General features: G+C 39.9%; 3 protein-coding genes across 4 annotated transcripts; 1 reads left to right on the forward strand and 2 right to left on the reverse strand.

Annotated features, from left to right (window-relative positions):
• The first annotated feature begins 3,003 nt into the window (after positions 1-3,003).
• Positions 3,004-36,622, forward strand: LOC138968820 (B-box type zinc finger protein ncl-1-like). Of its 2 annotated transcripts, none has more exons than XM_070341471.1 (15): positions 3,004-3,086; positions 17,203-17,461; positions 18,170-18,394; positions 18,680-18,793; positions 20,325-20,585; positions 20,809-20,918; positions 21,108-21,309; positions 23,252-23,657; positions 24,900-25,166; positions 26,060-26,177; positions 26,507-26,667; positions 27,821-28,009; positions 28,320-28,471; positions 28,652-28,956; positions 29,896-36,622. In XM_070341471.1, exons 2-15 carry the CDS (start codon positions 17,210-17,212, stop codon positions 29,999-30,001), a joined length of 2,868 nt encoding a protein of 955 aa, XP_070197572.1. In that variant the 5' UTR covers positions 3,004-3,086; positions 17,203-17,209; the 3' UTR covers positions 30,002-36,622. The 2 variants fall into 2 exon arrangements, with proteins under 2 accessions (XP_070197572.1, XP_070197573.1); XM_070341472.1 differs by lacking the exon at positions 3,004-3,086 and adding an exon at positions 3,444-3,519.
• A 362-nt stretch (positions 36,623-36,984) lies between these two features.
• Positions 36,985-40,965, reverse strand: LOC138968821 (uncharacterized). The gene is made up of 3 exons (XM_070341473.1): positions 40,657-40,965; positions 39,886-39,990; positions 36,985-38,998 (listed from the first exon to the last, which is right to left on the reverse strand). The coding sequence occupies exons 1-3, from the start codon at positions 40,963-40,965 to the stop codon at positions 38,852-38,854; spliced, it is 561 nt and encodes a 186-aa protein (XP_070197574.1). The 3' UTR covers positions 36,985-38,851.
• Positions 40,966-41,322: 357 nt separating this feature from the next.
• LOC138968822 (diphthamide biosynthesis protein 3-like) lies at positions 41,323-53,949 on the reverse strand. Its single transcript, XM_070341474.1, has 4 exons — positions 53,655-53,949; positions 47,889-47,963; positions 43,132-43,204; positions 41,323-41,466 (listed from the first exon to the last, which is right to left on the reverse strand). Exons 1-3 carry the CDS (start codon positions 53,760-53,762, stop codon positions 43,136-43,138), a joined length of 252 nt encoding a protein of 83 aa, XP_070197575.1. The 5' UTR covers positions 53,763-53,949; the 3' UTR covers positions 41,323-41,466; positions 43,132-43,135.
• Positions 53,950-72,089: the final 18,140 nt, after the last annotated feature.

Consider the following 72,089-nt stretch of genomic DNA (forward strand, 5'->3'; position numbering starts at 1 on the left):
GGGGGAATCGAAACGAGGGTCGTGGTGTATGTGCGTGTGTGCGTGTGTGTGTGTGTCTGTGTGTGTGTGTGTGTAGAGCGATTCAGACTAAACTACTGGACCGATCTTTATGAAATTTGACATGAGAGTTCCTGGGTATGAAATCCCCGAACGTTTTTTTCATTTTTTTGATAAATGTCTTTGATGACGTCATATCCGGCTTTTCGTGAAAGTTGAGGCGGCACTGTCACGCCCTCATTTTTCAACCAAATTGGTTGAAATTTTGGTCAAGTACTCTTCGACGAAGCCCGGGGTTCGGTATTGCATTTCAGCTTGGTGGCTTAAAAATTAATTAATGACTTTGGTCATTAAAAATCTGAAAATTGTAAAAAAAAATAAAAATGTATAAAATGATCCAAATTTACGTTTATCTTATTCTCCATCATTTGCTGATTCCAAAAACATATAAATATGTTATATTCGGATTAAAACCAAGCTCTGAAAATTAAATATATAAAAATTATTATCAAATTTTTTTTTTCGAAATCAATTTAAAAACACTTTCATCTTATTCCTTGTCGGTTCCTGATTCCAAAAATATATAGATATGATATGTTTGGATTAAAAACACGCTCAGAAAGTTAAAACAAAGAGAGGTACAGAAAAGCGTGCTATCCTTCTTAGCGCAACTACTACCCCGCTCTTCTTGTCAATTCCACGTGCACTGTCTTTGCCACGGGCGGTGGAGTGACGATGCTACGAGTATACGGTCTTGCTGCGTTGCGTTGCGTTCAGTTTCATTCTGTGAGTTCGACAGCTACTTGACTAAATATTGTATTTTCGCCTTACGCGACTTGTTTATATTTAGTCAAGTTTTGACTAAATATTTTAACATCGAGGGGGAATCGAAACGAGGGTATGGTGTATGTGCGTCTGTCTGTGTGTGTGTGTGTGTAGAGCGATTCAGACTAAACTACTGGACCGATCTTTATGAAATTTGACATGAGAGTTCCTGGGTATGAAATCCCCGAACGTTTTTTTCATTTTTTTGATAAATGTCTTTGATGACGTCATATCCGGCTTTTCGTGAAAGTTGAGGCGGCACTGTCACGCCCTCATTTTTCAACCAAATTGGTTGAAATTTTCGTCAAGTACTCTTCGACGAAGCCCGGGGTTCGGTATTGCATTTCAGCTTGGTGGCTTAAAAATTAATTAATGACTTTGGTCATTAAAAATCTGAAAATTGTAAAAAAAAATAAAAATTTATAAAACGCTCCAAATTTACGTTTATCTTATTCTCCATCACTTGCCGATTCCAAAAACATATAAATATGTTATATTCGGATTAAAAACAAGCTCTGAAAATTAAATATATAAAAATTATTCTCAAATTTTTTTCCCCGAAATCAATTTAAAAACACTTTCATCTTATTCCTTGTCGGTTCCTGATTCCAAAAATATATAGATATGATATGTTTGGATTAAAAACACGCTCAGAAAGTTAAAACGAAGAGAGGTACAGAAAAGCGTGCTATCCTTCTCAGCGCAACGAATACCCCGCTCTTCTTGTCCATTCCACGTGCACTGCCTTTGCCACGGGCGGTGGAGTGACGATGCTACGAGTATACGGTCTTGCTGCGTTGCGTTGCGTTCAGTTTCATTCTGTGAGTTCGACAGCTACTTGACTAAATATTGTATTTTCGCCTTACGCGACTTGTTAATTTAATTTTATTTATTTATATTTTACATTTAGTCAAGTTTTGACTAAATGTTTTAACGTAGAGGGGGGAATCGAGACGAGGGTCGTGGTGTATGTGTGTGTGTGTGTGTGTGTGTGTGTGTGTGTGTGTGTGTCTGTCTGTCTGTGTGTGTGTGGAGCGATTCAGACTAAACTACTGGACCGATCTTTATGAAATTTGACATGAGAGTTCCTGGGTATGAAATCCCCATACGTTTTTTTCATTTTTTTGATAAATGTCTTTGATGGCGTCATATCCGGCTTTTCGTGAAAGTTGAGGCGGCACTGTCACGCTCTCATTTTTCAACCAAATTGGTTGAAATTTTGGTCAAGTAATCGTCGACGAAGGCCGGGGTTTGGTATTGCATTTCAGCTTGGTGGCTTAAAAACTAATGAGTGAGTTTGGTCATTAAAAATCTGAAAATTGTAAAAAAAATATTTTTTTTATAAAACGATCCAAATTTACGTACATCTTATTCTCTATCATTTTCTGATTCCAAAAACATATAAATATGTTATATTTGGATTAAAAACAAGCTCTGAAAATTAGAAATATAAATTTTTTTATCAAAATCAAAATTGTCCAAATCAATTTAAAAACACCTTCATCTTATTCCTTGTCGGTTCCTGATTCCAAAAACATATAGATATGATATGTTTGGATTAAAAACACGCTCAGAAAGTTAAAACGAAGAGCTCGGAGGTACAGAAAAGCGTGCTATCCTTCTCAGCGCAAGTACTACCCCGCTCTTCTTGTCAATTTCACTGCCTTTGCCTTGCGCGGTGGACTGACGATGCTACGAGTATACGGTCTTGCTGCGTTGCATTGCGTTCAGTTTCATTCTGTGAGTTCGACAGCTACTTGACTAAATGTTGTATTTTCGCCTTACGCGACTTGTTTATTTTTGTTTTGTTTTGCGTTTTTTCAGTTTTTTTGGTTCGTTTGACGCGTTTTCCTGAAAGCTTTTCTGTGCTTTCCGGTGTGCTGAATCCAGTGGGTTGGTGTCACTCATTCACGTTTTCTTGAAGAAAACTTGAACCCTTTTAGGTCGACGGATCAAGTTGAAGTCAAGTTGTATTTTTGTCGAGTCATTTCCATGTGACATGTCGGCCCAGTTTAGTCGACTTCACTTTTTGATCTCTTTATTTCTTGCCTCAATATTATTTGACGTCATTTTTTGGTTAAATTGACGTAAATATCATACGCAAGTTTGCATCACATGACTTATGACGTTCCAATTTCGCGCCGATCGTTGAGCATGCGCACAAGAGTATTCTCTAATGAACAAACATGGCGGGAATGTAGGATGACCCAACGACTGTGTCTCATATAATTCTTCAGATATTTTACATCCAAGTAAAGAACAAGGTAACTTTGTCATTCTTGCATTCGTCTAGTAACCCATGCCTTTTTTGCAATGGTTTACAATGGATAATGTGGTCAAAGTGTTTGCAAAATTGCGGTTTCAATGTTGTGGAACGTGACCTTGTCCAGCATCAGGGATGTGATGGATCGTGGAAAACTCGCATTGCTGCGAAAACTTACGTGCCAGCATTTGTACATTGCATGGCGAATTTTGCCGTTGAAAGTAATTATTATAGTTGAAGCTTAAGAATAGTGATGATTGTAATAATTGGTTTCGCATAATTTATCAACAAGTGTGCGTTTATCGAGAAATTTGGTCTCGTGGGCGGTTGGCTGCGCGCGCATGCCCTGCAGAAAATTTTCCTTCTCGACCGTTGTCGGCAGATGAAAAACACATACAGTCTGTTTTCAGAGGTTTGGGGGCGAATGTAGACGTGTAAGTGCTAATCTGGCCGTGTTGATGTGAGCTTTCTTTTTCAGTGAATTGTTTTAAAGGATTTGAAGGTTTGAATTTCCGTTTAAAGTGCGTAAACTTGACGCAACATCAGGAGGAAGTCCTTTGCAGAACGTGACGTTTGGAACAGGTGTCCATGCACATGTTCGTGAAAGATTTGCCTTCTGTGCCTGTTTTTCGCCTTAGCAACTTAGGTCAGCTTTGCTAACGTCCTTTATAGGCTTTCAAGTGTATAGTTAATCAGCATTTAGTGATCAGTGTTTGGAGAAAACTGCCGTGTTCGTTTTTAGAATGTAGGTCGCCAGTGTGATTAGAACCCAAAGTTCAAGGTCTTCAGCTATTTTTAGTCGACGACATCCCGACTATCTTGTTGACGTGGTGACAGACAAAAAATGCTTCGATGCTTACTGCTAGTGCATTTCTTCAACTAAGGTACTCTGTAGCACATTTCTGCTCATGACGTAGGGACGTAATGTGCAGAATGATAATTGATACAGGTCTGCAAATACACCAGTTAAGTTTGGGCGTTTACATGGAAGGAAGAAGGGAAGAGGAAGACGTACAAACATACTCGCAAAAAACGATCTGCGCACGCGTTCAAATCAACAGGGAAAAAAAGGAAAATCGCGTGTTTGTGTGCCCGATGTAATCCTTAGAACCTTTACACTCTTTCTTCAAACACTCAAAAGCAACTTCAGGGCTGGAAGACTACAAAATTGCACTTTCTGCCGACTGAATCTACGCTTTCTCAAATCAACACGAACAGGAAGAAGAAGAAAAAACTCTCGAAAAAACGATCTACGGATGCGCATTTTCTCAAACACAGCAAAACGAAAGAGGAAGAAGAAGCAAAAGTGCTCGTAGAAAAAGGTGTGCGCATGTGCGAATCTAAAATGGCCGCGGAACTGTTAATCGGTGTATTCAACATTCACAATCACAAGCACTGGATAGAATTTGTTCCTGGTTTGTGACTGTGAATGCTTTTCTGCTTATGGCTGTAAGTGTAACTATTGCGCAGAACGATGAAATAGATGTCTTGTAGATATATGTTGAGTCTATTCATTAGTATTTAGTATTACTAAAACCGATTAACACTAAAGGTGTACCATCGGTTTGCATGTTCTTCTTCTTCCAGTAGACGCCCAGGGTCAACATTCTGACTATTAATGGCGCTTGAGTAGGCATGCTGGGTATTTGCGTGTTTCTAAAACCCACCGAACTCTGACATGGATAACAGGATCTTTTCCGTGCGCACTTGCTGACTTGGTCTTGTGCTTGCGTGTACACACGACTGTTGACTGGCTTCTGAGGAAGCATTCTGGTGTATACTAGTACTACAATAGAGAACTGAGATGCGCATCTATGTGATGTTCGTTAATCAGGGATTTTCCAAGACTACTTTATTGAACTAGAAGGAATATTTTCCATCAAGGAAGAATATTATGCTTGGGGTGAAATTAGGACCTTAAAGGCCAACATCCACAGGAATTTTTCTCCTGGAGCGACCTAAACTTGAACCCGAGGCAGTTCGCCAAAAAGAACCGCCGATCACGAGAAAAGCATGCAGCGGGTGGGGATTTGGTCTCGGCAAAGAAACTACAATGCAGTGTTTTGTCTCGGTGAGACTGAAAGAGAGACAGAGAGCACGAGAGAGAGCGACAGGGACACAGTGATTCAAACGCACAACTCTAGTAAAGTTGTCGTAGCACGACCGTCCGCCTATGGCCAAAGTGATCCGGGTTCGATTCCCGGCATGTGTGGTCTATGTTTTTTTGTGTTTTTTTTTAAATTCTTGTTTGCTATTGTTTATTATGAACGTTTTAATGTTTTATTTTACTCTAATAATTTTAATAATTGTGTAAAATAAATAAATATTTTTTTAAAATTTTTTTTTTTTAATCCACGTGCACAAGACAAAAACTTTTATACTGGGGGAGCGAGCCAGTCTGAAGAGTACTCGGGTCCAGCGCCAGCGTTTTTTTTTATAATTTCGCTTCACGCGACTTGTTATTTATGTATCCAAAACATCATAGAACGTGGTACAATGCATGAAAACAACGCCGACAGTAAACAAGATGTTATCTGGGCAGTACATTGGGTTGAACTAAAAGAATTCTGCTGAGAATGTACAAAAGAACAAGTCGCGTAAGGCAAAAATACAACATTTAGTCAAGTAGCTGTCGAACTCACAGAATGAAACTGAACGCAATGCAACGCAGCAAGACCGTATACTCGTAGCATCGCCAGTCCACCGCGCACGGCAAAGGCAGTGAAATTGACAAGAAGAGCGGGGTAGTACTTGCGCTGAGAAGGATAGCACGCTTTTCTGTACCTCTCTTTGTTTTAACTTTCTGAGCGTGTTTTTAATCGAAACATATCATATCTATATGTTTTTGGAATCCGGAACCGACAAGGAATAAGATGAAAGTGTTTTTAAATTGATTTCGACAATTTAATTTTGATAATAATTTTTATATATTTAATTTTCAGAGCTTGTTTTTAATCCAAATATAACATATAAATTATATGTTTTTGGAATCAGAAAATGATGGAGAATAAGATGAACGTAAATTTGAATCGTTTTATAAAAAAATTTTTTTTTTACTTGACCAAAATTTCAACCAATTTGATTGAAAAATGAGAGCGTGACAGTGCCGCCTCAACTTTCACGAAAAGCCGGATATATGGTGTGTAGAGCGATTGAGACCAAACTACTGGACCGATCTTTATGAAATTTTCCATGAGAGTTCCTGGGATTGATATCCCCGAACGGTTTTCTTCTTTTTTTGGAGAAATGTCTTTGATGACGTCATATCCGGCTTTTCGTGAAAGTTGAGGCGGCACTGTCACGCTCTCATTTTTCAACCAAATTGGTTGAAATTTTGGTCAAGTAATCTTCGACGAAGCCCGGACTTCGGTATTGCATTTCAGCTTGGTGGCTTAAAAATTAATTAATGACTTTGGTCATTAAAAATCGGAAAATTGTAAAAAACAAAAAAAGTATAAAACGATTCAAATTTACGTTCATCTTATTCTCCATCATTTTCTGATTCCAAAAACATATAAATATGTTATATTTGGATTAAAAACAAGCTCTGAAAATTAAAAATATAAAAATTATTATCAAAATTAAATTGTCGAAATCAATTTAAAAACACTTTCATCTTATTCCTTGTCGGTTCCTGATTCGTGAAAGCGAAATTACATTTAGTCAATCTGTCGAACCCACAGAATAAAACTGCACGCACTGCAGTGTTTTCAGTCACGAGTATAAAACAGCTTCGTCAATCCACGCGGCAAGGAAGTCGCTCAATTTTTGCGTGCAACACGAAGTAAACGGCCATGCAAGAATAGCGACGGGTTCAAGTTTAGGTCGCTCCAGGAGAAAAATTCCCGCGGATGTTGGCCTTTAACCATTGAATCATCCAACACTTGACATGAAAACTTATGTTAGATGAGGGCAGTGGTTTTTGAGTCACTTGAGAAAAAGTGACTATGTAATCGGTCAGTGTTAGTCTGTCCGGCCGTCCGTAGACACCACCTTAACGTTGGACTTTTCTCGGAAACTATCAAAGCGATCGGGCTCATATTTTGTTTAGTCGTGACCTCCAATGACCTCTACACTTTAACGATGGTTTCGTTGACCTTTGACCTTTTTCAAGGTCACAGGTCAGCGTCAAAGGAAAAATTAGACATTTTATATTTTCTCGGAAACTATCAAAGCGATCGGGCTCATATTTTGTTTAGTCGTGACCTCCAATGACCTCTACACTTTAACGATGGTTTCGTTGACCTTTGACCTTTTTCAAGGTCACAGGTCAGCGTCAAAGGAAAAATTAGACATTTTATATCTTTGACAAAGTTCATCGGATGTGATTGAAACTTTGTAGGATTATTCTTTACATCAAAGTATTTACATCTGTAGCCTTTTACGAACGTTATCAGAAAAACAAGGGAGATAACTAGCCTTTTCTGTTCGGCAACACACAACTTAACGTTGGGCTTTTCTCGGAAACTATAAAAGTGACCGGGCTCAAATTTTATGTGAACGTGACTCATTGTGTTGTGAATAGCAATTTCTTCCTGTCCATCTGATGCCTCATATAATATTCAGAACTGCGAAAGTGACTCGATCGAGCGTTTGCTCTTCTTGTTTTTGAGTCACTTGAGAAAATGTGACTCTATGTAATCGGTCAGTGTTAGTCTGTCCGGCCGGCCGTCCGGCCGGCCGTCTGTAGACACCACCTTAACGTTGGACTTTTCTCGGAAACTATCAAAGCGATCGGGCTCATATTTTGTTTAGTCGTGACCTCCAATGACCTCTACACTTTAACGATGGTTTCGTTGACCTTTGACCTTTTTCAAGGTCACAGGTCAGCGTCAAAGGAAAAATTAGACATTTTATATCTTTGACAAAGTTCATCGGATGTGATTGAAACTTTGTAGGATTATTCTTTACATCAAAGTATTTACATCTGTAGCCTTTTACGAACGTTATCAGAAAAACAAGGGAGATAACTAGCCTTTTCTGTTCGGCAACACACAACTTAACGTTGGGCTTTTCTCGGAAACTATAAAAGTGACCGGGCTCAAATTTTATGTGAACGTGACTCCCAGTGACCTCTACACTTTGACGTCTGCTTTGGTGACCTTTGACCTTTGGTGACCTTTGACCTTTTTCAAGGTCACAGGTATGCTTCAGGTATGCATTGTGTTGTGAATAGCAATTTCTTCCTGTCCATCTGATGCCTCATATAATATTCAGAACTGCGAAAGTGACTCGATCGAGCGTTTGCTCTTCTTGTTCTGTGTTGAGACAAAGTGTTCTTCAAATTCGAAGGGTATTCAGGAGCCAATTGTACAGACTCACCGTGGTCACACCCAAGAACCTAATGTAAGGTGGGGGGGGGGGTTTAAGACTCATTGTCCAGAACAAGAATTCTACATACAGGACAGACTGTGTCTACAGACTACACCTGAAGGTTTGTGTTATACATGACTGATCAGGTATGACTTTTGAGGGGCGTGTGCGGGGTGATAAGGCGAAAAAAAAATAGGTGTGGTTACGGTAACATAGCCAAAAAAAATAGGGTAGGAAGGTAGGCAATCACTTTTTTTTTTAAATTTTTTTGTTCTAATGTTTACAAATTAAACCTACTTGACAGGGAAATAAGTGTGCGACTCAGGCGCTTTAGCTTTCATTGCGTTTTCTGCACTGGGGTTTTTTTCTTTTTTTTTTGACAAATGTAATAAAAAGTTATAGGGTCGGCCCCTAAAAATAAGGTAGGTCGGGTTACCGTAACCACACCCATTTTTTTGAGTCACTTGAGAAAAAGTGACTCTATGTAATCGGTCAGTGTTAGTCTGTCCGGCCGGCCGGCCGGCCAGCCATCCGGCCGGCCATCTGGCCGGCCGGCCGTCCGTAGACACCACCTTAACGTTGGACTTTTCTCGGAAACTATCAAAGCGATCGGGCTCATATTTTGTTTAGTCGTGACCTCCAATGACCTCTACACTTTAACGATGGTTTCGTTGACCTTTGACCTTTTTCAAGGTCACAGGTCAGCGTCAAAGGAAAAATTAGACATTTTATATCTTTGACAAAGTTCATCGGATGTGATTGAAACTTTGTAGGATTATTCTTTACATCAAAGTATTTACATCTGTAGCCTTTTACGAACGTTATCAGAAAAACAAGGGAGATAACTAGCCTTTTCTGTTCGGCAACACACAACTTAACGTTGGGCTTTTCTCGGAAACTATAAAAGTGACCGGGCTCAAATTTTATGTGAACGTGACTCATTGTGTTGTGAATAGCAATTTCTTCCTGTCCATCTGATGCCTCATATAATATTCAGAACTGCGAAAGTGACTCGATCGAGCGTTTGCTCTTCTTGTTTTTTTAGGCCTAATAGACACCAGCTACTCACTTGTGTAAGCAGGCTATCAGCATAAGTGGATGGACATTATAATTGCCTGAGGTAACGGGGATGACCAAATTTCTCTCGCCAGCCGGGCGAGTAACTTCGAAATTCACTAGCCGGTCACAAATTTCCCTAGCCTGGTAGTGGTACATTACCACATACTAAGTTGTGACTGTCGGAAACACACACAATAGCGGTGATGGGATGGACAACCAGGCTATGGTCAGCGATTTACAGGCTTTCCCAAATCCTAGTGTTTATACGGCTTTGAAAATATATGTGCACGTCCTAGATACTGGGAAATACTATGGGTTGTCAACTTTGAATGACTGTTACAATATCTCTGAGCAATGGATGACAAAGGGGATGCTTTGATGTCAAAGGGGATGGATTTGACTTACTGTAACAACCAAGTTTGGGTTTCCAAACATTGCTGTGGGTTTTAAACGATTTAATTTTTAGCCAAAATGCCCCCAAAACAGCACCTAAAACTGGGACAAAAATACACCAGTCTGTGTTGCAGCTGTACATAATGGAGAATAAAGCTCTGTGAATTTTATTGTGATGTTTATGGGTCAGCTGAAGGATTATTCTCGACATACACACTCAAGAATTACATCTATTTTTCTTCTTCTGGGAGTTTGATCGGCAAAGAAAACACGTAATCGTGGGTTACCGTCGTTTCCGGTTTCAACTTCATCAAAAAATGCGATCTGCTGAACAAAGGAAACCTCAAAGTTATTCAAAGTCATTATTTATTTATTTCAACAACATTTAGGTTTTCAAAACACAGCACTACGGTAGGAAACAAATTTATTTCAGCTTATAATCGCGCTTGAATGTACCCCACCCTTGTTTCGTTTCCATCTGTAATGCACAAAAGCATGGCCACAGCAGACGACAAATCCCGCATTGCCTATCACACACGCGTTGTGAGATCGCGGGAACACCGTGGAAAGTTCCATTCATGACGTTTGACCCGGTCATGTGAATAGACAATGAGAATTTATCCACCCAATCGTATTCGTTTCCGGTTTTTGAGACGTAACTCACGACAGACCACGCTGTATCTTCACTGTTTGAGACCTGTAAAATCTTTTTTGACAATTGTAGCATATATTCATCGACGAATTTTGCGATATTTTGCTGATTAAAGCTTGATCTGGTGCAAAGTTTGAGCAGCACATGTGTTCTCATGATCGGCGCCATTATGAAATTTTCGATTCTTCTGCAACGCACGATCGACAATCGATTAATTCTCTCATTTAGTAGCAATGACACATGAAATTTTGAAATTAATGGTTGAATGACAAGAAACAAATCATTTTAAAGAGATGAAAATTCTGAGCACATAGCAATTTGTTTTATTTAAATCGGTGCAGTAGTTCTCAAGATATGGTCATTTTAGTTGAGAAATTTTGGGCGTCATTTGAGGACAAAGCTAGTAGCTAAATACATGGGACATAGACTGATATCTGTGGCAATGACATGAAATTTTGAAATTAATGGTTGAATGACAAGAAACACACCATTTTAAAGAGATCAAAATTCTGAGCACATAGCAATTTGTTTTATTAAAATCGGTGCAGTAGTTCGCGAGATATGGTCATTTTAGTTCGAAATCACTTTGCTTTCAGCGAGCCGAGATCGCAACCTCTTCAGGCTTTTGATCGGCCGAGTTTCGCATTTTTCGGGTCCAGTTTTGCGCAGCATAATCGTTGGGAGTAAGTCATTTCTCGCTCGATTCTTTTGATTTTTGGCTTAAATGAAACAGAAGTTAATGTTTTATAAACTGCATTTGAACCGTGTATGCCGATGGAAGTTTTCAGACCAAATTTTAGTGAAACTCACACGAGTAATTTTCACCGTCATGCTGACGGAGATGTAGCTTCCGGTGGGTCGCGGTTTTCTGTATGGGAAAGATGTAAAGCTTTCTCTGATTGGTTGCAAAATATCACAGCCCTCCAATGAAAATTACGGTATTCCCAGCAGTTTGAAATGAACTTGTCGTCTGCTAAGAGTGACGCGAAAATGGCCGCGAGAGGCAGTGAAGACGAACACGCACTTTTACACTCAAAATATTCCAAAACACATCTTTTATTAAGGGGGGACAGGGTAGGCAAGCACTTTTTTTTTTAATTTTGGAAACAGCTTGCTGCTTGTTTGATTTTTGCAAGCAGAATAACCTAATTAAGGGAAACCATTTTAAATTTTGAGTGAAAAGCAATTTTTGGGGGTTTTATTCACCAAAATGTGAGAAAAACGTTATAAAATGTGCTTTTTTTAAAATGTTGCAGTTTGTGAACCAGTGCATGTTTTGATCCAATTTTTCTTCTTTGCAGCAATATGTGTGTGTTTAATAATTCTGTGTATCGAAAAGCATTTCTAAGCAATATATTATTTTAATTTAGCATTTTCAGTTACCGGTTCAGTTTTGATAAGAAAAATACATGAAATCCTAACTGTCAGACTCATAAAAACCCAACCAATGCACTGAACTCTTATTCCATACACAGAACTGATGCTGTACAACTCATAAACAACGTATACAAAAACTGAACAAATCCATCAAGCCTTTCAAAAGTTGCAACATTTTAATTGTAGCGTTTTGTCTGAAAATTACATTCAGAGAAAACAGCATTTTAAAGATTTGAACCAGCACATAAAAAAACCAGTAGCACAGTGCACCCTGAATTCATATGTTTTTATCAGAATGACCACTTTACTATGTAGGGAAAAGGATTTGACAATCAAATTATCAGGATTTTTTTTATATACATCATATGAAAACAGCCATCTTTGTTTGTACCGATATGAAAACATGAATCAGAACCAAACTGTCAGACTCATAAAAACCCAACCAATGCACTTAACTCTTATTCCATACACAAAACTGACGCTTTACAAATCATAAACAACATAAACAAAAATGAAACAAATCCATCAAGCCATTCAAAAGTTGCAACATTTTAATTACAGATGTTTGTCTGAAAATTACATTCAGAGAAAACAGCATTTGAAAGATTCCAACCAGTACCTCAAACTAGTAGCACAGTGCAGCCTGAATTGATATGGTTTTATAAGAATAACCACTTTACTATGATGGGGAAATGATTTGACGATCAAATTATCCAGACTTTTTTTTAAAAAATCATTTGAAAACTCATCTATGTTAGTGCAGATATGAATCAAAACGAAACTGTCGGACTCATAAAAACACAAGGAATCCACTGTATTCTTATTCCATGCACAGAAATGGTGCTTCACAAATCATAAACAACATATACAAAATTGGAACAAATCCATCTTGCCATTCAAAAGTTACAACATTTTAATTACCACATTTTGTCTCAAATTACATGTAGAGAAAACAGCATGTAAAAGAGTCTCACTAGTACCCCGGTAAACTAGTACCACAGTAGAGCTTGAATTAATGGGGTGGTTTTTTTTTAACCAGAATAACACTTTAACTATGAAGGGGAAATGATTTGATAATCAAATTATCAGATTTTTTTGATTTAAAAAAAAATTATATGAAAACATTAAAAAAGTCAATTATCTGTGTTTGTGCTGATATGAAAATATTGATCAGAACCAAACTGTCAGACTCATAAAAACCCAACGGATGCACTGATTTCTTATTCCATTGCATAGAAATGATGCTTCACAAATCATCAACAACATTACATAATTATATATACACAAATGGAACAAAGCTATCAAGCCATTCAAAAGTTGCAACATTTTAATTACAGTATTTCTGTGCTCAATCCTAACACTGCAGCAAATTTCTGTAAAGCTGAATGTCCCTTTCCATGTACCAACTTGGTCATACGCGGATTATTTAAAATGCAACTTTACCACCCGAAGCGTTGCAAACACCGGGAGAAGAGTAAACAACTGCAGACTTGAATGGACACTCATATGCACTCCAGATGCAGGGCCTGTGCAAATCCTTGGGCTGATGCATCACCTTCTTTCATAATCAGACTGCTATCAGACAAGCATTCAGTACAGGATATAAACCTTTCAGCAATAGATTGAGCTGATCAATGTTGACAAAAGCCCAACACATGTCAGCGGAGTGACGTTGCACAGTACCAGTATCCATATCTGCTTGTGATGGGTCAGAAGATGGCAAAGTATCTGTATCTTCTTATGGTTGGTCAGAAGATGGCAAAGCTGATGTTTCTGCTGTGGAAGAGGGTAGTTCCGGTTTAGCAAACTTTTCCATCAGGTCAATCTTTCTCCTCGCTGCCACCACAGGAGGACTGGCTCTCCCCTTGCTCCAACCTAATAAATACACAAACACTGATTTAATATTTGATACAACTGTCCATGGTTTTTGTTTGTAATAAGCTGCAAATTTTAAGACTCAATATAAACGTCAACAAGTGCTTGTACTTTATTTTGCAAATGACCATGTTACATGGGGTGTACCTCAACTTTTTGGCTAGGCTGGTAAATCAGAAATCCCAATCAGCCCCCAACCACTGAACCAGGCGGGTTTTCTTACAACCACCTCAGCGGCTCGTACCCACATATGTCGGTTGACGAACACACACACACACACACACACACACAAAAGACATTCATTAATTGGCCCCTATCACAAAATGTACATGTCAAGTTTACTATGGGATTTGAGTAACCACACAATCACATACACACAGGAACTAATACTGAAACTAGCTGAATTATTTTCTTTCTTTCTTTCTTTCTTTTCATATTTTTCTTTTAAAATTAATTTATTTCATCACACTTGCTATGTATTTGCTTGTTTCTTGTCTGTTGTCTGTTTTGTGTGTGTGTGTGTGTGTGTTCTGTGTGTGTGTATACATTTTCAGATTTCCTAAACCTAGCACTGTTTGCAGGTGATCTTTATGCTTTTGATTCATGAGTTGCATCCCCAGTCCTTTAGTTTAACTCTTTTTTTTTCTTTGGTGAAGTAAATTGGATCTATTTTTTTTATTTCTTAGTTAATGGAAAAGATTTGACAACAATATTGCTGTCAATGATAGGTTGGTCAGCCATGCTGGTGTAAACCAATCCTTTAGAATTAGAGAACGCTCTCTAGTAGGGTACTTATTTTCCTACGGTCAATGACCAGAAACAGAAACTGTGTCAGTCGTACATCGCTCAGATGCTGCTTCTCAGTTTGACCCCAGTCAAAGAATACTGATGACATGTTACACCATAGTAAGCTCTCAAGGACTGGCCAGCGAAGAACAATAAAATAGGGGTTGTGAAGACGATATCACAGAGATGATCGAGGGAGGGAGGGGGGGGGGGGGGTGTGCGGCGGCGGCATGGTCAGTAAATTGGATCAAGAAACCCGCAAAATACTTCAGACACAAACTGTTTATCATTTACCTGCAAACCCTAACACATTCTTACAACAACAACAACATAACGATGTGCAATAAATCACGTTGTCAAACAAACAAGATCGAAAAGAGAAAGAAGCAAAACCCACCTCGTCGAGTCAAGAATCTTAGAATGTCGTCTGCTCAAATACGATCATGTTGGTTCATTTCGGAGTGTTGTTACTTCCTTCTACTGTTCGCTGCTGCTGGTTCATCTTTCTCTGATATTTCTTGCCACTTTGCCGAACATTTCCAATGTTAGGGTTGTTCTCCGCAGCTCAAAACTTTGAAAAATGCTGCTGAATCGGTGAAAACGTCATGGATTTGTTGACACCGGGGGACTGATAAGTTGTCTACTGCGCTTGCGCCAAATGCCTTTGACCTACATATATTTGCATATATTAATTCCGGGGTTTCGGTTGGAACGGATTCTCTCTCTTTGTGCCTATGTCAACGGAAATTCCCCAACGGTGATGACGTCATCTTGAAGAACGGAAATTTCCACACAGTTTGAACAGCGAAGGGTCATGTCATGTGCGCACATTTACCAGCACGGAGTATCCAAAGTTGACCATTTTTTCGATTTTTTTGATAAAACACAGACAAAAACAACAAAACATCGGTTTGAAAATGGTTTTATTTACATGAATACATGTCTAAAATGACAAAAGCAAATTATTGAATGCATTCCAGGATGTTCAAAGGTGTGAAAAATGCAACAACCCCAAAAAGGTGTATGAGACCAAAAATAACTCATTTTGCCTACCCGGTCTGCCCTTAAGTTCATACAGTAAACTTTGTTTTTGAATCATTTCTTTATTCATTCCTTTTTCATTTGATACATAATTTGTGACTCACAAACATCAATTATGCCAATTATTTTTCACTCAAAGTGAAAAAAAAGTGCCTTTTCACTGTGTCCTCAGTTGACGCTGGGCGATGTGGCAATGCTACATTTAGGATTGTCGCTTATGGAAACTTGAAAATTTCAAACTTTCATGTATGCATAGTTATTTATCTATGTAGTCCACATGCAATAATCAAGTTTTAGTTCTTTTCTTTGGAAATAAAAGACATTACGAACTATGGTTTCCATGAAACTCACGACAGTATTATCTCTATACACATAAACCCAGTGAGCACAGATCGAAAACTTTTTGCTCACTTAAATCTTTCTATCATGTATTAAAACCCAAAAGGGTGCCCAAAAGGCTAGTTGCTACATTTGACCTACAAAAAAAACTTTTGCGCCTGGAAATTGCGTGGGTTACGGTTTCCACTTTCTACTTCGATCTAGTTAACTTATGGAAACTTGTAATTTCAAACTTTCATGTTTGCATATTTATTTATCAATGTTGTCCACATGCAAATTGCAATAATCAAGTTTTAGTTCTTTTCTTTGGAAATAAAAGACATTACAAACTATGGTTTCCATGTAACTCACGACAGTATTATCTCTATACACATAAACCCAGTGAGCACAGATCGAAAACTTTTTGCTCACTTAAATCTTTCTATCATGTATTAAAACCCAAAAGGGTGCCCAAAAGGCTAGTTGCTACATTTGACCTACAAGAAAAACTTTTGCACCTGGAAATTGCGTGGGTTACGGTTTCCACTTTCTACTTCGATCTAGTTAACTTATGGAAACTTGTAATTTCAAACTTTCATGTTTGCATATTTATTTATCAATGTTGTCCACATGCCACATGCAATAACTGAGCTAAAGTTCTTTCCTGTGGGATATTGAAGCCTAAAGTGGAAACCATGTAACCCACGACATAGAGCGTACTGCATGTGTCTAATTGTCATTTCTAAAGAAACCCCGATATGAAAGGTCCTCTCTTTGACAGAAAAAGATACAGGCATGTCTTTTGCACTTAAAAAAGAGTATTTCACTCAATTCAGTCCTACTTTTTTTCCTGGTGTCCATGTCCCATAGTTGTGACCCAGTATCTAGGATGTGCACATATAGTACCACCGAAAGTTGTGTTGCATTTTACTTGAATTTTCACGGGTTTTTACTAGCCCCTGGCGATTGGGCGGCCAATTTGGTCATCCCTGTGTAAACTTTAGATGGAAGTTGTTATTGACTTTTTGTTGGTCAGTCTGTCATCGGGAAAAAGGGGGTTGTGTTATTCTTGAGGTCAGTGACAAGAAAATCGGTCAGAAAGCAAGATTTGATGTTCTCGTGAGGGATCATTATGGGAGGTTTTACTTTATTTTGATTGTTTAAAAATCACAATACTTGTGTTTTACATCGCCCTAAAATTAAATCACATTACTGGGTTTCCCCCTTGTTTGTGTAACACTAACAGTCCATCTGAGCAAAGAAAATATGTTGATTGTGTCCTTTTCCTTCTCTTTCTTTCCAGAATAAAAATGGCATCTGACGAAGAAACTCCTGCTGTGGTGTCTGACAATGAGAGCGTCACCGACCAGCTTGAGGGTAGTCTGATCGAGGGAGATATTGAAGATGAAGCTGAACTGATGTGTCAGATCTGTGAGGAAAAATTGAAGGAGCCAAAACTTTTGTCGTGTCTTCATGCCTTCTGTCAGGATTGCCTGGAGAAACAAGTGGAGGAGGAGAGTGCGCCTGTTGATGGAGAACCCACCAAACCACTGTTGTGCCCAGTAAGTTGTTATTAGTGTGATGAGATGAGTTCAGTTGTTTGCCTATCTGTGTTAGTGTGTCATATTCTTTCAGTCAGTCGGTCATAATAGGATACAACATTTCTTGACTCACCTCGGTAATCAGTATTTCCGATTTTGCTAGATGACTGATCAGGACAAACGAACTGACTGCAATTATGATATTTCAGTGTGTGCAAGTTTATGATTTTGTTCAGACACTCTGCTCTTAATGCTGGATATACGAAGCAGATCTTGTGTCGTCATTTTATTTGTGATATGAGCATTTGTTCTAAAACTATGACACAAAGGGATGGTTGTGGTTAGATTCCATGTTCCATTCTGGCACTTGCATACGTACGAAAACGTCAGAGAAAGACAGTGCGGGTATACACATTTTTTTGCACAGAAACAAATCATACCATCATTCTCATACCAAGTGATCCAATACTGCTATTTCTCGTGAGGAACAGATTCTGCACAGGGTACAGTAGGTAGTACACACCCACCGCCTACTTTTGACAAAAATTGGTGCATACAGGTGGTGGGCACTTAATAAGTTACAAGGAAGTTTAGGGTAAAAACAAACAACGCTGAACAGGTGGTCATGATACATATGCAGATATTTGAACCCTAGGTTAAGTGGTGTGCATTTGCCCTTTTTACCATTGCTTTACTTGGAGATGAGCATGCTATTTTGTTCCATTTCAGGCTTGCAAGCAGGAGACTGTGCTGCCTGGTGGTCATGTAGAGAATCTGATGACGGACTATGTGGCTGTGGATCTTCTCAAGCCTAAATCGGAGAAGACACTGATCATGTGCACCAGCTGCAAAGCCAATGAAGAGGCCATTGCACGATGCGCAAAGTGTCCCAATTTTCTTTGCTCCCATTGCACAGCAGCGCACAAGTTCATGCGTTGCTTTGAGGATCATACAGTAAGTTTCAGCTTCTTTTTTTGTGATTGTTAATAAAGAAGGACAAAGTGGATTCAAAATGTTGTCATGTTAGATGATGAAGCATTTCATTGACTTGTACAACAATGAAATTGTTATGTTTCAGCTTTGTCTCACAGAACATGGCAATTCAAATAATAGATTTACTCTGTTTATTGAGCAGAGCGTGTGTTTTTTCTTCATTGTTGAACACAATGCTACCTGACATCAAGTCTGTTGACTCTACCTAGCTTTTGGTAAAATAAACAAATTGATATTGCTTGACAGGTGGACATGTTTGAGGATATACTGTTGGCTGGTGGCCGCATCGAGTTCCACCAGCCTATCCTGTGTCCCAAGCACAAAGAGGAAAATCTAACCAGCTTCTGCAACTACTGTCAGGTAAGAAATTATTTGGCAAAAAAACCCGCTTGTTTGTTGTTCAGGATTCCAATCTTCTGACTGATCCTAATATTTTCCTCCTGTCCTAGGAACTTATTTGGACCCCCCAGCTCGATTTTGCTGACTTTACAGCTGTTGTTCTCTAATATCCTGGGGACATTGGTTATGTGATTTCCGGCCAATAAAAGCCATGTGCCTTTGTAATTTAAAAAAAACTCACTTCAATTTAGCAGACCTGTTTACACTACACATTGAGCGTAGTAAACTACGAATTTGAATAATATACTACGCAACTACGCAAGTCTGTCGTTTTCTACGAAAACGGTATTTAAAAAAAATAAAAATTAAAAAAAAAATTTTTTTTTTTTTTTTTTTCGTCTTTACACCTGTTCCTTGTCCCGTTGTGCTCTCACACCGCCCCGTCCCTGCACGCAAACGGTATTGTTTCGGCTACGCATATCACAATCCGTAATTTTCTTCATCTCCCTTGACCGATCCATTTTCCAATCCATGTTTTCGGCCAGCAGTCGTTTGCTGCGTGCAGCGCGTAAAGCGCCCACGGGCGTTGCGTTGTAGCTTGTTAATGCCGAATAGGCTTCTCCAAGCAAATGCTGGGCACAACTGAAAGCGTTACTGCCAAACCATGCGGGCGTTTCGACACAATGGCTGAACGCAGAGCACACGAAAGTGAAGATGAGAACTGTGAAGAAAATGACTCCGAAAGGCCACCGACCAAAAAGAAAAAGACGAGCAATGCGCCGAACCAAGTCTTTCTGCCAAAATATCATCAGGACTACCCATGCCTTGTCTTCGCGGAAAGGAAAACATCATGCTCATTGCACTGTCTGCAATTCCCATTTTTCCGTCAGTCAATCAACACATGTGGTAAAAAGTAGCAATCATTGTTCTTGTTGTTGTGATAGGTCGACGAGAAATTCTACACATTCAATTACAAAACTACACATTTGCCTCATTTTGCTCCCAGAAAATACACATGCAATGTTTTAGGGGTAAACAGGTCTGATTTAGAAAAAAGTAACCAACCTACCGACCCAAAGTTTTTGTCTTGTTATCAGAATCCGACATTTAACAAAAATGGTTTGCCGTTCTGTTCAGTAGTCTGTTTTAATTGATATGGTAAAGAATATTTAGCAGCCCTGAAAGTGGCCAGTGTTTTTACTCGCCATGGCCAGTAGAAACATGTAACTGGCGAGTAGAAATGTTTATCTACTAGCCAAATGCGTGTTAAGTTGCTGAAACAAATTGTTGGTTTGGCTAGTAAAGTTTGCTCAGGCGAGTTAATTTTTAGAATCGCTAGCCGAAGGCTAGTGCACCAGTTTTTGGACTTTCAGGGCTGTTTAGCAGTGCATATGCTATCTGTCTTTCATCTTGCTGTTGTTACTAACTGCTTTACAGTATGTGGATTACACGATTTTGTGCTATCGTGAAGAACATGCTGACTTAGTTCAGCACTTGAGACTAGGCACTTTGGCTTGAGCCAGTGTTTGACATGACAAGGATCATGTTCCAGGTTGCAGTGTGTCCAAAGTGTATAGTATCAGAACACAAGCCGTCTGAGCACCGGTGCTCCCTGCTGAGTGATGTGGAAGGCATGCATGTAGAAGAGCTGAAGGCCCTTGCGAAGCAGGGACGTAACAAGCTGGAGAAGTCCCAGGAAGACTCTCAGGCCCTGGAGTCCGCACTGTCTGAGCTGCAGGAGCAGACTGACAATGCCAAAGGACTCATCACTGAGACTTTCCAGAGCTACAAGTCTATCCTGGAGAAACTCAAGGTAAATTGGAGATTAGTACAGATTTGTGGAAGCTAAATTGGCTGGCAGGACTTATTTGTCTGATAGAATGGAAGGAATAGGACAGATCCATTTTCATGTTATGTTGGGGAAACAAAATTTGTGTTGCTTTTTGAGCGGGTCCTCTCGTAACAATATTTATCATAGTTGTTAAAGTGTTCCTGGGTGTACTCGTGGGAATTATCAAGTACATTTGACTGTGTAGGATGACTTGCTGTCGGAGCTGGAAGACAAGCACACCAAGCAAGAGTTGTTGCTGATGGACACCTACCATGTACTGGGCACCAACGAGACCAGGCTGGACGATGCTTGCGAGTAAGTGGCAATGTGATGTTGTGCTGGAAAGTCAAGGAGCCGTCAAAAGTAGCCTCTGTAGTGCAGCTTTATATCCCCTGCTCTGGGAACGTAAATTGAAACCATTGCTATGATGAATTACAGTTTTAAATGATGCCATGGCTTTTGTGTTAATACAAATGATGTTTTGATTGGCATCCTTTGTTTCAGCTTTGTTGACCGCTTGGTCAAACATGACAGCCCAACATATGCGACCATGTTCAAGAAGATGGTTCAGGGACAGATGTTGGGACTGATCAACAGTTCACCCAAGACCGATATTAGTGTCAACATTGAGTTCAAGACCGACCCTGAATCGTTTAAGGCTGCCATGAAACAATCCTTTGGCTGGTTTGTCAAGGATCAGGCCAAGGTGAGTCTATCCCATCTCCCCACTTTCCCTGTCGCGATATAACCTTGAACGGTTGAAAACGACGTTAAACACCAAATAAAGAAATAAAGAAAGGCCAAGGTGAGTAGTCTTTGAGGTTTGCATTCATGAGATTTATCTGAGGTAAACTTCAGTAGAAGTTCTCGCAAAATGAAAAATGGACAAGCTGTTGGTTTTGTATTACATGTATTTATTTGTCCAGGAAATGCAGTTGCAATTCCGCATTTACGAAGTTTTAGTCCTTTATTACAATTGCATTATGATGGTACTATTCAGATACCTTTTTGATGTCTGACTTTACAAGTGGATGTATCTGAATTCAGGTAGTTGGATACATTTTATAGGCCATTTCAGGTATTTTTTTTTTTACACGTTTTATACATGGGTGAAACTAGCCCGTCAATTGACTGAAATCCGTCAATCTGAAAATAAGTCTGACGGAAATTCCGTCAATCCGCAATTTTGAAGAAAAAAAAAATTGAGAAAAAAAAAGCGAAACTACTTGCGGAACGCGTTTTCGAACTGCTATAGTGAACCGGTTGCAGTTTGTTTGGAAACGGAAGCGCTTTTGCCCGTGCTCGCGGTAAACCCCGTAGGTGAGGTTTCTTTGCTTTCGGATTCGCTCTGCATCACGATAAAAAAAAAAGTTCTCTCGCGTTTTGGCAGGCATTACGAAGTGGTGACACGATTTCTGCGACAAAGATGCTGGTTTTGACGGAAAACGCACGGACATATCTTATTGATGCTGGTCTAGCCAACAAATGGTGATGGAACTGGTTGGAGTTCATGAAACTAAAACTGTGTGTGATAAGTTTGGTGCTTAAAACTCAAGTGCTTTTCCTTGAGAACTTTGCACTACAGTGGAACCCCTCTCTAGCGACCTTGAAAATGTTAAAAAAAATCGGTCCTTATGGAGGGGGGTCCTTACAGAGGGAGGGGGCGGGGTCAGGGGGCCACAAAGAAAGTCACCTCAGATTTTCTTAAAAAAAGAAAACAGAGAAGTTTGAGTTGCTGACGAACGTTTCCTCAAGCAAACTGCTTCGATTTCATGCTCTCAAGACATCAAAGAGACCGTGCCATAGGTTAAACTCCCCATAGGTTAAACTCGGTCACTGACCCGGATGCAGGAAGTGTTTCCTCTCTCAGATATGAAAGGGGTCCTTAGAGGTTAGAGCGGGGTGGTCGCTACACTGGTGACAACTATATAAGGAAATACATCGGTTAAAAAAAAAGGGTTGTTGTGGCGGGGTAGTCCTTAGAGAGGGGCGTTTTAGAGAGGGGTTCCACTGTATTAGAGATGCTACTGCTTAGTTGCTACTTTGTGCAGTGCTACATCATGCTGTTTGCATGTGTGACATTCTGTTTCATCATTTATTTCAATGCCTGTCTGGCAATGTTTGCTTCTTATAATTATTTCGAAATTTTATTTCAGTTGTTCAGTTGTTCACTTTCTATTTCATGTAGTATGGCTGTTGTCAATGTTAATTGTTATCAGTTGTGTTGGAAGATGCAAGTGTGAAAGGATACACACAAAAATGATTACTTCTGTGAATTGTTTTAATTTTGTTTACCCTTTTTACCATATCATTAGAATCTGAAGGTATTTTTTTTGACCTGCATGATAGTGTATTTTTTTGCCAGGAAAGGCCACAAAATCACAATGAATCATGCAAAAATTCATTTTCGGCCGGGGGGCGTTGCCCCCCTCGGCCCCCTAACGGAGCCCTGCCCCGTACCCCGCCAGGGCCTGGGCGGCCCCTGGACCCCTGCCTCAAAAAAATTGCAGTCAATTTCATTTTCCTAGGTTTCACCCATGTTTATAGCTTTACACTTTCCTAAGATAGTGGGTGCTCACCTCACATTATTGGATTGATTTTGTCCTGCGTTTGCCAAGACTCTGCATGGTCTTTTCTCCACTGTGCAGGCACCGTCAGAGCTTCGGTTGTCTTCAGTCCACTCCTCTTTCGAAAATGAAGCAGCCTTCAACCAGTTGACTGCTGCAGGAATCCTGACCCCGGAGGAGCTTGTGGCACGCGTCACGGAGTCTGAGTTTCTGTCCGCCCGGCTGCCCAACATGAGCGTCAACCCTCTGTCCGCTCTGAACGGGAACCTGGAGAACCTGACCAACCTGGCATCTGTGGCTTCTTCTCTGGCTGGGGCCACTTCCATCCCTCCACTGGACTCCTCCCTGTCTCGCGCCTCTCTCTCCCCGGCCATGTCAGACAGTGGCATCTCCGTGGACGCCGCTTCCACCAACAGCAATAACAGCGCCACCATGATGAACATCGCAGCCATGGCCAAGCTGACATCTGCGGGGCTAAGCGGGCAAGGTACGGTTGCTGAACGCTCCTGTAGCTGTTTGTTAGAGCTTTTGTGTTGGGTTCAAGTTATCTGTTGCTACTAGAACTTTGTGTCAAGTCACCCTTATGTACTGTTTACCTCTGGGATCTCTGTATTTAGTGGCATAGCTCTTCCTTCGTTTTTGACTCACATGCGAAGCAAAAGTGAGTCTATGTACTCACCCGAGTCGTCCGTCCGGCCGGTCGTCCGGAAAACTTTAACGTTGGATATTTCTTGGACACTATTCAGTCTATCAGTACCAAATTTGGCAAGATGGTGTATGATGACAAGGCCCCAAAAAACATACATAGCATCTTGACCTTGCTTCAAGGTCAAGGTCGCAGGGGCCATAAATGTTGTCTAAAAAACAGCTATTTTTCACATTTTTCACATTTTCTCTGAAGTTTTTGAGATTGAATACCTCACCTATATATGATATATAGGGCAAAGTAAGCCCCATCTTTTGATACCAGTTTGGTTTACCTTGCGTCAAGGTCACAGGAGCTCTTCAAAGTTGGATTGTATACATATTTTGAAGTGACCTTGACCCTGAACTATGGAAGATAACTGTTTCAAACTTAAAAATTATGTGGGGCACATGTTATGCTTTCATCATGAGACACATTTGGTCACATATGATCAAGGTCAAGGTCACTTTGACCCTTATGAAATGTGACCAAAATAAGGTAGTGAACCACTAAAAGTGACCATATCTCATGGTAGAAAGAGCCAATAAGCACCATTGTACTTCCTATGTCTTGAATTAACGGCTTTGTGTTGCATGACCTTGGATGACCTTGACCTTGGGTCAAGGTCACATGTATTTTGGTAGGAAAAATGTGTAAAGCAGTTCTTAGTGTATGATGTCATTGCTAGGTTTAGCTGAAGGTCAAGGTCATGTAAAGGTCAAGGTCAAGCATGTGAGTCGTATGGGCTTTGCCCTTCTTGTTTCTCTTTGACATTCAAAGCAGATTTTGTTGCTTGTGTTTGTCTTTGATGTTTTGACTAGGATGTGTCGGGTGCTTGTTCTGTGCAGCGTTATTTTGTTACCATATTTGCTGAGCTCTTATACATGAGCATAGATAGAAGCCATCCTGAAGTCTGTTGTAGGAAAACAGGAGCACTACCCAGATTTGGATATATGTGTAAGGGTTTGAGATGTTGGGGGTTTAGCAAGTTTGTATGTGTAGATACAGGAAAGTATAGACTGTCATATTGTTTGTGTTCAACAGCTATCCTGGGCAGCAGTCTGAACAGTGTGAGTGCTGCCAGCCCAACCAACGTGTCCGGTGGAAGTGCCTTGACCAGTCGCACCCAGACCCCCCTTTCACACAGCATGGAGGGCATGCGTAGCATTCTGTCCGTCTCTCCCACGCATGTACAGCCTGGCAACCTGGAGCAACTGGCCTCCATTCTCCAGAATCACCCCCCTCCGCCTACTCTCAACAGCCTCCCCTTCAATACCTTGGGGGTAATGGATCCTGTCTCATCTGGCACAGGTGAGTGTGAACGTTACAGGAACTGATGGTGGCTTAACTTGACAGGAGATGTACGCATGAATTTCTCAGACAGGAGATGTACGCATGAATTGAGAAAGTTCCTTGTGCTCGTACGAGTTTGTTTATGGGTAAAACTTTATGTCTGAAAAGGCAGGGATCCAGAAGAAAATTTAACTTTCTGATGGTTCTGAAAGATAGACAACCCCCCTGTACACACACACACTCATGGTGAAATAATAGCAGGTCTTTTTTTTCCCCTGGTAGAAGCCTGTTATTTTATTGAGTCACTTGAGAAAAAGTGACTCTATGTAATCGGTCAGTGTTAGTCTGTCCGGCCGTCCGTAGACACCACCTTAACGTTGGACTTTTCTCGGAAACTATCAAAGCGATCGGGCTCATATTTTGTTTAGTCGTGACCTCCAATGACCTCTACACTTTAATGATGGTTTCGTTGACCTTTGACCTTTTTCAAGGTCACAGGTCAGCGTCAAAGGAAAAATTAGACATTTTATATCTTTGACAAAGTTCATCGGATGTGATTGAAACTTTGTAGGATTATTCTTTACATCAAAGTATTTACATCTGTAGCCTTTTACGAACGTTATCAGAAAAACAAGGGAGATAACTAGCCTTTTCTGTTCGGCAACACACAACTTAACGTTGGGCTTTTCTCGGAAACTATAAAAGTGACCGGGCTCAAATTTTATGTGAACGTGACTCATTGTGTTGTGAATAGCAATTTCTTCCTGTCCATCTGATGCCTCATATAATATTCAGAACTGCGAAAGTGACTCGATCGAGCGTTTGCTCTTCTTGTTAGAGTGAATGCCTCGTGTATGTTGAATTTTGGGGTTGAGCACTATTGCAAGCACTGACATCAGTGATTGGTGTAGGTGGCGAGCTGGGTAGCTCAGGACTGGGGTCCCCCACAGGCAGCACATTTGGCAGTGGCGGCAACTTGCCCTACCCGCCTGTACGCCGCCCAACCAAGATGAGCGCCATGCAGATTCGGTATGTATGGTATTTTTCATACGTATGTGGAATTGTGACAACTTACAAGCTGGCGGTGTTGGTAATATTAACAGCTATTTCAATTTTACTTTAACAATGGGTTCTGATTGTTCGACATTGTACAAATTCGTGTTTCATATTTGTTAACACTGTAACTAAGCCAAGTTTGATTCAAAATAAATATTGTTTGCAAAGTTTTCTTTTGGAGTCGAGGTTTTGGTTTTCCTTCAGATGAGGGCGTTGGGTTTTAGTGTCCTGTTTTGCTAGTTGTCTTGTACGGTTCAATTTCTAACGGGATGTATTAGTCATTTCAAACAATTTTCTATCAGGTGCAAATTTGGTCAGCTGGGGCCAGGCAAAGGGCAGTTCAATTCTCCCCATGGCTTTTGTCTGGGACTGGACCAGGACATCATTGTGGCGGACACCAACAATCACCGTATTCAGGTCTTTGAGAAAACAGGAGAGTTCAAGACTCAGTTTGGTATCCCAGGTAAGAGTCCATATGTATTCGTGTATGATTTGTTTTGTGGCCGTATTTAACCTCTAGCACTCCACATGTTTTTGAGTCACTTGAGAAAAAGTGACTCTATGTAATCGGTCAGTGTTAGTCTGTCGGCCGGCCGGCCGGCCGTCCGTAGACACCACCTTAACGTTGGACTTTTCTCGGAAACTATCAAAGCGATCGGGCTCATATTTTGTTTAGTCGTGACCTCCAATGACCTCTACACTTTAACGATGGTTTCGTTGACCTTTGACCTTTTTCAAGGTCACAGGTCAGCGTCAAAGGAAAAATGAGACATTTTATATCTTTGACAAAGTTCATCGGATGTGATTGAAACTTTGTAGGATTATTCTTTACATCAAAGTATTTACATCTGTAGCCTTTTACGAACGTTATCAGAAAAACAAGGGAGATAATTAGCCTTTTCTGTTCGGCAACACACAACTTAACGTTGGGCTTTTCTCGGAAACTATAAAAGTGACCGGGCTCAAATTTTATGTGAACGTGACTCATTGTGTTGTGAATAGCAATTTCTTCCTGTCCATCTGATGCCTCATATAATATTCAGAACTGCGAAAGTGACTCGATCGAGCGTTTGCTCTTCTTGTTGTATTCTTTACCCTGCAGCCATGTTTTTTTCTATGATAGGCTCTGAATGCTTATAGGCGCCATTGGCGTGCTAAAGATGAAAGACACATTCCTGTACACAATGATCCAGTTTTCCTGTTGTAAAATCAAAGTGTAAGCCACCTGTTTGTTGTAAAGACATAAGTTATGCTTAGCAAGATAACAGACTAATCAGGGTGATCTTTGAAGAGGCCGACAGGTTGGTTATTGGGGGGGGGGGGGGGGGGGGGGGGGGCAGTTTGATCATTCACTGAATAATCTGTGATAGTTCGCTAGGTAGTTTAGACAAAATAGGTGTCTTTGGGGCAAAGCAGTGTGGGACATGATGCAAAATAGTCTTGGGCTTGACAAGACAGGTTGTAAATGACTGATGTTTCTAGACCCTCACCTAGGTAAGACATGTCATGTATGCAGCAGAGAAGTTTTGATCACACTAACTCTGAGATGTTATTTGTTCTTGTAATAATCCAGTTGGTGCGGGGGGCAAAATGAAACTGTTGTCTTGCGCTTGCAGGACGTGAAGAGGGACAGCTGTGGTATCCTCGCAAGGTGGCTGTGATGAGGACCTCTGGCAAGTTTGTGGTGTGTGACCGTGGCAACGAGCGTTCTCGCATGCAGATCTTCACCAGGCACGGGCACTTTCTGAAGAAGATTGCCATTCGCTACATCGACATTGTTGCTGGGCTGGCCATCACTGCAAATGGTAAGTCAGGTTTTCACTCTGTGTAACCCAGGGCTTTAAGGTGTAGTTTGATGGTTGACCATTCATGTCCTTGCTAAAGCATTAGGTCACCTCCGTTTCACCATATTTCATTTCTCTTTGATTCTTGCATGTGCTTGTTCAAGTTATCTTTACTAAGGAATGAAAAGAGAAATGCCAGTGACCCAAAACGTTTTACAAAGGGACATACATGCAACTTGGTAAGTTGAGTACATTGCTAGTGATTACCAATGGTATGTTATGCAACTGCACACAATGGTAGTGATCATATTCTTGTTCATGTGGTTTTCAGGTAACATAGTTGCTGTAGACAGCGTGTCGCCCACAGTCTTTGTGATTTCTGAGGCTGGGGAGTTGCTCAAGTGGTTTGACTGCAGCGACTACATGCGCGAGCCTTCAGATATCGCGGTCAGCAGCAAGGAGTGCTTTGTCTGTGATTTCAAGGTGAGGCATCACATGGCTTTTTTCCTTCTTCTGTTCTGAGGACATGCTTCTTTTGGTTGCTTTATTCCGTACATAAATTGGATTTGAGATAGGCAGTTCTTCTTCTTCTTCTTCGTCGTTCGCTAGATAGGCAGTTCTGAGTTGTGATGTTCAAACCTAACTGGTGCTATTGTGTTTTAGGGTCACTGTGTGGTGGTTTTTAATGAGGATGGCAACTTTCTGCGCCGCATTGGCTGTGAGAACATCACCAACTACCCCAACGGTATCGACATCAGCGATGCTGGCGACGTCCTCATCGGGGACAGCCATGGAAACCGTTTCCACGTGGCCGTCTTCCAGCGAGATGGCTCTTTGATTGGGGAGTTTCAGTGCCCCTACGTCAAAGTCAGCCGCTGCTGTGGGCTCAAGATCACCTCGGAGGGCTACATTGTCACGCTGGCCAAGAACAACCACCACGTTCTGGTCCTCAACACACTCTACATCTCGTAAGCCAGCAACGCTATGGATTCCATACTTTAAGCAAGGGCAGAGCGTCAGCTACAAATCTGACAGGCCGGGCGTAGTGCGATCAGTCCTACAGCCCGGACCAAATCCATGACTGTGCTGGCCATGTAGTGTTAATTGTCTTTCTAAGAAATGAACACTTTGCAGGCTGAAACTTGATGCCGATTCGGTGGTTGGGGGATTGGATGGGGGAGAGAAGACACTGCATCAGATTCAACGCTCTTAGAGATAAGCTGCTTTGCAGCACACTCATGTTACAATCAAATCTAGCAGTTTTCTGTCTTTGACCTATTCAGGTGAGGTGGAACCAAAAACAAACTACACAATTCATGCAGCGATCAAGATTTTTTCCTTGATCTTGAATCGAAAGCTTTGTAGCACCAAGTAACACAGATTATTTTGCAGTGTCTATACTTCTTCCTCATCGCAATTCCCCTTGTTGCTTTATTTTTAATTGTATACATATTTACAGTATGTGCCAAGACAAACACAATTGATTTACTTTGAAGAGAAAACTAAGAAAACAATAACTCCGATTTTTCACCAGGACTCTTCAGGGAAGGGGAGAGATTTGTGATTATTACAATCTCTGACCATAATACCCTGTCACAAAATTTATAAAAATGGCTTCACTGTTTTTTTGATTGAAGACTTGAAAGCATACTGATTTTAGAACATCTACAAACTTTACTGCAGGTTGTTTACTTTTATTATACAAATATGTAAACTGAGTTTTCTTTAGTTTTGTCCCATCCTCATTTTTACCTTATTTTGGGGGTTCTTTTTGACTTGTTGAACATGTGCGTATGTAATGATCAGATGAAGTTGCCTCATGGAAACTCCTAGGTGAGTTTGTTAAGGCGCATCAGAAAGTTTTGACTGCACTTATGGAATAGAATTGCTTCTTGATATTCTTTCAGTCCTGAAGCAGAAGGCTCTTCATTCAGGAGTGAGTCGAAAAGGCCGAGCTTACCCCGTGTAGACGTGGACACATCACCAAACACGCAGTTCATCCCATACGGTTAGATTAAAACTGCCCCTCAGGTGACCTTGGTATTTTTTCTATTTCACTTGCATTGTAGCGGAAGTGTCTAGTTAACTCCACATTGTAAACTACATCAAAGTGAGGACCACAGACTTGTGCAGACACTGTTCTGTGCTGAGTAAGAGGTTGGTCTGGTTATAGTGTTGCTTTCACCCTTTTCACTGTAGGTGAGGAATCCTAGTACCCATGCATTTTTTTTTTCCATCTAACTTCTTGCGCTGTGTGAGGTGTTGGCTAAGAGTTTGAAGTGTTTTTACACAGAGTGCTGTTAAAATGTCACAGTCTTTCACTGCCATTCACTTATCATGTTACTGGTCAAGAATAGCTATTTCAGCCATGCTCCTCTGCCTTTTTTCTTGCAGACTTGCCTCTCTTTTGAATGAAGGGACCTTAGTCCATTTCAGGAGGTCTTATTTGACTGATACTTTTGATCACATGAATTGCCGAGCAAACGGGCACAAGTCATGTGACGCATCTTGCAATGTGATAGCACTGCGTTTATTTTGAGCAATGTTGTTTTGGCGGTAAATGGAACCCTTCAGGATAGAACCTTTATCAAGCTAGTTCCAGCAGTCAAAGCTTAGGAAGAAAGCGCAAGTTTATGAGATGTGAGTCAGTACAGTGCACTTCTTTTATTGTTTTTCTTTATTTTTGATTTAGCTCTGCACTTATACATACATGTACGGTGTATATTATCCAGAAGAGTTTACTCCCCTTACATTTACATAGCCATTGTAATGAAAAAGGGTAGTGAATGCATAACGGTCTCGTTTTTTGCCAATATACATATTATGCAAAATGCTTATGTCTAGTCATATACTCAGTCTAAACATGACTTAATACTTTTTTTCCTTTTCCTTTTTTGTGCTGTGCCTTAATGGGATTGTATTTTTTCTGTGTTCATAGTGTAAAGCTTTACTTGAGATAATAACACATTTTTGTTTACAAATTTGACCAATTGTTTTTGTTGTACTTTTTATGTTGAACTGCATACATGGATAAATCATTGCTCATTTATAATATGTGTGTGCAGGATGAACTGTGAACTAGACATTATAGCACATAACTTATTACCCACCATTCTTGTTCAGTGTATACACTTGAATCAAAACTTTCACATTTAAAATTTGCAGTGGCTTATATTACAATTATACTCAAGACCACCTCACTGGTTTGTTATTTGTTTTTGAAATAGCTAACTCTTTTTGAGTATTTCAGAAATTCCATGAAGCATCCACTGCTTTTTTCCCTCTTTAACAAAGATCTATTTATTAACAAATATTAGTATTGCAATTTTAAGATAGTTGTATTCAGTTGTTTTGCACTCAGCAACGTGTTGTGTTATATATATATTTTTTGTATTTTTAGATTGGAGAAAAACAGTTTTTCCCTCTGCTATCTTGGTAACTTTGCTGGTTCCTTTTAACTATTTTGACAGATTGGAGAAAGTGATGCTCCCTTTTGAGCGCATTTCAGTTACCACACAAGAAAGTTTGATTCAAGTTTTTTCCCCCTCAGACAATCTAGTTTTCAAAGATCAACAACGAGCTTTTTATTTCGACATTTTCTGAAAACAAATCTAAAGCGATTGCCAATACCATGGAAAACGTAAGCATGCATTTTCGAATTTTTTCCAATTCGAATTTTGACAGGTTACTTACCAGTTTGGAAGTTTACACATTCTGGTTCATTTTAAACGATACCAGTTCTGCTGTTTGACTTATCCCTTCAGATGTTAGTCTCAAAATAGATGATTTACACTGGCTTGGCAGCATCTTACTGCTTGCCAAGTCTCTCTGTTTACAGGATGGTGATTTAAATGCAGAACAAGTCATCTTTGTCTCTATACGACAATAGTCTGTTATTGTTGCCTTTGCAGCCAATGTGGTGTGTTATTTACTATCCAGGGCGATTTTTTTTCTATGATGATTATGATCTTGGTCATTATACCAAATTGGTGCTCTGATTTCTTTTTTCCTTTTGATTTTAAATGTGACAGTTATTTCTTGTGTTTTTCTTGGCATCTTTTTCCGGTTACTTCAAACAGTCGTTGGTCTTCTTACAGGGAAGACGTTCCTCTTTTTTTTTCCTACTTTTTATTTTTGCTGAGATGTAATAATCACTAGAAGGATGGGCCGTTTTCCATCCAATTTTACTGACAGTATTTGGCGTGCATTATAAAACTGCTTTTTTGCCTTTGCTTTTCATAGGCATACAGGCAGTTTCATTTTGCAAGTAGATTCTTTCATTTATTTCACATTTTCGTATTATTTTAAAACAATGACTTTAAAATATCAATTTTCATATGTACATGTATACAAATTATTGTCAGTTTTGCAATGTTTGTTTGTTCAGAATTTCTTTGGCAGGTTACTCAGCTGATGTATTTCTTAGTTAGCTTGTATAAGTGCTTCTGTTATTTGAAAAGAAGAAAAAAAAAAAAAATGATATAACATGAAAATGACAAAAAAAAGTGTAACTTTGATATACACGTGTAATTCCAGTATCAGGTTTGGATTATTGGCGTTTTACAGTGTTATTCGAGATTCTCATGTTTCGATGGTTATAGATCTATTTCGAGATTTATTGATAGTTGCGACTGTTTTTGTTTGATTTCACCAATGTTTATTAAAAAAGGAGTTCCATTTGAAGACTGTTTTTTGTCACCAGGTTGGAAATCTTTAAAAAAAAAATATGTGCATATTGACATTTTGTTTTTACCATTCCTTATTATTTGTGTTTGAAAAAAGTTGATTGCAATGATATTTACAGATATTGGGGTAGGTCCCCTGCATGGGTGTTGTGCAGAGGACCTACCTCCTTTCTCCCTGGCCTGGAGGGGTGCGAGAGTGGGACATACAAAATGCTACTGTTGTCTTGTCATTTCATGTTGGTCAAAACTACAGCTGCCAGCCTTCCTTCTGACCAGTATTGGAGTCTCTTTTCACTCCTTCGGTTACACGTAGCTTTGGCCCAAATGATCGCAGCAAAGCTGACGTAGAATACTGTGAGCAGGAAAGCTGGTGTCAGCAGTTTTGTTTTCTCTGACGCACTTGCTTCTGATTGGACGAGCTGTGATGTTTGTCAAAGTGAAAGTGTTGAGCCTGCCTTGAGGATGGCTTTAACTGTTGGATGGGGGTGTTGATGGTAACTGACCACACCCCTCCTCTGTTTTTGTTTGTGCTTCATATATACACTGGGTGATGGTGGACTTTATTTGTGTTCTTGTTTAATCTCATACCTGGCAGATTTACAGGACTGACATCCCCCCCCCCCCCCCCCCCCCCCCCCCCCCACTCTGTGTCAGGAGGTCGTTGTACAAGCGAGACTGAATTTTAGTGTGTTTTCGTCGTTTTCAGGAGTTTTTCCATCATTTTGAAGTTGTTTGTGTTTTTTTATTATTACCTTTTGGTGTGGTTTGTGGCGATTTAGTTGAAAACAAAAGTGCCATCATTATTTTCATTATAAATTTGTGTTTGTTCACAGTTACAGTATGTGCGATTGGTGTGATGACACTCTGAAGCAATCCAAACGCTTATTCAGTGCTTTGAATCTTGGTTACATAGTTTATTGCGTTTCTCACACATTAGTGCTGAAAGGTGTTTTTTTCCAGGGCAGTTGGTTTATGACTGCAGTAGAATTTTTTTCTTTTACATATCACTTAAGACATAGGTAAGACCTTTTTTTTTTTGCTCCCAGGAGAAGCAAATAGCTTCAGGAAAAATCTTTTAATTCATATTTTTTCTTTTGCAAGATCTCATTTTGAAGGTGGAGAACATTTTCTTGCCATGTTTTCAGTAGTTTTTGAGAACACATTTTTCAAGCCCTTCAGCAAGCCTCTGGTACCTGGATTTAGGTAGCAGGCAAGACTGCCACTGTCTTTCCGCATTTGTCAAACAACGAAATGTCATTCCCTGTTCTACCCCTTATTTTGTCGGATGTTCTACCAGACTTCTAAATACTTTTTTCTTGCTGATAAACCAAACACTGTAGCCAATGTTTATTCTAGTTGCACATATCATACCCAAGAGCATGACGTTGTAATTCTTCCATACTTTTTTGTGGAATACTGTGTTAGCTCTATTGTGAGCTACTCTCTGAAATTGTTTTTTTCTTCTGCATCTTCTGAAAATTCATGATATCTTTACAGCTTAAGACTGTCCTTTTTAACCTGATCAACTAATAGCTTGTTCATTAGCGTGAAGAACATCAAACAGATGAGACCCTCTGTACTACTCGGTGAGATGGGTGCACAATTATGGAGGTAACCCTCCCGTCCTTTCTGCTTTATAGTGAAAGGTTCTTGTTACTGTTGCTTCCGTCACTGTCACAGTGATATTTGTGGGATTTTTAAAACCGTCTACCTCATCCAGAACGGAAAAAAAGCTAAATACTTTTTAAATTTTTTTTTTAAAACAGAATTTAAACAAGAATTTTTGGATACAGAGACAATCTGAGGGGGAAAGTAACACAAATAATGAATCTGAAGTGTCCAGAGATTTGAAACTAATTTTGTTCCCTTGTGGTTTTACTGCAAATTACTGAAAGCTTGTGGGTAAAAATGTGTAGTCTAGGATGGTTCTGGTTCTCTATTTTTTCCCTTTCCCCTTTATTGTCTTGTGTGATATAGGATAGAGGATGTCTTTTTTCAACATCTGATACACTGGGGATTTTCCCCCTAAGATGTAGAATCGGATTTATAGGCTAAGGTTGACAACTTGGCAAGCTTCTTCATTGGGCATACCTGATATGCAATAGTTTTAACAACTGTTCTGATGTTTACAAAGGACAATAGAATCCATGATGGTTGGTCTTGGTTTAAGTACAGTAGTTATGGTTACATGTTCTGTTGGCTCAGATTCTGATTGCGAAATGAACAACTTTACCCCGCAGTTTAGCTCTGGTCATGGTCAGCATGTCGACTTCGTATAATGCAATCTATTCCAGGAATTGTTGTCTCATTAACAACTTTTTTTGTGTACAAATTTCCCTGCCTGTGATTATCCACCTTTACTGGACAGCCTGTAAAATTTGTGAAAACTGATAACTCGGGTAACTTAGCTCATCTTTGAGCATTATGTTACCAGATATTGCTGAACCGTAGAACAAGTCTTTACAGGACTTGCGTAGAAGACAACAATCAGAATTTTTTTTGATGAATGATACCAAAGCCATCCTTCTATTGGACCCTTATATCATGCGTCAAGAACTGTGTGGATCACTTTATTATGGGAAAAAAAGAAGAAATTTTGACGCAAGATTTTAAAAGTAAAATATTAAGTATTCAGCAGGTCATAATGTTGCAGGTAACATACTTTCCAGGATTGGCTTATTACAGCAGGCACGAGGAAATTTTGTGAAGTGTTTACCATGTTAGAATTTACAGGTAAGCAGCAAGAACAAGTAACATAACTCCCAATGACGAATTCTGCTTGAAAGTTTGAGACGCCACAGTCTCCCTGTTATTCAGCATAAGATTACTTTAGAACGTGATATTGCTCAATGATTTTTACAAACCTATTATATATTTATGTATACATTCAGACTATATTTGTTTTACGCTACTTAATCTTTTGGCATGTATGTAAGACTGTAAATTGCAGCCATTAACCATTTTATTTTTTCTCCTCCTCTGGTCCCAAATTAAACGCAGGATATATATATATATATATATATGTGTAGTCTATGTTTAGGTTATACATACTGATGAGTTAGTGCGAATCGCAGTTTGTTTAAGTTTTCTTTGGTTTTTATGATTACCCATGTACTATTTTTCCGTTTGTATTGTTATATTTCCTTTTACAACCAGTTCAATTTTTACAGAGATTTTTCACAAAAAAGTTTTGCAGTTTGTTGGGTAGCACGAGTTGATGTTTTTCCTGCATTGTTTGAACAACTTCCAGTGAGAAGTCAGCATCTTAATGTGCACAATTGAACTCGAAGAAATGCCGAAGAAGTGATGTTATTGTTTCAGAAAGTTTGTGGTGCAAAGTTCTGTTGAGTTTTTGAAAGCACACATTCCATTTTGTCAAGGATTTGATTTCTTTGATAACTGTTCTAGACTAAAAGAAAAACAGACAATCGTTTAAAGTTCCCCTCTCGCCACCTTTTCTTTCCCCCCGATACGTATCAAAGCGTGCAATAAGTGATATTACCAGCGCATATTCTACTTTTCCCATCCCCTCTCTCCACTTCTTACCCCCAATTTCCTCTGGATTTTTTCATCTACCAAAGTTCACACAGGAAACCCCTGACACCTTCTACATGTTTTTGTGTGCTAAGCAAGTGATTTGGGTGGCTGCCATGTTAGCCTCATCAAGTGTCTGTGTCAGGTTTGTTTATAGTTATGGGTTCTTTTTTGAAAATGGTTGCATCAACAGCAATTGTGGCTCGCCGCATGGATGTCAACAAGACAAGCTGTGCATCAGCATTATCTTCCACTCGCCGTTTGCTAGCCTGAAGGAGCCAGGGTCCCAATATACACAAGTATTCATATATTTACATATTCCTATTTTTTGAGGATACATCTGCCATTTCTTATATGTTTACGTTAAGGAAACTGGATGCAAAGTGGAAAATAAAGGTGTTCTTTCAAATCAGCACTCTTTTTCTTCCCCATGTGTTTTATTTTGGATGCATTGATCGTGTGTGTTTGTGGTGAACTATTGGCGTGGGTGCAACTCTGCCGGCTACACGCCGGCAGCCGGTTTTTGGTTTCATCGGCTGCCGATGTTTTTGTTCCAGGAGAGGTTTTTTTTGGCATTTTAAATACTAAAAAAGCTGGACCCCAACTTTTGCCGGTTTTTGGAATTTTCCAGGTTGCACCCATGAGAATGTGTTGCTTGAGAGAAGCTTCAAGTCAGGACAGCCCTTCTTACAAGGTGATCTTTGCTCATGAACACACACACGCGCACATTCACACACTCCCGTTCATACAAAAAAGTAATTACCTCCTGCAGCATAGTGAGTGGTTTTATCTTTATGGTAAAACCCTATTTTCAGGTCATGGCCTGTCATGTGGAGATTGTAAGCAACTCGTCTCCAAATTAGTTTTCACAATATTTTTGTTATTAAAAATTGGTCACAGTATGTGTGCCCATGGGTGTGAAGAAATTGTATGCACACAGTACAAATTTGCACCAAACACTCGGTTTTGTAGTTCATAGCTTTCTTCCTCGGATTTTAAAAATAAACATCCTGCCCCACACCCCTAAGGGTATTAATGAAGTTGCTCCTGCTGCTCTCTTCTAAACTGAGCAAAAAATTATTGCACCCATTGAGATTTGAGATCCTGAAAGTTTCTAAGCAATCCATTAAGGAATTGCTGAAATGCAGCGCTTTTTGTCATGGTACCCCTCAAAATGGACGCAAAAACCTCGTTTTCTACTGCTCATGCACTCCACACCTGCATCAGTAGAAATAACATTACACAAGAGATACGCAAGATAGCAAAACAAAACAACCTGTTCTGGTTAGATGATTGATTTGGCTTTCTCCTGGTATGTAAAGGTTGCCAAATTAAGCCTATTCTGATTTTTTTGTCAATTTTTTAATTGGTACCTGACGTTTTTGTCAGGTCGATATTGGGGGTACCCTTTCTTCGGCGGCGGTCACGTGATACCTATAACAGAAATCTTTGATCCGAAAAGTGTGCCATATAGCCAAGTGAAGGGCCTTGAATGGCATATTAAGTTTGAATGAAATGACTTGGGATTCAATGTTTTAGCTGGGGTACGAAAATGGGTGCAATAATTCTTTTGCTCAGTTTAGTTACATGTACCACATTAGTATGGTGAGCTTAAAATGTCTGAAGTGCACAATACAATGTATGTGAATGATAACATTTTGAAAACTGAAGAGTGTCAGCTTTCTTAGACAAGGGAGGAAACTCTTAACTGCAACTCAAAAACAAAGCTGACGTTATGGTTGTTTCGATTTTTGTTGTTCCTTAGTAAGTAAGTACGAAAACTGCTGATAACAATTCCTAAAACAATAGGCATGTAACTTGTAACAAAGTTTTGTGTGTGTGCCTGGTATTGTCTGTTGCAAATAAAACATTCAGCATAATTTCAAATGCAGATCTCATACTTATATTCATTTCTTTATTTTGCCATGATTCTGTAGCTGTCCTTCACATGATTTCAACTAAGACAGCCTTGCATTAATGAAGAGATAAAAGCATTCATTGATGATAATTTTCAAAAAAAGATTCACAACACTGACCACATCAATGATCATAATATCAGTCATGCAAGTCTTGCATCTTCCTTCACTTTTCCGTGCAAAATTCTGAACAGTGATGGCTGCGTGAACTCTGTGGTAGTCCTTCCACTTGCTATTGAAAAGGTCTGGGGTTCCAATCTTGATGGCCATTCTTACAGGATAAAGAAGGAGTTGGACTGCCTCAACCTGGGTCAACAGACCTGCAGAGTGTCACTTTCATGTGTTTACATTTGTCAAGCAGATTGAAATATCGGAGCCACTTTCATGTGTTAGCACCCGACTTGCCAAACAGATTGAAATGTCGGAGCTACTTTCATGTGTTTACACTTGCCAAACAGACCATGTGATCCACATCAGTGTTGGAGAGTCATGGAAACCCCAACTTGCTTGCACCACCCCAGGATACTGAGTTCGCTGCCTGAATGGCAGGCCAGAAAAAAAGAAAGTCCATTCACACAAAATTCAAGTGTATATTGGAGCTGTGGAAGCACAGGCATTTGATATAACCCAGCTTAGCCTTAAAAGTAGGTTGTTGAACACAACTAAATAGCCTTTGCTTCCACCTCAACAACTCCAGACACTGCATTGTTTGCTCTACCAGTCCAGGGTCAGCTTTTGGCATCTTCCTCCAATTCACCAATGTTGAAGTCTGCCACTTGCTGTGTTTCCAGCGCCACTTGTTGCTGATTGGTTGCCTGCACCGCTGTCTGCCTCAGCTGAAGGAACCGCAGCACCTCCGGTGATCGCATCAGTGCCTGGCAAAAAAGAGGAAGACACAGTAATGTCAATGTTGTTCTTATGCTGTTTATCTGTCGCACACTCTTGACACACTATTATACGGTGCAGATAAACCCTGCTTTTAAAAAGAGTTGAGGTCTAAAAAAAAAGGAGAAAGGAAGGGGAGAGAAGTCTTAGAAGTGGAGTTTCACTGTTCATGCACACACATAAAGTCATAATGCTGTACAAAAAACATTAAAGGTAAAACGATCTTATATTTACACGGACAGAATTTGATTTACACGATAGTGCAAGGGAGATAATCATCCTTAGTTTCATGCTTACTTCCCTTACATTATTACTCGTGTTGAGGAATCGGGTTATGTGCAAAGAAAAATATAAAAGCAAGAAAGGAAGAGAAGAAAAAAAAAATTCAGAGGGTAAATATAGCAAGCAACAAGTATGCACAAAAAAAGAAAAAAAGTGAAAAAGATAAACTCATGTGGTATAACATCGAAGAAATAAACAAAAGTTTGAAGATTGACAGGTACAATTCAGGGTACTCACATTCTATAACCCTCTAACACGTGCACTGGGGGCTAATGGTAGCAAGTAAATTGTAAAACCAACACACACAAAAACAACAACAAAACAAAAACAACTAACTCACAGGTATACTCAGAAACATAAACCTGTTCGCTGCCAGGACATAATTATACAAAGCACTTCCTCTGTTTACCCGAGTTTGACAACTTACAGTGTGCCCTTGCTGTATAAATGAATACACCACACACACACATTGTTTGTTTGTTGAATTCTTCTTGTATTGTTGTTTATGGAACGGTTCGTTGCCTCTTAAAGCAAGTAACCCAGGACGCCAGCTGACGTCCTGAAAGGGTTAAAATACAAGAGAAATAAAGCGTACCATTCTCTTCTCTGCTAGCACCTCTTCCAGCAGGCTCCCCTGTAGCGGCCCCTCCCCATCTGCTCCTGGCCACAGAGTGCTGTCACGTCCAGAATTATCTGTAGCCTGCACAGCAGTGGATACAGAAAGGGAAACGTTGAATCCCACGTAACAAGTCCACAAAACCTTACTTACAATACCCTGCTCAGTCCCTTTCCTCTGACAATATAATCTTGAAAACAAATTTTGAATGCTGGAATCAGAAGCAACAAATCTCAGTTAAGGGGCAAAGAAAACAAGAACACACACACACACACACACAACACACCTTCCAAACCTGCAAAAACAATCAAAGAAAAAGATTTAATATTGGATTGGATTGGATTGGATAAGATTTACAGTCCAGTGAGGTTACCCTCATGGAAATTCGGGCTGCTTTCTCCCCGGGGAAAGCGAGCTGCCATACATACGGCGCTACCCATTTTTTTTTTCCTGCATGCGTGTATTCATGTTTCCTGAGACTTAATGCCGTGTGAGATGGAATTTTTGAATATGTCTGTAATTAAATAACTTCAGGCCGTTAAGTTACAGCACACCTACAAAACTTAATACGCACACTGGCAGGAGAACTGGAGTTTTAAGTGGAATAAAGAGAAAATTTGCTAGCATCTTGTATCCCAACTTTCCCATCCCATAGCTCTCTCTCCACATACACCAAAGACAGCAACAGAAGAAAACAATAACAAAACAAAACAAAACAAACCAACAACAAAACCGTTTCAGACCACCTACACTTTTTCTCCCATTGGTCTCGGCATCTTCAGCAGGTGTTGCACGTGCGCGTTTCTTCCGACCGGTGCTCAGCTGCCCACCGGCCTCGGCACCGTCCTCACTCCAAGCGGCACCGCCCGTCTTCAGCGACACACCCTTCTTGCTCTGCCATCCTTTGGCTTTAGAGTCCGGAGTCGGGGACTCGGAAACCTCACTCTTTGTGGACAGGTTTCTCTCTTTGTTGGCAGATGCCCTTCCCGTGAGTTCATGAGCTGCATCTTCCGAGAGACTGTTTTCTGAGGAGCACAGATCTACTGTGGGTGAAGCCATGGCCAACACAAAGAGAATGTTCTTCCTTTCTCCTCCTTCAGTAATGTGGAGGATCAAATTTCCTCCTTCAGTAATGTGGAGGATCAAATTTATGCAAACGTCATTACAAAATCCTACTCACTGGTTTGCGGTACTGGGAGACTTGGTTAAATTATGGAAATGATATCCCTACCACAGCGATTTACAGCAGGGAAACTGTATGGTGAATGTTCACAAGGGAGTTCATACATGTCATACCAAGGTTGTGGGATGCCACGTTCACTCAGGTGCACATGAATATTGTAATACACTCGACTCTCACAGTGATCAATGATGATCAGCAACTGATGTTTCCACATGTGACAACCTTAATATGTATCAAACTGATGTGCAGTGGAATGAAAGAGAAGTGTCAATACTGATGAACAAGTTTCTGTTTATAAGTATGTGGAGTTGCAGCTTGGAGACGTGGTGAAATCTTAATTGTTCTGTGCCGCAAGCAAAATGGGCTGATGCTGTGAACTGCAACAGAAAACAAGAAGGGCAAAGCCCATACGACTCACATGCTTTACACATTTTTCCTACCAAAATACATGTGACCTTGACCCAAGGTCAAGGTCATCCAAGGTCATGCAACACAAAGCTGTTAATTCAAGACATAGGAAGTACAATGGTGCTTATTGGCTCTTTCTACCATGAGATATGGTCACTTTTAGTGGTTCACTACCTTATTTTGGTCACATTTCATAAGGGTCAAAGTGACCTTGACCTTGATCATATGTGACCGAATGTGTCTCATGATGAAAGCATAACATGTGCCCCACATAATTTTTAAGTTTGAAACAGTTATCTTCCATAGTTCAGGGTCAAGGTCACTTCAAAATATGTATACAATCCAACTTTGAAGAGCTCCTGTGACCTTGACCTTGAAGCAAGGTAAACCAAACTGGTATCAAAAGATGGGGCTTACTTTGCCCTATATATCATATATAGGTGAGGTATTGAATCTCAAAAACTCCAGAGAAAATGGGAAAAATATGAAAAATAGCTGTTTTTTAGCCAACATTTATGGCCCCTGCGACCTTGACCTTGAAGCAAGGTCAAGATGCTATGTATGTTTTTTGGGGCCTTGTCATCATACACCATCTTGCCAAATTTGGTACTGATAGACTGAATAGTGTCCAAGAAATATCCAACGTTAAAGTTTTCCGGACGGACGGACGTACGGACGGACGACTCGGGTGAGTACATAGACTCACTTTTGCTTCGCATGTGAGTCAAAAACCCGCATTGTAAACGTCACATGCTCATATCATAAGTGTGCTTGTATGTGTGTGTGTTTGTATATATATGTGTGTGTGTTTGTGTGTGTGTGTACTGTGACCTCCACTCCTTCCCCTTACCCCCCCCCCCCCCCCCCCCCATCCCCCAAAAAGGGCCCAAAACAAAACAAAGCGCAATAAATCACATGGGATTTTTAATGCTTATGTGAGTGCCGTCTCATACATACACAATAGAAAATCGGTCACCAAAGTTCAGGGGAAGAGAACAAAGAAGTGAAAACTTGAGCAGTCAACCTAAAGACCACTTCAACACTCCACGGTTAAAGAGGACAGTCATACATCGTGACTGCTGCAGTGCTTGCAAAGACAGTGTGATCAGCAGTGACAAACTTAAGCCCTCAACAAATTGCAGGTTGTAAGGTGTCAGCTTCAGGGACTAAAGACCACGATCTAACAAGTCGTGATAGGACCGTAGCATGAGTGCTAGCTTAAAGATTACAAGACTATAGCAGATTTTTCACATTATCTCCCCGAAGAAGATGGCAGAAGTAAGGGGAGAGAGAAAGAAGGGAAGGGAGGGGGGGGGGGGGGGGGCTGGGGTTGGTGAGTGAGAGAAAGGAAGGAGGGGGTAGGGGGGAGCTATGAGTAGAGAACTTAAACAGAAAATAGAGATTTGCTGAGAAACATTTCAAGAAAGCAACAGGAATATTTTCTTCTGTGGTTCAATTCATCCATTATTTATTGACAATTTCAAACTTGCCTCCCTCAACACCCCCCCCCCCCCCCCCCGCCCCACCAATTCTCATTTTTGCCAGAGACAATCTAAACAGACAACTATAAAACAGTTGGAAAAAAGGCATCTGCACACACACAGCTAATGCAAGACAAGATTAAATATACACACATTACTACGCAAGGGCAAGCTCTTTCTTCACAGCAGGGACGGTTTTAGCTTCATCAGTCTGCAGAAAATCATCCTGGAAAAACACAGCAAAAATCTGAGTTACTGACTTTCCTGCTCATCAGTGAGGTACCAATAAGAAAAGGAAACACCCACATTTTGTAGCCCCACCTCCTCCCCTTCTTCTTTTTCAAATTATATAATATTTATCGTTCTTTAATTCACAGTGTCATTTTGTGCTTACTTAACTTTTGAGCCTTAGCAACTGAAGTTCAGGTAAAATTTAAATTAAAAAAGAAATTTATTTCTGATGAAGATTTATTTTTCAACACGCTCACATTTACCTATCAAAAGTCACACAAAAAGAAAAGAAAAAACACACACTAGCAACTAGCTACACACGCAATAAAATTTTCTCAACGCTTCCTTGCGAACTGAAGTATTTCATCAAAGCTAACAATCTATCTTTTGCACTTGACCTCAGTTCTTATTACTCTGACTTTTGATGCTTAGCCTTTAATTGAAGTTTTAAAGCCCAGTCAGAGAGATAATGCACCAATTTGGAATTCCTTCTGATCTCTACCCGAGAATAAATGACAGAAAGCCTTCGCTGTAGGGGGTGAGGTGAGACTTAAAGAACTAATCCTTTGTTTGAATGAGGGCTCTTTTTTGGGTGGAGGTGTCAAGAATAAAACTGAAACAAAAATCTAGATTAAAAATGCCAAAGGTGCTGAGGAAAGTAATCCTTCTGTGATAGGATTGAATTTGTTGCCCTGTCTCTTGTTTGCGATGTTTAATATCGTTTGAACAATTAATCAAGTAGGATGAAAACTTGTATCCACATTAACGTAATTGATTCTTGAGAGATTGCAGTGGTGCTTTGCTCTTTTTCTAAATAGTAAATGGCAATTTTATGCAGACTCAAAGAAAATTGACTCTTTATTATCCACCCTTCCACGAACCTTGCTTGTGTTTACACAGGGTTTATACAGTCTTGAAAAGTTCTTAAAAACCTGTAAAAAATGACTCCCCCTTTTTCAGTCTTTACAAGTTTGTAAAAATTGACTTGGTCTGTAAAAGTTACTGTGCGATTTGAAATTTATTGTTTTTAAAAGCGTGTGTTCTTTGTGCAGTTGTTCTTTGCTTTTTTTCTTAAATGGCAATTTTATGCAGACTCAAAGAAAATTGACTCTTCATCATCCACTATTTGTGTGTTTACACAGGATTCAAACTATCTTTAAAAATTCTTAAAAACTTGTAAAAAATTACTTTCCTTTATTCAGTCTCTAAAAGTTTTTAAAAATTGACCTGGGTTTGTGAAAGTTTGTTGAATATACGGTGTGATTGAAGCTTATTATTTTTACAAGCGTGTGCCCTCTTTGTGAATCACTGAATGTGCAAACTCCTAGGTGAAACAGTAGTTTTGGAAAAATTAGAGCTTAAAAAATAAACAAGTCGCGTAAGGCGAAATAACAACATTTAGTCAAGCTATCGAACGCACAGCATTTTTTCACCAAGACCGCATACTCGTAGTTTCGTCAGTCCACCGCTCGTGGCGTGGCAAAGGCAGTGAAATCGACAAGTCAGAATAGCGCAGTAATGGTCGCGCTGAACAGGATAACACGCTTTTCTGTATCTCTATTCTTTTTAGCATACTGAGTTTGTTTTTAATCCAAACATATCACATCTATATGTTTTTGGAATCAGGGACCGACAAGGAATAAGATGAAATTGTTTCTAAATCGAGTTTGGAAAATTAATTTTCATCATAATTTTCATATTTTTAATTTTCAGAGCTGGTTTGTAATCCAAATATAACATATGTATATGTTTTTGGAATCAGAAAATGACGAAGAATAAGATGAAATTGATTTTGGATCGTTTAAAATGTTTTTTTTTTAAATGACAAGTTTCCGATTTTTAATGACCAAATTCACTAATTATATTTTAAGCCACCAAGCTGAAATACAATACCAAAGTCCGGCCTTCGTCGAAGATTGCTTTGCCAAACTTTCAATCAATTTGATTGAATAATGAGGGGGTGACAGTGCCGCCTCAACTTTTACAGAAAGCCGGATATGACGTCATCAAAGGTATTTATCAAAACAAAACAAAATGTGCGGGGATATCATTTCCAGGGACTCTCATGTAAAATTTCATAAAGATCGGTTCAGTAGTTTAGTCTGAATCGCTCTACACACACACACAGACACACATACACCACGACCCTCGTCTCGATTCCCCTCTCTATGTTAAAACATTTGGTCAAAACTTGACTAAATGTAAAAACAAGAAAACAAATGTGCATGGATCCCATGCAAAGAGAAAGTAGATACTTGTATTATTAGTAAGTATTATTAGCAATTTAAGGAGCATTACTCAGTTACTTTAACGGACATTGCGTACTTGTTTGTCTTTATCGTTTTTATCTTGGTTGATACTTATGAGTGGCCGATATGGGGCGGGGATGTAGCTCAGTCGGTAGCGCGCTGGATTTGTATCCAGTTGGCCGCTGTCAGCGTGAGTTCGTCCCCTCGTTCGGCGAGAGATGTATTTCTCAGTCAACTTTGTGTGCAGACTCTCCTCGGTGTCCGAACACCCCCGTGTGTACACTATGGAAAGCCGTTTGGCTCATAACCATTACGCGTGTAATAAATCATAAATACACGCGTAATAAATGACTAATACATGTGTATTTTTTTCTTATTGCACGTGTAATTTATCTTTTTTCTCATGCTATGGAATAGCATAATGATTAAATACACGTGTAATAAATATTTCATACTCGTGTAAGAATTGATTAAATACACGTGTAATTAACATTTCATGCGCGTGTAAGAAATATTTAAATACACGTGTAATTATTTATTACACGTGTATTTAAATATTTTTTACACGCGCATGAAATGGTTATTACGCGTGTATTAATTATTTCTTACACGCGCATGAAATATTTCTTACGCGTGTATTAAATATTTCTTACACGCGCATGAAATATTTATTACGCGTGTATTTAATCATTTCGTACACGTGTATGACATTTTTATTCCACGTGTATTTAATCATTTCGTACACGTGTAAGACATGATTAAATACACGTGTAATACATTTTTCATACACGCGTAAGAAATGAATAAATACGCGTGTAATAAATATTTCATACAAGCGTTAAAAATGCAGGAGTCACGTGGTTAAGCGACTTAAAAACTCGGACTGGGAATCCACATGAAAAACACTCTATGCGTCTTCATCGCCTCACTTTGCACGCTTACAGCTCAAGATGGCGGAAGCGGCAAACGTCAATGTCACCTTAGAAGGTTTGCGAGAACAATTTAACGCCTTTGCCCAGGCTCGCACAGCATTGAAAATGGAATCTCCAGCAGGAAAAAGAAAAGCGTTGACTTTAGAGCAGCGTGTCGCTGCCTTGAACAAATTGGAATTTCCCGTTGAACCACCGATGAAGAGTTAGCTATTTTTAGCTTTGTGACGTCCGACTTGCGTAAGTTTGAATGCACAGTGTGTGTAGCAAACGGGGTAGGTGGAGGGTGGGGGGGGGGGGGGGGGGGGGGGGGGATGTTGTTGTTGTTGTTTGCTACATGTATCATTTGTTTACTCACATTTTCAGTGAGTCTCATGTTCAATCCATTGAAAGGGGCTGTTGGCCCATATGTATTCAATAGCTCAATTTCGCAAATTAATTATAAAGGAAAAATATGTGGAGCCGGTTGTAGTTAAATTTTGGGAACATAAATTTGATTTCAGGCCGGGAAAAGAGCAATGGTTAATGGTAAATAAAGTAACCACTGAAACAAGATTGCGAATGTTGCATTGGAAAATATTGCACAATATTTACCCCACAAATATTTTATTGTATAAAATAGGCATTTCCGTGAGTAATTGCTGTACTCACTGTGAGAACGAAATTGATTATATTGAACATTTTTTTTACTTTTGCCCAAAAATTAGGTCCATTTGGAAATGCGTTGAGGATAAAGTGAATTGTAAATATAATATGATTATTAAAATTACCGTAAAGGAAGTTTTTTTGGGCGTATTTGAAAATTCACAAAGTTCCAAGGCACTAATAAGTTATGTGAATTATTTGATTGTGATAGCCAAAATGTGTGTTGGTATTTATAGATATGGCTCCCCTCTGGATATTGTATGCATTTTTGAGAGGGAATTGTTATATAGAAAAGTTGCTTAAAATACATTTAGATATAGTAATGTTAATGGTAAAAACATTACTTAAAAAAAAAAAAAAAAAAAAAAATCAATGAAGAAGGATGCTCCCCGCCAACAACAACAAAAAAAAAAAAAGAAAAAAAAAAGGCAAAAAAGAAAGGGTTGAAGCAGCCTGCATGCAACTGAGATTTAAAAAAAAAAAAAAAAAAAGCTCAATTCTCTCTCTCTCTCTCTCTCTCTCTCTCTCTCTCTCTCTCTCTCTCTCTCTATTCCTGTCACCGCCCTCAATCTGTGCCTTGTACAATGATCTGGTAATTTTATTAAGTAATTTTATTTAAGTTTTTACCTTGTGTTTTGTGTTGAAAAATAAATACATACTCCAGAATTGACAAAAAGTGTCTTGTACATTTTACGTGCTCTTTGTAAAATATTGCCCCGGCCCCTCCACCTGTGAAGAAAGGACACCTGTCTAATAGGGACACCATTACCATACCCCAAGGGTGTCCTTTAGAGACAGGTTTTACTGTATGACAAAAACGATAATAAAATAGGTAACTGTCTGAAAGTGAAAGTACCATATCATAGATGACTTTGATGATGAGGGAACAGCTTGGACAGGTAGCTACTTCCTCCCCACTCTCTAAATCTTCCTGTGGACAGAACAAACACACATTTAGATAAACACACACACACAATGCACATACACCAAAAACACAAAACAAAAACCAATTAATTAATTTGAAAAGAAGACAGAAAAGAAAATGATAATAAAAAAAGCCAAATAAATAAGCAGTGTGACCCCCACCCACCCTCAAAGGACAAGAAGACAAAAACAAAGTTATATATATATATACTAATAACACAACACTGCTAACATTCACAAACAACCAATTCCTTCCACACATAGATCTTTGTAAAAAAAGAATCTACAATTAACCATATCCACATATCGAGACTCTGGGAGTTACTTCCCTTGTTTTAGGAAGCAAACACACACAAATGCCGCCTAACAAGCGCTGTGCTTGGGGACAATGTAAAACGGATGATAGGTATCCTGAACGCTGTGTTGGCGTGAAATTCATCCCATTTGTGAAACCGGGAAAGCATCCGTGTACCATCTAGATCGCTGCCTTCGCTGGATAAAAGCCTGCAATCGCCCAGCTTACCAGTTGAACGTCAACACAACCAAGTCGTACACGTACATTTGCAGCAAGGTCAGATCTCGCACGACTTTGATTCAAGGCCTATTGCTAATTTTTTGATGGTTTGGTCTCAGTGTCACAAAAATATGACGATCTAATCAATCACTGATTTAAAAAACAAGTATGTTGCCCTATATCCATTGACATTCTTAGTGAAATAGATCTATTTGAAATAGTATTTCACTGCCCCGACCGGCGAACTTGTTGCCGGCTGTATTGAGCTTGTGTGTTCGTGTAGGCTTACTCAAAAAGTCAAAATCACAGTCGTCTCCGAAACAAGCAATAATCAGAGTTGGGGGGAAAACATTTCGTTTGTTCAGTTTTGTTTTGTTCTTGATAGTTTGTTTATCTCTCACACACACACACACACACACACACACACACACACACACACACACACACATACATACATACATACACAAACACACGCGCGCACGCACACACATTGCACGTACGCGCACATACACACACCTACTGAGATATGCCTAACATACACGCACGCTTGCAAACACACACATAATACGCAAACGCAGTTTAATTTCCTCAATACAAGGCGAAAGGCACACACACACCACACACAAATAAACACACACACGCAGTCCCACACACACACACACACAACCCTCTCACACACAAATAAACCCACACACGCAGTCAACCCCCCCCCCCCACACGCACACAACCCTCACACACACAAATAAACACACACACGCAGTCCACCCCCCCCCACACACACACAACCCTCTCTGACACACACACCCGCCCAACCCCAGCGTCCAACTCAACTTTCACCAACAACCATACCCTACTCTCTCTCTCTCTCTCTCTCTCTCTCTCTCTCTCTCTCACACACACACACACACACACACACACACACACACACACACACACACACACACACACACACATACATACATCAGTACAGAAACACACGCGCGCACGCACACACATTGCACGTACGCGCACATACACACACCTACTGAGATATGCCTAACATACACGCACGCTTGCAAACACACACATAATACGCAAACGCAGTTTAATTTCCTCAATACAAGGCGAAAGGCACACACACACCACACACAAATAAACACACACACGCAGTCACACACACACACACACACACACACACAACCCTCACACACACAAATAAACCCACACACGCAGTCAACCCCCCCACACACACACACAACCCTCACACACACAAATAAACACACACACGCAGTCCACCCCCCCCCCCCACACACACAACCCTCTCTGACACACACACCCGCCCAACCCCAGCGTCCAACTCAACTTTCACCAACAACCATACCCTACTCTCACTATCGCTCTCTCTCTCTCTCTCACACACACACACACACACACACACACACAAGCTCACGCAAGCACAGCCACACACACACACAGCACGCGCATACACACACACTGACACACATCACACACACACACCCACACACACCTTTCGCAGTTCGCTCACAGTTCTTCTCTTTTCCATCGTCGCCATCTTCGAAGCTTGCTTCGCTTTTCAGGGGAGATAACCCGTTTATCACATTCGCTGCTGACTTGTGGGTCAAGTCTATTAGCACACATTTATTTGCAGTTTGCTGAACATTTGTTTACCTTTAAATTTAATAGGTCTATAAGTATAAGTATAAGAATAAACATGACTTTGTATGGTGTGTGCCTTATAAGTACAACCTTCTGTGTGTGTGTGTGTGTGTGTGTGTGTGTGTGTGTGTGTGTGTGTGTGTGTGTGTGTGTATATATGGCCCAAAGTCAGAATAGGTGTCCATTTTTGTGACATACAAAATCAATTTTAAAAATGAACATTTTCTTTGTTTTGAAAATAGAGATGTATTTTAGAGCATAAATACGCAAGGAACAGCTATGATTTAAGAAAACTCATGTTTGATCACTTCACAGATTCAGGTTTAAAAGTTTGCAGGAGTTCATAACTTCACACCGTCACAAAATTTAGACTTGTTAAATCATTGTTGCTACATGTATTGGGTCTGTTTTAGACATCTGAGCAAATTGCTACAGCAAATTACTTTGCATTTCAAGCAAGTTAAACTTGTTTTGGCCACGCATGATGCAGATGTGAACTCCATTAATGGGAAGTTCATAACTTCACATAATTTACTTTTATTGGTAAAATAAATTTAATTTATACAGGCAGGAAACAATTTGTTTTGTTTTTTAATCTGAAAAAAGTGAGCTGGAACATGAAGGTAATTTTTGAAGATGAAGTGTGGAGAAGATTTTTTGGTTATCTGTATTATTTATAGAAATTAATATTGTCACAATTTTTTCACAGCAAATATTGGCATAAGTTATCATTAAATCTACAATTTTGCTGTTTTTGTGCAAAATGTGCTTGAAAAGTACCATCAAAAGGATTTCAATACACCAAAATGTTTGTCTGACTCAAAGAGTTGGCAGAAACTGAAAGTATTTTTAGAATGTCCTAGGAGTTCATAACTTCACACCGTGACATCACAAACTATGGCTAATTCAAACCAAAGTAAGAAAGTGCATATGTCATCTTATTTTCTCTCCAGCTACTCTTTGTAATCAACATACAACTAAGTAATAAAAGTAAAACATTTGTGAAAACAAACGATAACAAAAATCATAAAATGTGAGCGTGCGCATAACTTCACAAGAATTTTTGTTATGTTGGTCTCTAGTACAGTTACTGTATAATATATTTGCAAAACAATGACAAACTGAGAACACAGAGTTATAGTATAGGCTAAAGCTGCACTTATATTACAAAATCAGATTTTAATTGCCAAAATAAAACAAATTGTTTGAAACTTGTGAAAGTTCATAACTTCACATCAATCACACATTTATACTAAAATAACTAACTAAAGTCTCTTGCAAATAATTCTAAACAAGGTTTTGTTACTTAATGATTTACTTAACCAAACTCAGTCATGAAAACTGTTACCGAAATCATTATTTAGTTAGTGTTTATGTCAGCTGACTGTGTGTTCATAACTTCACATCATTTATTTAACTGAAAAGCTACGTACTAAAATCTGCTGGTAAATTAAAATAAAAATGACATCAAACTGTAACAGCCTACTCTGGAGAAGAGCAGCACATCATTTGAGGTAGTGATTTAGTGTAGTAAATTAATTATTGTGTATAAATCATACTCATGGCATGTGTTCATAACTTCACACCGTGGGGCTGAGGGTCAGTTCATGTGAAGTTATGTACACCGTGCAGTCAACCCAGATTCATGCTGGAATTATCAAAATGTAATTTTGAGGGTTGATATTCAGAAAACTTCTTACAAAATGTCCAGATAAAGTCAAATGTACTCTTTTGCTATTAACAAGGCATTATTTTAAACACGCCCTTGAAAAATGAGCTTGAGTTATGTGAAGTTATGAACTTCATGACAAAACGGCTAAGTACTTCAGAAAGAAACAGTCAGCAGCCAGTAGATTCTTTTTGTGATGAAAATCATGGTACAGTGTAATTTGGAAACTGAAAATAGTCATTTTACATATATTTTGGGTTTTGACATGAGTTAGTAACTCTCACATAAAAATAGTGCGCAAGACACAGAGAAAATGGCTAACTAAAGCATACTGCTTGACTTTAGTGACAAAAATTGCTTAGTATCTAAATCTAATGTACTTTTATATGCAAAATTGCTGTTCCACTACAACCTTAACTTTCATGGCTAGCATTTAAGGACAAAAAACACTCTCAGTGGAGATGGTAGGAAAGTTCATAACTTTCTCACAAGAATTTTTTATTTCTCAATTACTCAAACACCAATGAATGAACTTGATGCAAACTTTCAGTGTGACTGCTGCTAGTGGATCCAAATGCATTACAAAGCTAGGTGTTCCCCAACCAGTCAATTTACTCTTTTTATAAGGCAAAAGGTTGGAAAGTTCATAACTCTTTTTTCACAAGAAAATCTGCACGTAAACTTCAAACTACTTTTGAACATGCAAAAACAAGTCAAACAACCCTTTTTATGTTTTATACCTCTGCAAAACATACTGTAAAATACTTTTTTACAAAAATATATCAGGTTTCAATCTTTAATTATTATTTAGAGCTGATCAGTGAACAAAAATGAAGTCTTACGGAAATAGTTATGAACTTTCTGTGAAATTTTGTCTCCCCATTTTCTGCAGGCTCACTGACAAAATTCAAAAACTTTGCTTTGTCAAAGGTACATTTGAGTTTTACTGGCTCAGTGAAAAGTCATTCATGACATTCTGTCCCATAAATATGACAGAGTAGACCATGTTTCAATATGCTGTAAGGTCATGTCACAAAAAATGGCCAAAATGTAGTGCTGCTGACTTCAGATAATGGCGAAATTTTCATTAAAAACAACAACTGAGCACACAATGTTTCTCTAGGTGTGTACTTCATACTTTTTTTTACAAGTCTCATTAATCTTTACAAGGATTTTATTTTTCTTTGATGTACAAATCAGGTTAGAGCCAAGGTTGCACAGCTATTTCAGCTGTGGACACCATTTCAGACTTAAGGCCATATGTGTGTGTGCCTGTGTGTGCGTGCAAGTGCACATGGGTTCAACTAGTGTGTTGACAAACTTAAATTTCAGTGACTTGCACTTTCAGCATGTGTGCAGCTCCGCCATTCGGTTGCACATTATGGGTCTTAAAGTTGAATACAGGAAATTAAAATTATGAATAGTACAAAGTGAGAAACTGTTTAGTTTGTTTATCGTGTTTGTGGTTTGTGTGTGTCACTGTGTGTGTGTGTGTGTGTGTGTGTGTGTGTGTGTGTGTGTGTGTGTGTGTGTGTGTGAGAGAGAGAGAGAGAGTTTTACACATTTTGTGTTACACAAACACTGACAGTGACACACAAGCAGTGAAGCACACAACACATTGACACAATGACACATGTTAAATACAATTCATACATGTACGTGTACCACAGTCCTAGATCCTATGTTGTTAAATTCACCTTTTTTATGTAGCTCACCGTTAACATGAAACACCGCAAAAACAGCATAGCATTCCGTTTTTTTCTGTTCGTTCCGAACTTGTAAACTTACACAAAAACAAAGACAACTGAACAAGAAAACAAAGACGCAACACCAAACGAAGACATTTCACAAGCGTTTACCTTCGTAATTTCGAATCGATCGCCACAAGGGCAAGGGTAGTAGTAGGTTTCAGTTTCTTCGTCATATTCCATGTCCTCAATTTCTATTTCATCGTGATAAGCGGCCATAATGGCTCATACAAAGCCTGTTTCCAGCGTAGACACAAAACCATGCGGACATTTTACCGGAAGTTGTGGCAATGCACACATCTTTTTACCACAAGAGTGAAAAATCCAGCCAGCTGCTCCACAAACTACCAAAAATGATGAACAAGTGAAACGTTCATCGCCCTGTATCAGACCAAACAGTACCCTTTGCGGGTTACATACATTTTATGTTTCATTTCTTACCACTGGGAAAAAGGCCGCTAACTCAAGGACATAGATTATTCAAGCAGGTTCTGAAACGGCGGCCTTGTTGATCTCGCATAAACTCCACACCGCCACCGGCTTATACTCTATCCTCCCAAAGCGGTACACTGATTTGACAGAAGAAAGCATGTCACTTTCTTGCAAGGGAACGAAATTCGTGGTGACATTCGATATCTTTTTCCATTGAATGACGGAAGGGAAGGATTTCGTTGTGATGAAGTGAATCAGTTTCTAAGTCAAAATATTACGGTAAGAGGGAACGGGAGGGAGGGTGGTTGCCTACCGTATTGGTTAGTCATAGCTGCACAATTTTGTTAGGCCTACAACTGGCCTCAACCAAGGAGATCACTTCATCAGTCTAGGCACGACAAAAAAAGAAAAGAAAAAAAAAGAAAAGAAAAAAAAGACAACAACAAAACAACAACAAAACAACAACAACAACAACAACTGACAACAAAAAACAGAAACCAACCCGGCAACCACCCAACCAACCAACAAAACAACAAACAAACAAACACGAAAAGAAAAACCAATAATAACCATGTACGTTTAAGACAGACAGACGGACGGACGGGACACGCCGACAGTTTGAATATCTCTCTCTCTCTCTCTCTCTCTCTGACAACTTTTTGTGGCCGCTGACCATTATCTTTACAGTAGCCTACTTCACTGAACGTCCGAAAGACACACTGCAAAAGTGTTTTTACCTCAATGGAAGAGTCGCGATTATCATCTTGCCATACGTCTGCAGGGATAACGTTTATAACTGATTTATCGCAATCACGTTGTCTTTCGTTTTTACTTTCGGCTCTTAAACCGGAATCATTTTGTTCAAAATCGCTTTTCCATCTACCGTTAGGATAAGGCTGATACTTACACAATCGCATCGTATTAGAAATGACGATTTTCTTTCTCGTTCAAGACGGCAGTTTGTCAGTGTCCGACCCATTTATTGACTCACATGCGAAGCAAAAGTGAGTCTATGTACTCACCCGAGTCGTCCGTCCGTCCGGCCGGCCGGCCGTCCGGAAAACTTTAACGTTGGATATTTCTTGGACACTATTCAGTCTATCAGTACCAAATTTGGCAAGATGGTGTATGATGACAAGGCCCCAAAAAACATACATAGCATCTTGACCTTGCTTCAAGGTCAAGGTCGCAGGGGCCATAAATGTTGGCTAAAAAACAGCTATTTTTCCCATTTTTCCCATTTTCTCTGAAGTTTTTGAGATTGAATACCTCACCTATATATGATATATAGGGCAAAGTAAGCCCCATCTTTTGATACCAGTTTGGTTTACCTTGCTTCAAGGTCAAGGTCACAGGAGCTCTTCAAAGTTGGATTGTATACATATTTTGAAGTGACCTTGACCCTTAACTATGGAAGATAACTGTTTCAAACTTAAAAATTAGGTGGGGCACATGTTATGCTTTCATCATAAGACACATTTGGTCACATATGATCAAGGTCAAGGTCACTTTGACCCTTATGAAATGTGACCAAAATAAGGTAGTGAACCACTAAAAGTGACCATATCTCATGGTAGAAAGAGCCAATAAGCACCATTGTACTTCCTATGTCTTGAATTAACAGCTTTGTGTTGCATGACCTTGGATGACCTTGACCTTGGGTCAAGGTCACATGTATTTTGGTAGGAAAAATGTGTAAAGCAGTTCTTAGTGTATGATGTCATTGCTAAGTTTAGTTATTTGACCTTGACTCTGAAGGTCAAGGTCATGTAAAGGTCAAGGTCAAGCATGTGAGTCGTATGGGCTTTGCCCTTCTTGTATTCTTTTTGTGATGAGGTCTACTCACCTGTGGGGACAGGTGCATGCCTGATTGTCAGATTTTTTTGTTTGATGAGTTGTCAGTTTCGCTGAGCCACTGCGTGCTTGCACTGTAGAACCACTACTACCTGCTTGTTCAGGCTCATGAAACAGACAGCATGGATTCTTGTGTGTGGCTGTGTGAATACACTCACAAAAAGATAGTAATAAAATAGAAACAAAAGAACAATAAGGCAAAGAGGACGCTGAAGAGAAATCGATCTCATGTTGCTGCAGTAGTCCATCAATTCTCAATTCCTCGGAGATTATTGAGTGCACAAGTCCCAAGCCCAGGGTCAAGCCACGGTTGTTTTGAGATCACTCTTCTCAAAAGGAAATTAGAAAAAGCCCGATAAGTTGTCGTCTGCAGCTTTCAATTTCAACTCTTTCATTGATCGTCACAGAAACAAATGAAAGAAATATTGTGTGAACAGCACATGTGGTAATTTTTGTCCGTATGGTTAAATTAGGTTGTACATTTAATTGTTCTATTCTGTATATATGTTCCTTTGTAAAAGGCCTAGAGCCATACGTTAGGCACTTTCTTTCTTTATTTGGTGTTTAACGTCGTTTTCAACCACGAAGGTTATATCGCGACGGTTTAGGCACTTAAAAATGTCCAGTTATTATTGTTATTATTAAGAAAAGGAAAGGAGAGTGATAGCTTATGGGAAAAAAAACGTCCCTGAATTTACAACGATAAAGTTCAACAGAACCTATAGGCCTAATTATGAAATTTAAAGGTCGCAGCGTGAACCAACTTTAAAAAGAAGTGTGTGACGGGATGATTCACCGGCAAAAAAATAGAAATGCGGTGTAAGATCAACAGTTCTGACCTAAAAGTCTTCATTTCATTGGATTGTTGATATACGATAGATACGAGTAATTATCCGTGATCTAAAGACAGTAATCAAACCACATGGATATGTACAATAAGGGAAAAGTGTTAACAAAAAAGCACAGAAATGGGCAAGTCAGTGTTTATAGCCATTTAAGTGCTCTTTGTCAAGATTGTGTTAAACCAAAGGCAAAGTACGTAGTTAAACTCACAGTAACTTATACAGTCTGGGTTGCATTTAGAAGTTGAACCATGTGTGATGCTGGGCCTCTCGCATTTGAAACAAGGCCGAACAGTGCAAAATGCAATGAAATGAAATACTGGATATGAACTGCTGCCTGTCAGTTATATCTAAACACCAGCAGAGCAGTAAGTGGTACTCTCAAGTTGGCAAAGGCCTCAATTCATGGAGTAGCTAGGCTGGGGATTGAAAACGCCCACACCATGATATTCCTGCATTTTTCTGGTCCGCTCAGATCCAAGATAAAAAAAAAAAACCCATCGAAAATGCCCGGGGTGTGCTGAAAAATATTGTGAACAAAACAACATTATATTTCTTGCCCATGCATGCATGACCTGCAAGACATAGTTGGCTACTTTGTGGAACAGCTACGTACCCTTTACATCCAATCATGCAGTTTGTGTAGAAGTCGTTTCCAAGACGCTGCCAGCGAGTCCAGAAGTTGAAGGGACACGTACGTCACGGAATGCTGAAGTGACAAGGTGGACACATTAGGTAAGGAGAACGTTTGTCTTACTTCAGTGGCACCCCCTCCCCCACCCCCCTTTCAAGACCCCCCCACCCCCCTTTCAAGACACCCCCCCCCCCCCATTTTGTTATTTTAAGACTGCTGCCTGTTTTAGATCTTGCTGTCTCAGATTTTCTGAAACATTTACTTCGACTTTATGGCTCCTTCTCCTTTCAGAGCTGTCAGTTTTTCTCTCCGTGTGGGATTTTGTGATGTCTTAAAAGGGTGTTCCACTGCAGTCTTGCTTTGTTGGAAGGTGAGCCGGTGGAGTGAGGGTAATGAGTGTTGTCGGTTATGTGTGACTGAAACTACGACTTCGAACAAAATACCACAGAGCATCACCGTCGAAAAGAGCAGGCACTCTATAGTCTCACAAAGTGTACAGTAGGCTACCTACGAGATATGAAATAGACGATGTTCGGAAATAACTCTGTATGGGTTGTGAAAGAGTGAATACTCTAGTCTTGCTTTTATTAAGGCAAAATTTCCCACGCGACATTACAGGCCAGTCATTAGCGCGGGGTGTGTCGGAAACACGTGTGGAAAGTTTGACTCTACAAAAGCAAGAGTATTCACTTTCATAACCCATGCACACCCGACAGAGTTATTTCCGGAGTTCGTTTGTTAATCGAAACTTTCAGTGATGTTTGATACAGATCCCCATTACCACCCCTACCCCACCCCAGCCCCTAAATAGGGTTACCGACTTTCTTGAACGTTTGGTAAATGACACTAAAAGCGGTACAGCAAAAAATTGCGCGATCGAAAACGGCAGACACTTAGAACGTACCACGCGACACATACATTTGAGACACAAAGAGATCAAACCTTCCTTCCAAGTTTTGGCATTAACAGTATCAAGTTCACATCGCGTTTCTTTATAAAGCGTTAACATTGTGTTGTCAACAGTATTCGACATTGCGGGATTTATCAAGAGGGAGGAACCTCATTTAATGTTTGGACTCGGGGCAAGGTTGATCAACGCAGTGTGTAGAGCTGTCGTTTTGTATTTCGTTGTTTTTGTGTGTGCTCAGAACTAGAAGAGTGATGTTTGGAAACAAATTGGTGCTTTGTGAGTCGACTTTTCTAAAACTGTATACATGTGCGCTTTCAAGAAACTTCACTGACTCAATCCTTCATTTAGACTTATGGTTGTTGGAATACATTTTGCTCGCTCTCTCTCTCCGTGTGTCTCTGTCTCTGTCTGTCTCTTTCTCAGTCTACCTGTCTCTCTATCTCTGCCCCTCTCTCTCAGTCTTTCTCTCTCTCTCTCTAAAATGTGATTTGATTTGATTTGATCTCTCTCTCTCCCCCGCTCTGCCCCTGTATCTTTCGCTCTCTCTCATTCAGCAGAATGTCCCCGGTTTCAAACATAAATATATAGAGATTACACAACGTCATCGAGTGAGGGACCGAAAAATATTGAAACTCGAGGATGATTTTTTTGTGGTATCAACCGAGACCGTAGGTCGAGGTTGATACCACACAAAAAAATCATCCGAGAGTTTCAATATTTTTTGGTCCCTCACAAGATGACGTTTGTGTAATTTGTGTATACAATGATAAATTGATTGTATACAATGATCAATCTCTATACCTTCCTGTCACTGGAAGCAGCAACACTTGAAAGCATAAGTTCCCTTGACAAACGTCATTTATGATTGGCGTCATCTATGAATGACGTCACTGTCTAGACAAGACAAGTGCCGGTATCGGCAAACCTTGTCGCGGCAAAGGGCTATGACCCGTGCCTTGATACCATTGAGATCATAGGAGATGCACAGCAGTGCCGATACCAGGTTTCTTTAGCTTCACTTTAAAATGATATCAGAACGATAGTTATTCACTTGAAAGTGAACACAGGAGAGTTGTATACACTTAAATAGAGAGTTGGAGAGAGAAACAAAATAAAAAGTAAACGAAAGAAGGTCGGAGATACGAACGTTAGACAATCCTGAAAGACGACAGCAATATTTGGGGACCACACTTCACTGCTTACTTCCCTTGGTTCGTTTGTGAAACCAATCAGGTTTAGCTTTCCTGAAAACCACTGCACATTTTTTTTCAAGGTAGGATAACCTCCTTTGTTTTTGTAACAGAGTGATACATTTGGCTTGCTCTGGTATCTTTTCAAATAACTGTTCCGTTTTAGGACAATTTAATTTTGTGTGTAAGTTCATAATGCATTTTTGGTTGGTTGAGTTTGCAGGATATTAGGCTACTAGTTTTGTGTTTCTGTTAATAAGATACCTTGGCCTTGGGTAATTCAATTTTGAGTTCTTTGTACCATTACACTGTTGTCAAAGATAAGTGAATCACCGAAAGTAACATTTCAATGAAGCTAGCTAGCACACTTACAAGCACCCAGATAAAACTTTGACCAACCCTTATTATAACTCTAAGCCATGGTTCAGAAAATGGTCATATTGGCACTCGTATTAATATTTTTTATTACAAGCAAACAACGCCGAGGAATGTGTAAAGCAACTTTACTTAGTTTGTGTAGTTTGTCACAATTCGGCTCAAAGAAGACCGTGACTGGCTGACATTTCATCACACAAACGCACAGCCAGACAGCCAGACACAGAGACAGCCAGGCAGGCAGACAGACAGACAGAGAGACAGACAAGTAAGAAGGCAGGCAGATAGGCAGACTGGAAGGAACTCGGACAAACATATTTTTCATTTCTGTCGGTGTCCCCCCCCCCCCTCTCTCTTTGTCCCTGTCTCCCTCTCTATCTTTGTCTCTCTCTCCCCCCACTCTCTGGCTCTGTATCTGTCTGTCTGTCTGTCTGTCTGTGTCTGTCTGTCTCTCTCTGTCTCTCTTTCTCTCTCTGTCTGCATTTTTTCGTGATCTTAGTGAAGCTCCATTTCAGAGCGTTTTTGATTTCAGTCTTGCTACCTCACCCACGACGCCTGTGTCAAGCTGGTTGTCTCCCTCATCTTCAGTCGTCTGGACCACTGCAACTCCCTTCTGGCTGGCCTCCCCGCCTCATCCATTCATGGCCTACAACGAGTCCAGAACGCTGCTGCCAGGCTGACGTTGAGGAAGACGAAGCGAGACCACATCACCCCCCTACTTCGCTCCTTGCACTGGCTCCCTGTCAACACCCGAATCTCCTACAAACTGTCCACTCTGGTCTACAAGTGTCTCAACGACTCTGCTCCCGAGTACCTTCAATCCTCCCTGGACCTGTACACCCAGCCCTCCGACCGTCCCCTTCGTTCTGCTGCTGACCCACTCCGCCTTCACATCCCTCGCTCGAAACTCGCATCTGCTGGTCAGCGTGCATTTCCCTCCGCGGGCCCCTCCGTCTGGAACTCCCTGCCGCTTGAGCTTCGCCAGAGCCCCTCTCTTGACGCGTTCAAGAGTAGGTTGAAGACTCAGTTCTTCCCGTAGCTGGCTGCGACTTTCATGTTCGACGTGATGTGTTGTGCCCCAAAAGACATTCTTGTGCTGTGCTCTGTGAGAGGTGTTTTCTTTGTGCTTAATATTATTTTGTTTGGACCTAGCTATTGATGTGTATATTGTTGTTAAACAGTTGTTTGTTGTATGTTTATCAGGGTTTGCTAGTTTTTGATAGGGTTCGTGTCCGTCTGTAGATGTTAGTTTCTTTGTTAGTCCTGTGTTGACAACTCTTCGACAAGCGCTTAGAACTGTACCCACGGAATACGCGCTATATAAGCTTCATATTGATTGATTGATTGAGACAATCAAAAACTGGTTACTTTGATAAATTGATTTCCGATAAGAAAGATACTGCAACATTTGGCGGGCAGCAAATGAAATCCTTGATAAATCTAGGAAAAAGTCAACTGCTAATCTAACAAAACTATCTGCGGAAGAATTTAATAATCATTTTATATCTTTAGCGGATAAACTGAAGGCTTCTGTGGCAGAAACAAATTCTCCGGATACAGATGACTGTTTTGAAAAATTGGACGAATACTGTCAGCGGAACAGAATAAACAATGAAGCGTTTATCATTCCTCCGATTGCAGTTCATGAGGTCGGAACATTTATTGAAAACCTAGAGAATAAAAATTCCATGGGTCCTGATAAAATACCCGTGAAGTTATTGAAGCTTTCTCTACCGTATATTGTGGATTCGCTCACGTTTGTATATAACCTTAGTATTGAGCAGAACTTTTTTCCGTCTAAATTGAAAAGCGCCAAAGTCACACCCCTTCCCAAATGTAAAGATCTCTCAGACCCAAGTAAATTTAGACCCATTTCTTTGCTGCCTGTTTTGTCAAAACCATTAGAAAGGCATGTGCACAAGCATCTTCTTGCTTACATGGAAGAACAAAATTTGTTCCATCAGTTTTAATCCGGTTTTCGGTCCAAGCATTCTTGCCACACAGCTCTTACGTCTCTCTGGAAAGCTTGGCTGTCAGCAATGAACAAGTCTGAAGTTACAGGAGCATTGTTTTTGGATTTTAAGAAAGCATTTGACTTAGTCGATCATTAAATATTGCTGAAAAAATTACACTATTATGTGAGAAACGATTCGGTCTGTGACTTCTTTAAATCGTATCTTGCTGACCGGACACAGTATGTCACTCTGAAATGCCAGAATTCGTCTACTGCGCTAGTAAGACATGGCGTCCCTCAAGGGTCTGTATTAGGACCTATTCTCTTTTGTATTTACGTTAATGATTTGCCTTTACATGTATCGGATGATAAAGTCAAATGCGAGGTTTTTGCAGACGATTCGTCTATTCATACCAGTAACACCTCGTTGGAATCTTCCCTGCAGAACACTTTGGACGAAGTTGCGAAATGGTGCACATCAAATGCCATGATACTGCACCCAGAAAAAACTAAAAGCATTGTTATTACCACAAGACAAAAGCATCAGATAAGTCCTCTTAAATTACAACTGTCCTTAGGTACAACTCAAATACAGCAAGTTAAAGAACATCGCATACTTGGTGTAACTGTTGATGAAGAAATGAAATGGCAAACACACATAAGCAACCTCTGCAAAGTGTTATCAAGGAATTTGTATTTGTTGTCAAAACTCAAACATTATGCGAAGTCTGAAACATTAAAAATGTTCGTTCATGCTCATATAATGCCTCATATTAATTTTGCTTCGACATTGTGGGATGGCTGCAGTGATGTTCACTTATTAAAACTCAATTCTTTGTACCGTCGTGCTGCAAAACTTATCCTGTATGAATCGCACATGTCTACAGAAATGAAGTTAAACAGCCTTAATTTCCTTCCCCTAAAAACCCACCTTGCATACAATAAGGCTGTCTTTATGTATAAATTAGTTCATGGTGATGTGCCCAGTTATGTGCAATCCTATTTTACACATGTTACGAAGAGGTATGGGTCTCAAAATTTACTTCCTCCAATTCCTCGTATAGATCTTTATAAATCCAGCTTAGCTTTTTCAGGATCATCTCTGTGGAAGTCTTTGCCAATAGAAATCAAACGATCCGCATCCTTAAATGCATTTAAAAAGGCAGTTGCACACACATTTGATCACACTATAAACTGCCCCTGATGTCTAGTTTCCATTGTGTACTCGGATAATGTATGCAATGCTCTTAAGTGTTTTTTTTTTAATGTTTATACTCGACCATTATTTGATGTTTTATTAGTTTAATACTTTGATGAGATACTGTTCATTTTGGGTATGAAACGATAGCATGTGCATGTGTGTAGGTATGCGAGCGCACGCTCGCGCGCGCGAGCATGTGTGTGTGTATATGTGTGCGTGTGTGTGTGTGTGTGTGTGTGTGTGTGTGTGTGTGTGTAAGCGAGTGTGAGTTTGTGTGTGCGTGTGTGTGTATACGTGCGTGTGTGTGTGTGTGTGTGTGTGTGTGTGTGTGTGTGTGTGTGTGTGTGTGTGTGTGTATGTGCGCAGTCTTTGCTTTCGTTTACAATTATTCTCTGTATATGTTCCAAGGACAGGTTGGAAGATTAGGCTAAGCCTAAAACCTTTATCCTTATGTAATAAAGTTCTGAGTTCTGAGTTCTGAGTTCTCTCTCTCTCTCTCTCTAAGTTTGTCATTTTATATGCATGTGAAGTCAATCTGAATGCGTACTTCCTCGACCGCCTCTCCCTTATTCTTGAAACTAAACAGCCTGTTATGGCACTGTTTAACGATGCATTGCTGCTATGTTTTGCTTGTTGTTTGTTTATGTTTTAGACTTGTCGTCAGATGAAATTATGTTAGAAGGACAGGTTGAAAAATTAGGCTAAGCCTAAAACCTTTATTCTTGTGTAATAAAGTTCTGAGTTCTGAGTTCTCTCTCTCAGTCTCTCTCTCCCTCTCTCTCTTGCTCTCTTTCTCTCTCGCTCTGTGTAGTTGTATGCGCAATATGCTGTCTGATTTCTGGGACAGGAATGCAGTGTCGTCGCACGGTCGCGACCTCCTCGAATGTTTGGAAACACACAACATGCCATCCTCGAATCTACCATGAAGATTGATGAGTAAAAGACAAAAGCACGAAGGAACTGATCATGAAACGGCCGGTTCAGTACTTGAGACATTATTGAAATCTTTCCTGGTGTTGGTTCAGTGTGTGAGACAAGAGAATAAGAACAAGAAACATGATTCCATGTCATACATAGGTCTTGTCACTGCATGTAGAAACAAACGAGGGAATTCAGTATTTGCCAAATTATTATTCAAAATATTTACTGGTGTCGCCGGGTTGTGTGAGAATGAAAAGAATGGAATTACTGCCATATCATAGGTGTATATGTCAGTACACGCTGCATAATCTTGTCATTAAACCTGACTCATTTGTTGCACGCTGAATGGTGTCACGGACAAATACCCTGTGCAGTTTGTAACTCGACCCAACTTCCTTTGAAGACACCATCGTATGCAGCCCAGGTAACCAGACACCTCGACTCGTTCCGTTTTTTGTCAAAAAGCCCTAGCGTCTCTGTGATTTAGGCAAGCTTTGGCGGTGTTCTTTGGAAGACTTCCATGCATTCTTTAGAGAGCCATTGACACATGAAGCCAACCCTTGGCTGAAATTACCCGCCCCGCCGCCACACACATGAGCATGGTTCAGTTTGTCGTTTCGCCATGACGACACAAGCAGATACGACGGAGTTGTTCTGGTGAAAAGATGTCTCCAAGGTCAAGGAGACTCTTTTTAGTCTTGAACGTGCCAGTTACGGTAGGAATGCGCATGTCGAGAAGAGTGACGTCTTCCCTGTTGAATATTCATGTTATCTCCTTTTAGAATTTATGAAAAGCTTTTCTGCTCATTTGCACAAATCCAAAGCCAGTTTATACACAGCCGCTCGTCCTGTGATCCCCATCCGTCAAACGTTTCTAGCTGCGCACTGTTATTATCACGGCTAATTCTTTTTTTGTCCTTTCTGTTTTCTTCTCTCTCCCCCCCCCCATCTTTCTTTTATAATGGCACATAAGGGAAAAAAGAAGAAAAGAAAGACGACAGAAAAAAGTCCCGAACAGATAAAAATGCTCTTCTCTTTGCCATTGAGTGAGAATTCGCCTTGACTAAACACCGACAAGATACTTACGAAAGGATGATTCATCCAACCCTACTTCTTAAATCACCGACTTGCTTTTTATATTTAGTCAAGTTTTGACTAAATATTTTAACATCGAGGGGGAATCGAAACGAGGGTCGTGGTGTATGTGCGTGCGTGTGTGTGTGTGTCTGTGTGTGTGTGTAGAGCGATTCAGACTAAACTACTAGACCGATCTTTATGAAATTTGACATGAGAGTTCCTGGGTATGAAATCCCCGAACGTTTTTTTCATTTTTTTGATAAATGTCTTTGATGACGTCATATCCGGCTTTTTGTGAAAGTTGAGGCGGCACTGTCACGCCCTCATTTTTCAACCAAATTGGTTGAAATTTTGGTCAAGTAATCTTCGACGAAGCCCGGACTTCGGTATTGCATTTCAGCTTGGTGGCTTAAAAATTAATTAATGACTTTGGTCATTAAAAATCTGAAAATTGTAAAAAAAAATAAAAATTTATAAAACGATCCAAATTTACGTTTATCTTATTCACCATCATTTGCTGATTCCAAAAACATATAAATATGTTATATTCGGATTAAAAACAAGCTCTGAAAATTAAATATATAAAAATTATTATCAAAATTAAATTGTCCAAATCAATTTAAAAACACTTTCATCTTATTCCTTGTCGGTTCCTGATTCCAAAAACATATAGATATGATATGTTTGGATTAAAAACACGCTCAGAAAGTTAAAACAAAGAGAGGTACAGAAAAGCGTGCTATCCTTCTTAGCGCAACTACTACCCCGCTCTTCTTGTCAATTTCACTGCCTTTGCCATGAGCGGTGGACTGACGATGCTACGAGTATACGGTCTTGCTGAAAAATGGCATTGCGTTCAGTTTCATTCTGTGAGTTCGACAGCTACTTGACTAAATATTGTATTTTCGCCTTACGCGACTTGTTACATTTAGTCAAGTTTTGACTAAATGTATTAACGTAGAGGGGGGAATCGAGACGAGGGTCGTGGTGTATGTGTGTGTGTCTGTGTGTGTGTGTAGAGCGATTCATAGAAAACTACTGGACCGATCTTTATGAAATTTGACATGAGAGTTCCTGGGTATGAAATCCCCAGACGTTTTTTTTCATTTTTTCGATAAATTTCTTTGATGACGTCATATCCGGCTTTTTGTGAAAGTTGAGGCGGCACTGTCACGCTCTCAATTTTCAACCAAATTGATTGAAAATTTGGTCAAGTAATCTTCGACGAAGCCCGGACTTCGGTATTGCATTTCAGCTTGGTGGCTTAAAAATTAATTTATGACTTTGGTCATTAAAAATCTGAAAATTGTAAAAAAAATAAATAAAAAAAATTATAAAACGATCCAAAATTACGTTCATCTTATTCTCCATCATTTTCTGATTCCAAAAACATATACATATGTTATATTTGGATTAAAAACAAGCTCTGAAAATTAAAAATATAAAAATTATTATCAATTTTTTTTCCAAATCAATTTAAAAACACTTTTATCTTATTCCTTGTCGGTTCCTGATTCCAAAAACATATAGATATAATATGTTTGGATTAAAAACACGCTCGGAAAGTTAAAACGAAGAGAGGTACAGAAAAGCGTGCTATCCTTCTCAGCGCAACTACTACCCCGCTCTTCTTGTCAATTTCACTGCCTTTGCCATGAGCGGTGGACTGACGATGCTACGAGTATACGGACTTGCTGAAAACTTGCATTGCGTTCAGTTTCATTCTGTGAGTTCGACAGCTACTTGACTAAATGTTGTATTTTCGCCTTACGCGACTTGTTATTTTATCTCCTACAAGGTAAACATAGGGCCTACATATTTTAAGTATTCTCGCTATTAACTTGTCCTGTTAAACTGGATTTACGTACAACGGTAGGGTTCGTCCTTTGCAGAAGAACAAGTATTGCAGTTCAAATGGACAGGCCGGCTTTTTAACAGGAGTACAAAGTCTCGGATTTGTTAATACCCTTTTCTTGATGTCAAACACACGTAGAGGACCGCCGATTAAAAAGAAGAATCTAATCCTGCTAGCATGAAAGACTCATCAATCTTCCTAAATCTCCAGCGTGTGTCTATGCCGTCAGTAGAGGGCATAGTAAGGTTCTGAAAGGCATCTCGCAGAACTGGCCTGAAAAATATGAACAGATTTGTATGTTTGCTGAATGCATGAAACCAACACGAAAGGGTCTGTGTGGGATTCCCTTTTTATTGAGAAGGTTGTTTGCACTGAACGACTTTGGGGTGTGTGTGTGTGTGTGTGTGTGTGTGTGTGTGTGTGTGTGTGTGACAGGCACAGACAGACAGATAGAAGGACTGACCGACAGACACATGACACACACACACACACACACACACACTCACTCACTCACTCACTGACCCCCCCCCCCCCCACACACACACACGTCAACGCATGCCCGCACGGGCGCACACATGCACGCACGCAGGCACGCACACACGCACGCACGCACGCACGCACAGCGTCACCAATGTGATATTTATCAGACATTTGAAACGTCAGAATATACAAGAAAAAAGTAACACGAAACGGTGAATCATTCCAAAGTTCGAAATCCAATCTTCTACCTTAGAATCGTTTTGTAAAATCTTATTCAAACAAAAGCTTCTCTCTTGCAGATGACAAATGACCTGTCATTATTACAATGTTATGTGTACACGCACAGCTATTCTTCGTTAACGTATTTGATTATAGCATTGACAATTTTATGTTCTGGCTTACATGGTTGTGTGTAGTGTTTAGTGTCGCTGTCTGGCATAATTATTGTCTTCTGTCAGCAACACAATGCTTGGAAGTGCACTCTGCCTAACGCCGACTACAAAACAACCCCGAAATAAATATTTCTTCAATTTGTTTTCTTCGTCGTCGAAATACACTCAGAAATGAGGGCCCCAAAGGGGGGGTATCATCACGATCACGGGAAGGGAAATTTTAGCTTTCACGATCACAGTTACCTTGATTTTTGTTTTCACGATCACGAACACCAGTGGCAAATCACGGTCACAGTAAAAGTTGCATGTACAGAAAGCACGTGTCAAAGTAAACACAACCACACAGTAATTCGCTCCTCTGGATCTATTGTTTATTCAACACAAAGTGAGAACTGTTGCACTTTTTTATTATTATTTTTTTAATTCTCTTTCATACACACATAGAAATACATATCATGATTTGTAATCAGTAACAAGAATGTTGTTTTCATTGTTTTCTCTCTCTCTCTCTCTCTCTCTCTCTCTCTCTCTCTCTCTCTCTCTCTCTCTCTCTCTCTCTCTCTCTCTCTCTCTCTCTCTCTCTCTCTCTCTCTCTCTCTCTCTCTCTCTCTCTCTCTACACTCATACACATTCAACTCCCACACCCTCACTCACACACATGAATATATACTTGCACAATTTCACATTTCCAGAGCTAAATCTTGTAAACCCATTTTTTCAAAAACTATTGGGTGGATTGAAATTAAAGTACATGTATGTGTGATGGGTTCTTTATTTTCAATTTTGCCATACAATTTGAGGTACACCATCGCCTGGTTTCGTGGCCTTGAAAAACAAACAGGAATGCTACAGGCCAAAAATGGTTTTACCTGAAAGAAGTGCGCAGTGCCAGTGGCGAAGCCACAAGCCTGAGCCTGCGAAGCAGGCGAGCCAAGTAGGGGGGTCCGGGGGCATGCCCCCCCGGAATTTTTTTCAAAAAACGGTTAAAATCTGTGCAATCTGGTGCATTCTGGGCATCATTTTCAGGGCTGTAATAGTGTTGTGATCTTGTTAAAAATCCCATTTTAGCCTCCCCCCACCACCATTCAACACACCTCCAAACTGGTGAAAACAACACTACTGTGCGCTGGCTTCATTGAGACCGGCGCCCGGTCGTGTTGCGCGATATTCACACGGATCGTTTTTGCGGAAATTTTTCAACTTCACCGGAATAAATTTGACTTTACCGGATTTTGAAAACGGCTTTATCGGATTTCCGGCAATTACCGGAAAAGTAGCATGCCTGACAAAATCCCCAACGAACATGACTTTGATCGTCTTTGACATGAGGATCAAGTGACCCAAACTGGCACGTCTCCCCGCCATTGTTTCTGAATTTAACCCATTGTTGATATTAAAGTTTACAGGCGCTAAAATAAATCCAAGCTCAATGCAAAGAAGCGACAATTAGAATCTATGCCAAGCGTGTCCACGTTGCTGGGATGAAAAACACATTTCTAGTTTCGGTTTTGGCTACACGCAGACTCGATCTCGAGCCAGTCGAGGTCACACTGAGCGAGTGACAGCCGGACGTGGCAATGTCGACAATGTCAATGATCTCACTCAAACTCAAAGATCTTGAACAAATTTCAAGATCTTTGCCTACATTCAAAACAGTCATAGAGCAACATAGATCAACATACCTTGATATTTCGTCTTCGGAAAGACCGACCCGTAGCCTGACCTTTCCACCAAGGAAGGCATTCTCGCCGCCTGCTTTGGTCTGGCTTGAATCCACAAAATATAACAGAAGTTCGATGACAGTACCGCTGCACGCCATTTTTGATCTTCGAATTCGAATTTGACTGAATGCACTCAAAACTTTTGCACGAAGCCCTTCCATTGGATGAAGTTTGGCAGACTTTTGCAATTTGCCTTCTGATTTGATCTCTTTTTTTGTGTGATTGGTTCTCTTAAAGGGAAGCAATCGCTGTCAAAATCATATTTCTGAATGTGTTGTTGCTTCCCTTCAATCGGGATTGGCTCCTTGGCGAATAGAGGATCATAGAGTGATACAGCTGTGAAAAATGTACGTTGAAATTAAAATGCTTTGCAATAATGCCCATCACGATCACGAAAACAAATGACGATCACGATCACGAGACTTGATTTTTTTGTCATCACGGATCACGGGCAAAGTCCCATCACGATCACAGAAATGGAAATTTAGGCAATCACGGTCACAGAAAGGTCAAAAAACGCCAATCACGATCACGATTTTAAACCCTTTGGGGCCCTCAGAAATATAGGTGGGTGTGGTGTTGTAAGGGAAAAGGGAGGGCGGGAAGGAGGGGGGGTGCTGTCCCTTCTTGAGATTTTTAGTTTTGAAGTTTCAGTTTTCCAGAATGTCTAAATCGACAGCTTGGATGTTTGTACTTCAAATGGCGTGATGCTTTAGGAAATGAAAAAACAAAATCATGAACGCCTCGCTAATCGGGAATCATGCACCCATACAAACTCCTATATTTGATGGTTTAGAATGTGAATAAACCTGTTGCAATAGACTGATTGATAAGACACACACACACGATCACAAGTTCCCCAAGTTGCTTTCATCCTTCCACGTTTCGGCAGACTCACTTCCCCTTCGTAACGGCCCGCCCCCCCCACCCCCTTTCACTCACCACCCTCCCACCCCTCCCTTCCATCAGGTATCTCCCATTACTTCCTTCTTTCAAACATACCGTACACTGTTCATGTTACTCTTTTGACATTTTGGAACAAAACATGATTTCATAGTTACAAATCATGACCGTCTCTTGTCTCTTTTGGCAATGAAAGTCAAATATATGCAGAACAGGAAACACCAACAGGTGCACGCACTATGCTAATCACTGATATAAAACAATATTTAATGTGTTATTTGGCAAAGTACATGCAAAAAGATCAAAGAAACTGTTTAGACTGTAAAGGTCACTCACTAGGTAGTCTTCGGTAGGCCTACAGGTTATTTATTTTGTTATGATTTTTTGTGTCTGCGTTTTGTTTTATATAACGGTTATTATTTAGTATCCCGAGTCTTTGTTTATAGTTTTATTCCTGTTTTTATTAATATTGTTTTGGCCTTAGTATTTTTTTATTTTTTTTATTTTTCCACCCTCAGTGCTTTTTTACATTTAGTCAAGTTTGATTTTCAGTCTCCATCCTTCGTTTTACAACTCAGTCGTATTTTACTGGGCTACACCCCTGCCCTCCCCCCCCCCCAAGCCCCCCCCCCTTCCTCCCCTCCCCCAGCCCCCATCTTTTACCTGACATAGTTACGTTGGAAAAGTTTCGCTTTTTGTCTTTTTAATAATTCATGTATTAATTTTATCACTCTAATGCGGGTTTTTTTCTTTATCTTTCTCAAGAATCCATGAAAATATTCCATAACCCAAATATAAGATCTGCACGAGCAAGAATAAAAGGAAGAGAAAGAAAGAAAGAAAGAAAGAAAATAAAAAAATAAAAAAATAAAAAAATCAATAAATCAATAAAGAAGAAACAAACAAACAGGCAAACAGGCAAGCAAGGATAGAATATCTGTTGTAAGCAATATGCCTGCGTATTTCTGTGTGTATGTATGCCAGCATATGTGCGTTTGTGTGCAAGGCAAAAAAGCTAGAGCAGTTATATATGTGTTACATCCCTTCAGACCCAGCCACATGACCAGATAACTGAATGTTCTAAAACTGAACTTTGAAAGGCAGAACCCACAACTGAGCGTACTTGTTGTTTGGTTGGTGCATAGTGACATCATACAATGTCGTGGACTTTTTTTAATCCAAATCTCTGCGCGGCTGTCGCGAGGACTGGTATATAATTATGTTTCGCGGTGGCTCTGCGGATACCGTGGCCCACTGGAACGTCGAATAAGTGAGCGGCCATCCTTCTCGGTCTATAAATTGGAGGAAGTTCTGTCTTTTTCACTTCGTGTAAGAGAAAACTATTGTATTGTGTGTGTGTGTGTGTGTGTGTGTGTGTGTGTGTGTGTGTGTGTGTGTGTGTGTGTGTGTTTGTGCTTCCGCGTGTGTTTGTAGGGACTTATAGCACGACCAAAATCATTTCTCAGGCAAGATACCTTTCCAACTTGTTCCGAGTTGGTTGTGATGGTGAGGTGAGTGACTTAGGGGGAGAGAGACCCACACTCATCGCTGAACTCTCACAATTTACCGTCCACAGATCATGTCTTCATCGTTCAGACCTCATTCTATTTTGTTCTCGGGTAAAATTCCGAGCATTTCTCGTGTTGTAATTTCCTTCCACACAATATCACTCTTTCGCGTGTGCCCATACAGAATCCAGATTACATCAGACATAATCTCGACAATGTTTTCAATTGACGCATGTTGTGTTTTCTCGCTGGTGCTGAAAAGGGGTCATGGGAACAAATTGATAAAAAAAAAATGAA

This window comes from Littorina saxatilis, linkage group LG6, assembly GCF_037325665.1.
Source record: "Littorina saxatilis isolate snail1 linkage group LG6, US_GU_Lsax_2.0, whole genome shotgun sequence".
Classification (NCBI taxonomy): domain Eukaryota; kingdom Metazoa; phylum Mollusca; class Gastropoda; order Littorinimorpha; family Littorinidae; genus Littorina; species Littorina saxatilis.

Bases quoted from the DNA above. Each gene is read 5' to 3' on its own strand.
- LOC138968820 (XM_070341471.1), top strand. From the start codon at position 17,210: ATGGCATCTGACGAAGAAACTCCTGCTGTGGTGTCTGACAATGAGAGC. The intron at 20,586-20,808 runs GTAAATTGGAGA...TTGACTGTGTAG, and splicing joins CTATCCTGGAGAAACTCAAG to GATGACTTGCTGTCGGAGCT. The intron at 25,167-26,059 runs GTGAGTGTGAAC...TGATTGGTGTAG, and splicing joins TCCTGTCTCATCTGGCACAG to GTGGCGAGCTGGGTAGCTCA.
- LOC138968821 (XM_070341473.1), bottom strand. From the start codon at position 40,965: ATGGCTTCACCCACAGTAGATCTGTGCTCCTCAGAAAACAGTCTCTCG. The intron at 39,991-40,656 runs GTAGGTGGTCTG...ACTGCTGTGCAG, and splicing joins AGACCAATGGGAGAAAAAGT to GCTACAGATAATTCTGGACG. The intron at 38,999-39,885 runs GTACGCTTTATT...CTTTTTTGCCAG, and splicing joins TGCTAGCAGAGAAGAGAATG to GCACTGATGCGATCACCGGA.
- LOC138968822 (XM_070341474.1), bottom strand. From the start codon at position 53,762: ATGGCCGCTTATCACGATGAAATAGAAATTGAGGACATGGAATATGAC. The intron at 47,964-53,654 runs GTAAACGCTTGT...TTCTGTCCACAG, and splicing joins ATCGATTCGAAATTACGAAG to GAAGATTTAGAGAGTGGGGA. The intron at 43,205-47,888 runs GTACTTTCACTT...GTGTTTTTCCAG, and splicing joins TCAAAGTCATCTATGATATG to GATGATTTTCTGCAGACTGA.